A 71,910-nucleotide genomic window follows, 5' to 3' on the forward strand; every position below is an offset into this window, starting at 1 on the left:
GCAGTGTGGGAAGATGGTCACGTACCTTTAGATCTTTCAGGAACTGAAAGCTCAGAGACGGAAACGTCTCACACCATCATGATCCTGATAAACTCAACGGCTGCGATGGATTCAACTGCTGCACCCATTAGTTCCCAGCAAATGAGAGAGAAGTTAATTGCAGCTATTAAGAACATGACTGTTCCAGAAAAGTCTTTCCCCCCTTTTGGGAAAGTTTTGTTTAGCATGATTCAGAATAGTAGTGACTCTTTTAGAAAGATCATGGATAAGTTCCAACAAGTTGAGCAAACTTATCAAGAGTTAACTAGAAGGAAAAGAGAAACTAACATTGAGCAAGAAACGAAAGAAATTATAGAACGGTTACAAGAGTTTCCATATTATCTTGAGGGGCCATAAACATAGAGTTTAAACTTTATTAAAACAAAGGTAAATGTTGAATGCATGCCTGGTGCCCACAAGTCTGGCAGTATAACTGCAGTTTTCTAAACTATTGTCTGTGGCTGAGAACTGTTTCCTAGACTGTGCGTTCTGCTTTCCTCCTTTCAAGGGACATTTGGTGAGGTGATGAATAAGAGCTGGATGATTGCCAATTATGATGTACCTGTTCTAACTGCTTAAATCTGTGCCAAGAAGTAAAGCTTTTTGCAGCAGCATACACCTCAAGTTTGTGTCTGTCTGTTGCGCCGAATCCATTCTCTACCTGAAATCCAAGCCTTGGTCCCTCTGCTGACACACTCCCCTGGGTGGTCTGTGGCAGTGGCCTATCTGGTGTGTTCTGATGTGGATGTCAGTTTCCAGTACTGTGTGGATATGAAGATTCGTTCCTCTTTATTTGTGACCCCCCCTTTCCAGTTTCTACATGGTCAGTGGAATCATTTGGCTATGAACGATGGCCTCAGACACAAGCTTACGTTCCAGAGGATGAGGGGGACTTTTGCTACACAGGATCCTTATTTGGAGGGTCAGTGGAAGAGGGATACAGGCTCACTAAAGCCTGTCACCAGATGATAATACAGACAAAATCAATAATACCAAGGCATTTGTTGTGACAAGAGTCACCTGAACAAGTATTTACTTTACCACAAGCCCACCAAGATCCCCTTTTCAGAGTACGTGTTCAGTGAAAAGCTAGCAGAGGGAAGTCAGCTGAATTTGTTCAACCTCATCAAGCATGATAAAATTTTGGCCTTTCCAAAGAATTACACGTATACACGTGAATACAGACATCTTCAGAAAGTATTCAGAGAGAGGATGATGACCGCTCAGTCTTTGTCATCCTCTTAACAGACGCCCTCTCTCTCTTTTACAAGATTTATTCTATGTGAGTGCCTGAATGTGCGTGCCCCACATTTGAGCAGAGCCCACGGAGACCAGAAGAGGGAGGGCATCGGACCCCATGGAACCAGAATGAAGGATGTTCGTGAGGAGCTGGCTGTGTGAGTGCCTGAGCCGAACTCTGGTGCTCTTAACCACCATGCTATCTCTCCAGCCCCTGCACCCCCAGCACACTCTTCATTTAAAATCAGTTCGACAGACAGGGTAGCCCCATTGCTTTTCCCCGAATGTTGAGAAAAGTTGTCAACATCTCCCATTAAAGCCCCATAACACACAGTCAGACAGATAGACACATTAACTCACACGCATCTCTCTCTCTCTCTCTCTCTCTCTCTCTCTCTCTCTCTCTCTCTCTCTCCTCCCTCCCTCCCTCCCTCTCTCTCTCTCTCTCTCTCTCTCTCTCTCTCTCTCTCTCTCTCTCTCTCTCTCTCTCTCTCTCTCTCTCTCTCGGAGACCAGAATCCACAGTCCACAGGCAGGTATAGGTTCTTGTTCTGACACTATCAAGCTTCTCCAAATCCCCTGAGGACGAAGGAGATGTACACTCTCAGTTTGACGTAACATACCAGATATCAGAAATGAAAAATTTTCAGGGATTAGGGGGAAAGTCTCCAAGACACATAAACTCTTGGGCCCCTTGCCCTAATGTATGTCCCCTGCCCCCCTCTCCTTTTGAACAAACAAACGAATACACATTTATTTGTAGATTTTTTTTTCTAAACTGGAAATATCTCATCATGAGTGGGAGAGCATGGTTTCAGTAGAAGAGTTAATAAACCTTAGCTGTCTCTTTATCCCCGTGCTGCCAAAAGGAAGGCAGGGCTCCCTGAATTCTCCCAGCCTAGGCTACTTACTCATGGTTCAATGTCAGTGCTGTGGGCTGTCCATTTCCTGTCAGGAAAATTGTACTTGTGGCAAAGAGGGAGTTTACATTGCCATGAAAGCCCCTCTCTCAATAGCTAAAATTGATATTTAATGAGGCAGCAGAGATGGCTCCATTGGTAAAATGCTCGATACACAGACATGAGGATCCTAGTGACCCCCTCACATAAACAAACAAACAAACAAACAAACAGCTGCACGGGCAGCCATATTACTGAGATCTCATGGGTGTAGCTACCTGTCATAGAAGGACACATCCTCACAGCAGATGTCCTGGTCCTCTGCTCCCTCTTTCTCTATTTTCCCTGACTGTTAGGTGATCTCTTGTAGATGTATACAATGGGTCTAGTCAGCTCACTTGGTTAATTATTCTCTGTGATAGTCTCCATCTGCTGTATAAGGAAGTTGGTTTGATGAGGGTGGGGAGCTACTCTTTGTTGGTGTTTGTTTGAGACAGGGTTGCTCTGTGAAGCCCTGGCTGTCCTGAAATTCACTCTGTAGACCAGGCTGGCCTCACACTCAGAGCTCCACCTCCCTCTTTGTCCCAAGAGCTGAGATTAAAGCTGTATGCCACCACCTTCTGGCTGAGAGCCGCTCTTACCCGTGGATACAGAGCTAAGTGTTCAGAATGCAGTTAGGGATTGTACCGGCTTAGGAAATTGTCAGAAGTGGCTTCTATGACCCCAGCTGCCCAGACATTTGGCTTATGGTATCAGACATGAATTCCCTTCTTCTGAGCAAGTGGTAAGTTCAGCTGGACGGCTGTGGTTGCCACCAAGACATAAGGGCCACTCTTGCATCCAGGGGATATCTTTCCAGGGTAGTCAGAGCTGTGGTTCCTGGGTGTCACAGCTAGGCAGGACTTTGGATTGCTTTTCTCCCTTGAGAGCTTGCATGGTGCCTTCTGGTACTATGAAAGCAAGTCCTTAGGAAGGACGCTTCTCAGCCAGATCCAGCTTGACTCCTCCAAGTCCCATGTCCATATTGCATTTGTCTTCTGCAACAGGGGCTCACCTCCACATTTTGGGAGGCAACCAGGGGCAGCAGCAATTCTCTCTTTGGGGAGTTCCTTGTATTCCACTTAACCAACAACTCAAAAGGGTTGGCACTGGGGTTTTGTTAGATAATTATGCTATTGGGAGGGGGGATGGCTAGCCCAAGTAGCCTAATTTCCTTTAAACTCTATGTGTATGTGCACACACACATACACACACTTACACACATACAACGCACACACACACACACACACACACACACACCTATGTATAACATGTAATTTTAGGTAAACATGAAGTTATATTCCCTGTAGCTTTTCAAACAGACTTGGTGTTTTTATTTCTCTTCCCTCCCTCCCTTGTGCCTTCCTCACACACACATCTTAAAGCCTCCCCTCATATTCCCACACCCCCTTCCATAGCACCCATGTCCTGCCATCCCCCTCTGTAGAGCTCCTCCTCCACCCACCACCTTCCCTTTTAACTTTCCTGGTTTCCATGGTCCCTCCATGTTATAGACTCACACCTGAAGATATGAGGTGGGAGCCACACATATGACACACCATGTGACCTTTGTCTTTCTGGGCCTGATTTACATCACTCAGTGCCAGTTGACATGCCAATGTGAGTAGGGGAAATCTGACAAGGCCCCACCCCTCCATGAAGATGCACAGCTAATAATGACCTCTGGGAGGGGAAGACTCGTCCTCCCGAGGGATGAACCCTCTTATTGGTTGTCCAATACCAAGTGCTCATCCTTAAAGATGTGCATCTCTAAGCAACACTAAATGAATCCAGTAAGATGTGTTGCTATATTGATTCATTTGTAAGAGCGCGTGGTTGTGATAATTAAAGCAAAGGAGGCCATGAATCACAGAGGGAGTAGGAGGGAGGGAAGAGAGGGGGAAATGATGCAAATACAGTATACATATATGCAATTTGCAAAAACTACATGTTCTGTCAGCACTGCAGTGGGGAACAAGAGGGTTTCTGGAGCTCAATGACTGGCCAAGTCCTGCTGAATCTGTGAGGTTCAGGCTTAGTAGGAGACTCTGTCTGAAAAAAGTAAAGTGGGAAACACACACACACACACATATACACACACACACACACACGCACACACACACACATACACACAGGCACACACACATGCACACACATATATATGCACACACACAGGCACACACACATGCACACACATATGGGCACACACACACGCACACACATGCACATACACACATATATGCATACACGCACATGCACACACATATGCACACACACAACACACACACACTGATTTTTATGTAAGACCCTTGTCATACTGGCTGCCCTAAGGGCAGAGAAGTTATTTTCTTAGGTTCCTAATACATTTAACAGTTCCAGGTCCCTCTCAAATAAGAATAATTCTGTGTTTGAGTGTTTAACCTTCACTATGTCTGTGCTTCAGCTGGTGAAGGTGAGAGGGGAGTGTGGGATCCCGGAACTGGAGTTACAGATGATGTGAACTTCCTTTTGGGTCCTCTTAACTGCTGAGCCATGTTCCCAGCCTCCTATGTTTAACTTTAATAAACACCAAACTGTCAGGTTTCTCTTTTAGGCATTCTGCTTTCTATGTCAAATCTAGAAAGTCATCCCCAAGTCTGAATCACTTTGAGTCATTCCTTTTCTAGAAGGTCACTTGTTTTGGTTTTGTTTTAAATTTGCATTTTATCCATTTGATTTAATTTTTGTAAAACAAAAAAGGTTGACTATTTAAAAAGATTGAGTCTCATTTTCTTCTCTCTCTCTCTCTCTCTCTCTCTCTCTCTCTGTGTGTGTGTGGTGTGTGTGTGTGGTGTGTGTGTATGTGTGTGTGTGTGGTGTGTGTATGTGGTGTGTGTGGTGTGTGTGTGTGGTGTGTGTATGTGTGTGTGTATGGTGTGTGTATGTGTACGTGTGGTGTGTGTGTGTGTATATGTGTGTGCTGTGTGTGTGTGGTGTGTGTGGTGTGTGTGGTGTGTGTGTGTGTGTGGTGTGTGGTGTGTATGTGTGTGTGTGGTGTGTGGTGTGTGTGGTGTGTGTGTGTGGTGTGTGGTGTGTGTATGTGTGTGTGTGTGGTGTGTGTGTGTGTGTGGTGTGTGTGTGTGGTGTGTGGTGTGTGTGTGTGGTGTGTGGTGTGTGTATGTGTGTGTATGTGGTGTGTGTGTTGTGTGTGTGTGTTGTGTGTGTGTGTATGTGTGTGTGTGGTGTGTGTGTGTGTGTGGTGTGTGGTGTGTGTGTGTGCGTGTGTGTGGTGTGTATGTGGTGTGTGTGTATGTGTGTGTGTATGGTGTATGTGTGTGTATGGTGTGTGTATGGTGTGTGTGTGTGTGGTGTGTGTGTGTGGTGTGTGTGTGTGTGTGGTGTGTGTGTATGTGTGTATGTGTGTGTGTGTGTGTGTGTGTGTGTGGTGTCAGTATGGGTTTGTACACATGCATGCACTGCCTGCAGTGTCCAGAAGAGGGCAGAAGAGCCCTGGAACTGGGGTTGCAGATGGTCATGAGCCTCCTGACCTTGATTGGCAGGACCACTCTGGCCCTCTGGGAGAACAGAACGTGCTTTTGTCTGCTCTTTACTCCACTTCTTCCACCTCTACCCTCATCCCTCCCCCTCCACTCTCATTCCCTCCGATCTCCCCATCCCCTCCCTCTCCATCCTCACCCCTCCCCCTCTCTCCTCAGCCCTTGCCAGCATCTTCCCTGATGTATGCTGTACAGCCTCTAAGAATACTGTTTCATTTTTATCATCGTTTCTCTGTGTCTTTTTGTTTTAGTTCTGTTTTGGTATTCAATTCTTTTGAAAGGACCGCATGAACACCATTTGTCTCCACTTTAGGACCACCCCCGATTTTAAAAGGAAAGTCACCAGCTCCAGGAACACACCATAAATTCCAGGAACAAAGTCATAATCCCCCATTTCCCTGTTGTTGTAAAATATAAAAAATGAAAAAGTATAGTTGTCTTTTATCCCACTTAGGTCCGGCACCCCAGTGCCCCAAGATATCTGCTAGATATCTTGGCAGAAACACACATGGCAGCCCAGTGTCTACTGCCACCGCACGCTTTTCTACACTCAAACCGTCACATAAAAGAACATACAACACAATAATCTTTGACCCAATTGATAAGATATAATTGCCCACTTAAACATGCAAAGCCCGGTGCCATCCATCCCTCAAGAACATTAATAACAACCTGTAAATACACAGAGCGGAATCTTAACGTCCCCTGCCATAGCTTATCTCCCTCTCTCTCCTGTCTCTTCCTTTCCCTCCTGTCCCAGTCTCCTTCCTTCAAACTTCTCTCCCGCCCATCCTTCCTTCTCATCCAATGACAGGCCTCCTTCTATCCTGTACCTGTCCCTCACCTGTACTTAACACATTCAATGGGAGAAGGTTCTGGTGAAGTCACCTGAGTCCTGAGCATGTGACTAGGCAGCCGTCCTTGGGGCAGTGGAATTAGCATCAAAATACAGATAACTCCAGGGCAAACCACAATATCTCCCCAAGAAGCCTGGGGATAACCACAAGATGGGGAAATACCTTATCCCAGGATGGGCCATCTGTGCTGGGCAGTCCATCTCATCCTGTGGTTAAACGTTCATTGACCTAGGAATGCAGACTACTGACCACCTGGCACAAACCAATCAGAAGCTGACCCCTGTGACCTCCCCAGTACCTACCAGTGAAATTTTAGATTACCTAACCCACTCTCTAAACATATAAGGACTGACATGGTATCCAATCAAAATTGTACTAATGGTATTGCATTGACTCCTAGAGATTACCCAGTCCTTATAGAAATTTCCCCTAGCCCTGCATAAAAAGGGGCCTGCAATCTTTCTGGTCATCATTGTTTTGATGAATGGTTGACCCCTGCATACCGGTTGTTCCTGCAGAATAAACACTCTTTGTCTTTGACTACTATTTGAGGCTGGGGTCTTCCTTCAGTGACTTTCAGACCCTTACACTTTTAAGAGCTCTATTGCCAAAGATCTGTTTAATACACTTGTAGAGGTTGACTTCCAAGCTTTGTGTTTTGTTTATTGAACAATCTGTATATTATTTCCCTAGATCCATTCCAGTTTGACTGATGTGCCTTTATTGTTCATCGCCCGTTGGATGGAGAAATTCCCCAACTTCCCTTTCCATATTATGGATACAATTACGATTGCTTGTTTGTAGCCACTAATGGACCAGCCACACTTTTTTTTTATCTTTATTAACTTGAATATTTCTTATTTACATTTCGATTGTTATTCCCCTTCCCGGTTTCTGGGCCAACATCCCTCTAACCCCTCCCCCTCCCCTTCTATATGGGCTTCCCCTCCCCATCCTCCCCCATTACCACCCTCCCCCCAACAATCATGTTCACTGGGGGTTCAGTCTTGGCAGGACCCAGGGCTTCCCCTTCCACTGGTGCTCTTACTAGGCTATTCATTGCTACCTATGAGGTCAGAGTCCAGGGTCAGTCCATGTATAGTCTTTAGGTAGTGGCTTAGTCCCTGGAAGCTCTGGTTGGTTGGCATTGTTGCTCATATGGGGTCTCGAGCCCCTTCAAGCTCTTCCAGTCCTTTCTCTGATTCCTTCAACAGGGGTCCTGTTCTCAGTTCAGTGGTTTGCTGCTGGCATTTGCCTCTGTATTTGCTGTATTCTGGCTGTGTCTCTCAGGAGAGATCTACATCCGGTTCCTGTCAGCCTGCACTTCTTTGCTTCATCCATCTTATCTAGTTTGGTGGCTGTAAATGTATGGGCCACATGTGGGGCTGGCTCTGAATGGGTGTTTCTTCTGCCTCTGTTCTAAACTTTGTCTCCCTATTCCCTCCCAAGGGTATTCTTGTCCCCCTTTTAAAGAAGGAGTGAAGCATTCACATTTTGATCATCCTTCTTGAGTTTCATGTGTTCTGTGCATTTAGGGCAATTCAAGCATTTGGGCTAATAGCCACTTATCAATGAGTCCAGCCATTGATACTATCTTAAAAGCTATCTTATCGCAAGGTCAAAATAAATTTGTTCCTATTTTCTGTAAAACCTGGATTTGACCAGGTCTTGGCACATTTCCTGGAATTTGACATGTTTCATACCCTATACTCTAACTTATACCCTGCTAAGATTTTCTGCCAAATAATTTTGAAGTGTTCTTCCAATTTCCTATGTAACCAAAGACTCTTAAAAATCCCCTACTCTTGCAGTTTGGGGGCTAATATAAACCCAATCTTCCCCTATGTCCAATGCTGTTTTTCTCAAGCCACACTTTATGGAGACATCACTGTCTGACAGAAAGTGAAGCTTGCTTAATTTGACTGGAAGGACTTGGGGAATGGTCTTTACTCTCTTTTGGGAGGATGTGTACCACAAAATACCTAACCCTCCAGGGAAGTTCAGGGTTCAGATGAGGAGCCAGACACCCTGCTGGGAAAGACAGCAGATAAATTTCCAGTCAACTTGAGAGCCAAGAGTGGAAGGGTAGTATCACACACCTGGATCTCAACACTTGAGAGACGGAGGGTCAGGAGTTCAAGGGCAGCTTGGGCTATATTAGATAATGTCTCAATAAATAATAAACAAAAAAGATGTTTTAAGAAATGTTGATTAAAACCATATGTACACGGCAAAGGCACTTTTCCTAATGTATGCTGAGCTGACCTCTAAGAATACTCGATTTCGATTTTATCATTTCCACAGAGGAATTTGTCCATAGTACCAGGTTCTACAGTTTGATATGAATATCTTCTTTTAGGGGCAATCATCAATAAAAAAAACCCCGTTAGATCAAATGTGTTGTTGTAGCAAAGACATTTTGCATATATTTAAGCACTGACTATGTATAGTTGAGGCAACCGAGCTAGCGGTTACTCCGGCTTCCTGTTCCACACCCGAAGTCCAGAGAGTTAAGATCTTGCAAGAGTCTGCACCCAGCTTGACTGCTGCAATAAACAGATGGCAATCAAAACCAAGGTGAAGTGCAGGTGTTCCCCGAGCTGGGGACGTCTGCGGGGGCGGGGGTCGGGTGGAGAGGAGGGTTGGGAAAGCGTAGGAAACAGGCATCGGAACAGAAACAGGAGCCGGAAAAGCCTTTTGTGCGCTTTAGGTGCTCCGAGTGGGAATCTCAGAGCGGTACTCTTGGCCCGGAACTCCTCCACCTTGCCACAGTGGGAACAGTAGAGACAGAGCTCAGGAGCCCAGAGCAGGACATGGAACTGGAACCGGAACAGGAAACACAAACGGAAGCAAACAGTGAAGTCAAACTGCCAAACTCCAGCTTGGTCGCCCAGAGCTGGACTTCCCTGAGTCTTGCAGGTGCAGGGTATGGTCCCGGTGTTATGAGTTGAACCCCACAGCACTCGGAGATTATTCAGATCTGCAGGCTCTGTTGCCTGCCTGCTTGGGAGGGGAGCTTTTTTTCTTCCCACAGACTGTGCCCTAGCCCCACATTCCTCATAACAAAGTCTCAGAGCCAAGTTCATCAAGAGTTCCTGGGTTTCTCCAAGGTTGGACGCTAGTTTCAGCTGAGATTTGACCCAGACCTTCTAACCCAATAGATAGGCATTCCCTGTGTCACCCTTGCCTGTTTTCCATCACCATAACTTTAGGGTTTTCAACTTTTCTTTCAGCAGCATTTTATAATAGGATCAGCGAACTATGGCCTATGGCGTGCACGTGTGCTCTATGTGTGTCTTGTGCATGTGTACTTGTGTGTGTATACATGTATAGGTGTGCTTATGTGTGTATGCATGTGTGGTCTCTCTGTGTGCGCGCCCATGTGTATGCCCAAGCACTTAATGTGTAGAGGAAAGTGGTTTACAATGGGTATCATGTTATTTTTCGTACCATTTTTTAGAGACTGTGTTGTCATGGACCCTACCCTGACTGGATAGACTGGCTGGCCAGTGAGGTGTCAGGACCCTCCTCTGCCTCCCAGTGCTAATTTTAGGCTTGTGCAGGGAGTGGATCCCAGAGCTTGCACATGCTAGACAAGCACCTCTTATGTGGGTGTTGGGAATCTGACCTCAGGAACCCATGCTTGCATAGCAAGCACTTTACCCACTGACCCATCTGTCAAGCCTCAAGGATGCTAAATTTCAACAGTTTGCTCAAAGCTCTTTGAGATAAAGAGCTTTACCTCCTAATTGTTATACATGATGAACTATATTATTTTAATTTTTCTAAGTCTACTTTTAATGATGGTTCTTAAATGCACTAACCTCCTCTTTAGCCCATCACCCACCAGAACTGGGTTACTCAAAGGCAGCCATGACCAGCAGGAGGCCCTCCTGGGTGACTTAGAAGCAGCGCCCAGAAAAGTCCCAGTCGGCAAATTGTTCACCTCTGAGAGAGCAGCAAGTGCAGTGTCAGAGACGGCAGTGACCTCTAGAAGGTCTCATAGATCTCACCCTGCCTCCAACATGGTAGGGTGAGAGGCCCCATCTCATGAGGGTCCTAGCTCTTGAGGTCCGATCTTCTCTAAGTTTTGAACTTTCCCTCTCTTCAATATCTTGGTGTGCTTAAGTCCTCAGAAGAAGTAGTTGACATTCCCAAACCCCTTCTTTTCTCCTTATACATTCCTATCAGTTTTGAGACCATCCAATAAGGGATCTTATTTAAAAGTCTTAATCAATCATGTCTTTAACCTTTTAAATAAGAAGGAATCATGGCTCTGTCTCCAAAGGATTGGCACAGTTGTTCTGGTTATCATTCCCACTGGTCCTTGTCAAGTGGGGAAAGATTCCAAGGGGCCTTGACTCAAGGAGGTCATACACAGAACTTTTATACCAACATGGGCTGGAGACACGCTCTTCTCTTCTGTGAAGCCCCATCTTTGTAAGCTCCTAGGGTCTTGGGCTCTCTCTCAGTTTTAAGCAAGAATTTCAAAGGTGTAAAGACTTGTAAGATGGGCCAAGACACACGGAGGTGACTGCTTAGGTAGCACATGGTGAAAGCCACTTTGGCCTTCACTTCTCCTGAGGGGCTGTACCTCTCTCAGGCGTGTGCAGACTGTGCCATCGTTCATGTGCAACACCAAGGGAAGGAGAAGGGCGCCCATGTTCACCACACTCACCAGGTAAGCGCGAAGCTTGCCCACAGGGGTAATGCGAACTGTGGGTCAGAGAGTGTGCGTCAGGATTGAGGGGCCATTCAGTGGCAGCAGGGAGACATTTGCCAGAAGCAGAGACCTAGGGATACAGAGTAGATGAGGAAGAAGATGAATGGAGGAGACAAATGAGAGAGCTGTCCCAGAGGGCTGGTGTTTGTGTTGTCTGCTTCCAAGAGTGCAGTAAGATATTAGACGCCCCTTCACAGTCCCAAGTCCAAGGCAAACTGCACTCTTTGAAGGAAGCATGTGTGTGCATGCGTGCATATCTCTGTGTGGGTCTCACTGTGCATGTATGTTTATGTGTGTGTGTGTGTGTGTGTGAGAGAGAGAGAGACAGAGAGAGAGACAGAGACAGAGAGAGTGTGTGTGAGAGAGAGAAACAGAGAGAGAGACACAGAGAGAGACACAGAGAGAGACACAGAGAGAGTGTGTGTGAGAGAGAGAGAGACAGAGAGACAGAGAGAGAGAGAATCTAGAAAAAGTGTGCCAGGAAAGGAAGGGAGAGAAAGGGCGTCAAAGCAAAGGGTGAGAGCCCCGTGGCTCAGCCCCCAGATTTCCTAATGCTCATGCTCCTCTTGGTCTTTGCAGAGGGGTAGCACTTGGCGACAGCACAAGATGGCAGATCCCGGGAGCCTGAATAACTATCACCTCCCCACCCCATCATCAGGTCCAAGTACTCCTCAGCGCCTGAAGTCAGAGCCCATGACTCTCTGGGTCTTCTGTCCTGGGGTCATCAGAGGTCAGAGCCAGGGCCGAGGCAAGGCTCATAGTAGGTTAAGGTAGGAGAGATGAGAATGGGGCAATGGGTCAGTTCTGGGTCCCACCATTACTGCTCTATCCAGGCAGCTGCCATGGCTGCAGCCAATGAGGCAGTATGCACTGAGGTCCGGGGTTCCGTTTCTGCTGCCTCCACGGAGGGCACCGCTTAACCATTTACATTCCCTTTCCTGCAGGGTAGCTCAGTACTATCACACATAGGTGCCTCTAGAACCTCCCGAGTCTGAACTGTCTTCTCCATGGCTGCCCTAGAAAGGCATAAGTTATGAGCCTGCCTGACCAAGACGTAAAGGATCCTGGACGGAGGCGGGCGCCGTGACAACTTGGTGCCATGATCTGCCCAGATGCCATGTTCCACAACAGCCCGGCTGGGTGTTTATCATTGCTTCCTTTAGCAAGTTTAAGTAACTATAAAGAGCGAAATATAAATAATTATTAAGACTCCGAGGCTTGCTTGGGTCACCTGCATGGCAGCGGCAGAGGCCAGAACTTGAGTTCAGATGCTCTGACACTGTAGTTTGTACCTTCGCCACCTGACCCGTGGGGTCCCCGTCCCCATCACGCACATTGTCTTTTAAGATTTGTTAGTCGGGCGTGGTGGCGCACACCTTTGATCCCAGCGTTTTGGGAGGGTAGAAGCTGTGTATCTCTGTGAGTTTGACACCAGCCTGGTGTAATAGGAAGGTTCAGGGCAGCCAGCCCTCCACCGTGAGACCCTGTCTCAGAAAATATTTTTGCTATGATTCAAGTGTTGGGCATTACAGCACACAGCTGTAGGCCGCACACACAAGCAGAAGGCATTTCTCTGCAAAGGGGGCCTCACAGTGACCAACAGCTGCCTTCTCCCAGGTACCGGGCAGAATGATGTGTCTGTGTGTGCTGCATGTACCCCGTTTTAGAAGTGTGTGCCCCATGAGCTCCAGAATTCACTGTAATATTATTAGACTTACCTTCAGGATCCCCACCGAAGTGGGTCATTTACCAGTCTGAAAAGTGTGCATTTCGCACCGGTTACGTGTGGAACTGTCACGGGGCAGGAATGCGCAACTCTCCTGAAAGAAAGCATGTGTCTGAGGCTCACGTTCTTTAACCATTATCATCCTGTCAGGAAGCATGGTAGCACACAGGCAGACATGGTGCTGGAGAAGGGGCTGAGAGTTCTACATCTTGGCAGGCAGCAGGAAGAGACAGTGAGCCAATGGACCTCGCTTGAACTTCCGAAACCTCAAAGCCCACCACCAGAGTGACACACTTCTTCAATGAGATCACACCTCCTAATGGCGCCATGCCCTGTGAGCCAGTAAGGGCTATTTTCATTCAAACTACCACATTCTACTCTCTGGCCCCTGAGAGTCTGTGGCCATATCATAGTGCAAAGTACATCTGGTCTGACCAAAAGAGTCCCCATGGTCTATCACAGTCTCAACACGGCTTAAAAGTCCAAAGTTCGAAGTCTCTTCTGAGACTCATGCAATGTCTTAACTAATCACCTGTAACATCAAATAAGAAAGCAGATCACATACTTCTGACATGCAGCGGCACATACTGTTCTGAAAGGGAGGAAAGGGAACATACCGAGGAAGTACCAGACCAAAGCAAGATGGCAACCAACTGGGCAAACTCCAAACTCCTTATCTCCGTGTCTGATGTCAGAGCAGACTTCAGATCTCCAACTCCCTTCAGCTTTGTTGACTGCAACATACTTCTGAAGTGGAAACTTAAGGGCTCTTTAGAAAGTCAGTTTTGAGGCTGGAGAGATGGCTTAGTGGTTAAGAGCATTGACTGCTCTTCCAGAGGTCCTGAGTTCAATTCCCAGCAACCACATGATGGCTCACAACCATCTGTAATGGGATGTGGTGTCCTCTTCTGGTGTGTTTGAGGACAGCTATGGTGTACTTATATATAATAAATCAATCTTAAAAAAAAAAAAAAGAAAGTCAGTTTTTGTGGTTTGCCCTGAAGTTACTGTATTTTGATGCTAATTCCACTGCCCCACGTTGGGCGCCATCTGTTGTTGTAAAAATATAAAAATAAAACGGTAATGTTGGTCTTTTACCCCGCAGGGTCTACACCTCGGTGCCCCAAGATATCTGCTAGATATCTTGGCGGAAACACATCCCAGCCACACACTTTCCTACACTCAAACCCTCACAAATTGTAGAATGGTTAAACTTGTACTCAATTTATATGTTAGTGAAAAGGCTTTTTAACTGGACAAAAAGGGGGAAATGTTGTGGTTTGCCCTGAAATTACTGTATTTTGATGCTAATTCCACTGCCCCAAGGACAGCTGCCTAGTCAAGGACTCAGAACTCAGGTGACTTCACCAGAACCACCTCTCCATTGAATTTGTAAAGTACTGGTGAAGGGCAGGTACAGGATAGAAGGAGGCCTGTCATTGGAGGAGAAGGAAGGATGGGCGGGAGAGAAGTTTGAAGGAAAAGGAGGAGACGAGAAGAGAAAGAGAGACAGGAGGAGAGAGGGGAGAAGCCATGGCAGGTGACATTAAGATTCTGCTCTGTGTATTTACAGGTTGTTATTAATGCTCCTAAGGGATAGATGGTACCGGACTTTGTATGTTTAAGTGGGCAATTATATCTTACCAATTGGGTCAAAGATTATTGTGTTGTGTGTTCTTTTATGTGAGGGTTTGAGTGTAGAAAAGTGTGTGGCTGGGCTGTGTTTCCGCCAAGATATCTAGCAGATATCCTGGGGCACTGAGGTGTAGACCCAACGGGGTAAAAGACCAACATTACCATTTTATTTTTATATTTTTACAACAACAGTCAGTTGTATCATGTGGTGTTTTGCTGGGGCAAACATGTGAAGGAGTGTTTTCCTGAAGCAGACACAAGTGAAAGGATGTTCTGCTGAAGCAGACACAAGTTGAAAGGATGTTCTGCTATTGCAAATACAGGAAAGGACATGGGATGAAGGATTCTTTGCTAACAATATGCATGTATTGGTCTGCCTTACACTGAGTAGTCGAGCTCCATTTCTTGGGACTCCATAGAGAGAAAGGCACCAAAAACCTTCTGGTGGTGTGCTGCAGTTTCTTGCGGATTCTGCAGACTCGGGCTGATTGGCAGAGTGATGTCAGCTGAGACAGACACACGGGCTGAGGCCAGACCCGTAGAGGACACATGATGTTTGAAGGGATAAATAGGACTCAACAGACCGTGAGAGAGACTTGCTTGTAGGGTTAGCTCTGCAATGCTTCCTGGTCTCCTGTCTTCACGTCTTCGCTGATATTCGCTTAGCTGAGAAAGGTACACCAGAGAAATTCTCCTGGTGTCCATGTTGGTCCTGCTGACTTGTATCTGGCTGTCCCTGTTAGGTTATGTCACTGCTGCTGCTATCCCGATACTACCAAACTGGACTGCTGGTGTATCCATCAAGTGTCTGCCAGTGGATCGAGCTGCCACTGCTGACCTGTGAACTGAAATGCCGATTTCCTGACAATCAAGATGGGATTTGCTCCAAAGAGATTTTTCTAAATAGGTCCACTTCCCCTGTATCCTTTCTTCTCTACTGCCTGTGGGTGGTAATGGAGGTTAAAGCATTTAAGAACCATCATTAAAAGTAGGGTTTGAAAAAAAACTAAAGCTACAGGTGGCACCCCACCTCCACTGACACACTTCAAAAACCACCTCCGGTGACACACTTTCTCCCACAAGGCCACACCCCCTAACAGTGCCAATCCCTCAGAGCCTATGGGGCCCTTTCATTCAAACCACAACAAGGTCCATGTGCCAAATCCATCTACATCCCATTTGTTGCTGTCGTTGGGTTTTGGGTCTCATGTTGTTAGGATGAGACAACTGATCTACCTACCATTCAGCAACACCTCCTCTCCCACAGCCCTATTTTGTAATGCCAGCACCCTCTAAATGTTTGTGATGTAATGCATTTGTACACAATGATTCAGAAGAGGCTGGAAAATGCTGTCAAATAGTCTCCTCACAGCTCTGAGTTAACATCACAGCTCGTCACACTAGTGTATTGCACCCATTGCTTTCTGATCATTAAACCAACCCACAAATGTGTTTCTGGCACAAATGTCACGGTAATGTTAAATCTCAGATACTGAATGTTTACTCTCAGGTATGGAACCTTGATATTGCAAATGCACAGACACACACACACACACACACACACACACACACGTGCTCACGCACAGGCACATGTACATGCACATACACATGCATATATACACATACATACATGCCACATACACATATACACACATACATGTACACACACACACACACACACACACACACACACACACACACATATATATATATATATATATATGTACCTGTGTACACACACACACAAATGTAGAAAGACTTGAGGTGACTATGCTCTGGAGAATGATAAGAGAAGCAGACAATAGGTAAATATTGCCAAAACATGTGCTATGGTTGACTGTAAATGCCACATGACTACTATGCATATCATTATGCGTATTGCATTATGTCACTTCACCCAACAGTGACAGGGCTGAGAATCATTCTAGCTCTGACTCTGATCCTCAGGCTAGGTCCAACCACACATGTCGCTTCTCACCTTCTCCCAAGATCTCTGTCCAGTCAACACACTCTCTGCACAGCATACAGACCCCAGATACTAAGGGCTGAGTCATGGCTTCTTTGGAGTCTCTATGATAAAGACTTATTTTAGTTACACTTTTAAAAGCAGAACAAAAAATGAAGAAGCCTCAGTTGCAAAGACTCATTACGTCAACAGTTTATTTTCAAAGGGACTCAACATGGAAGCGTATTGATCTTTTTACCATCCAGATGGTGGGTGTGCCCTGGAAGACAGCAAGATGAGCATTAGCATTCGATCTGAGATGCCCCACCTCACTCCGCCTTACCCCATCCCCACAATGCCTGTGTGCTTCAGGCTTGGACTTCAAGGATGCAGATCAGAGGTGGGGCTTTGGGAAAATGATTGGATGCTGAGAGCTCTGATGGATCACTCTAGTGATAAGTTCACGGTGGGGTGGGCTGTTAGAATGTGCTATAGACTTTAGTGTGCAGGGTTTAGTTGGAGGAAGGAGGTCATTGGGTTCCTGTGAGTGATAGTATTTTTCTACAGCCTTGCCCCTTCTCTCTTGGTCTTTGCTTTCTGGTGTCCAGCATCTAATCAGCTCTCCTCTGCCATGACCCACAGCCTTGAAACAATGAGGGCAAGCAATGATGGGATGAAGTCCCCAAGACTGTGAGCCAAGCTAGGTTTTCCAGGTCCTTTGTCAAAGTGACAGAAAGGTAATGAGGATTCGGGGGTCCTCACTGATAGGTGCTGGGGTTCCAAAAGGGCTTGTTAAGCTTGTTAAGGGTTCAGAAGGACAGCCATAGGTTCTTGACTTACATTCTGATTCTGTCCCTAAGATTTGAACACATTTTTTACCTAATAGGCAATGATATATAGAATATTATTTCCATATTCTTTCATGTAGAGAGAACCTCTTATGTACTGTATAAAGATATCACCTGTCAATAAAAAGCCGAGGCAGGAAATATCAGGTGGAGGTTCCAGTAGGGAGGGAGAATTCTGGGATGGTCAGGCATGGGAAGATGTTTGCCTGGCATTCTGAGGAAGGTAGTCACTTGAAACTGGAGGAAAGTTAAGCAGCCACGTGGCAAGGCATAGACTATTTTTTTTCTTTTTTTCAGAGCTGGGGACTGAACCCAGGGCCTTGCGTTTGCTAGGCAAGCGCTCTACCACTGAGCTAAATCCCCAACCCCGGCATAGACTATTTTAAATGGGATAATTGAGCCATGAGCTAGCAGAACTAAGCCAAAGCTATTGGTTTAGGCATTTATTCATACAAAAGAAGTTTCTGAGTCGTTAGTTTGGAGAACATGGGTACAGGTGGGAAAGCCTGCTGTTATACTTCCAAAATTAAAATATCCCCATGAGAAGCACTGCAGGGGAAGTCACATTTCTATAGGCCACATTCTGTTTAAACAGAGTCTTTTCTCTTTGTGGCACTGGGAATTGAACCCAGGGCTCCCACATGCTAAATGTACCTAGGAATTGCATTCTCCGGCCACAAATAGAGACCATGACTTGGAGAAGACAGTGCTTTGCATGTCTACTAAGAAGGGCAGCGCCATGTAAGACCCAACAGGAGAACCTAGAAAGGACACAAACTACACACTGTCTTCTTACAGCTCAACTGCAGGCATTAGGATGGCCCCTGCTGAGACAGAGGATGGCAAAGTCTGAGAAATGGCTCTACTGTGGTCCTGAAGTCCTAACATTTGCTTCAATGAGGAGTGGGGAGGGAATGATCCAGGCCTCGGGGCCTGCTCTGCTGCTGTGACTGGCCACCCTAATGACCAACATCTTTCTAACTTGTTCTTATGTAAGAGTAGGTTCTCACCATTTACATGGAATATATATACCTTACTGTCAGAACATTGTATAGGAACAGAGTCATGGGCAGAGAATTCTGAGTGCCTCTGAGAAGACACAGTATTACAACTCGTAAGCTGAAGTGAACCCTTCTTTCCCCAAGTGGGTCAGTGTTTTATCATAGCAACTTAAAGTGAACTAGGCCAGGTGAGCCCAGGAGTGTTTTCTCTCAATCCATTGGAAATGTGAAGCCCATGCTCACACTAGTAAAACGTGGTCATGACCTTGGGCAGCACTCGAAAAGACTGGACATCCCTGCAACTGACGCTGTCTGAGGTCTCTCTGGAGTCTTGGTTAGGGTCAGCCCAGGGATGGTTGCTGACTCCCACAAGCATTTCCCCATTAGTTGTTTATGCTGCACACACCCAGGAGAGAGGACCTTAGTGGGCTTGTGGTAAAGGAGACAGTTCAAGTAGCTTTCATCACTTCGATGTAATGAGCTTGGTCCATCATCACAGCCTGGTAATGGAACTTGGTGAGCCTGTAAATCTCCAGTACCTTTCCCCCAAAGAAGGCTCCCTCATCCTCAGAAATGTAGGCTTGTGGCTGAGGCTGCCTTTCATAGGCCAAGGATTTTCTCGGGAGTCCAAAGACGAGAGGATGCAGTGTGTCAAACAGGGAGGACAGGACCTTCACACCCACAGTGTGGCAGAAGATGATGTTCACACAGACACAGACCAGGTAGTCCACCTCCTTCACAAAGTGATGCTGGGAAAGATGGCTGATCATCTCCACTCTGCACACATAAGTGTCCAGCTGATGGGCAGAAGCCTGAATTTCCAGAATTACCATCTGCCTCCCCTTACAGGGCTTCAAGGTTGGAAGGCTAGCTGGCTGGCCATTGAAAGGGTAGTACTTTACTCGGTGTCCCTGCATGAAGTATGTCTCAGAGGTTTGCAGGAGCACTTTTAGGAAGGCTATGCATGCTCCTGTGGTGAACACAACTAACCCAATGGAGACATTCTGGAGCCAGAATTGCTGGTTCAAGATTCCAATTTGGAAAGTCCTGTCCCACACAATGGGAGCCAGCCAGGGAGTCTGTATGGCGATGTTTGCCCTGCTGGGAACAATTAATTTCGATGGATAATACAACATCCTGGGCACATTCACTATTTTCAGGAAGTGGTTCTCTAACTGCTATGCTGTCCTTGGCCAGAGTCTATATCTGCTTCTGCTTTCCCAGGATCAGGACAGCATAGGCAAAAAAGGCCAGCATGAGGGCTAGTAGGAAAACAAAGGCCACAGTAAGATGGGAATGATACTTGAATTTCTCAGATTTCTGCACTGGTTGGGTCATGGCTGTTGCTGTCTCCTCCATGGCATAAGGGTAACTTCTTCTGGGTACGATGGGCCCAATCCAAGGTTCTGTACTATCCAAGTCCCCAACACACAGCCTACTCCTCCAGCAGCCCTCCAAACTGCCCAACACTGGCGTGTCAGGCACCACGTGGTTCACATGAAGGAAGTCTCAAAAATGGCAGCAGAGATCCAAAAATGTGAGTTTCTGTTTCTCTGGTGCTCTCACAGACACCACATGGCAGGATTCACTCACCGGATCACAAAGAAGCAGCTGATAGGTCATAGCTCTGGATTCCTGAAACATGCTCAGGAGACTGGCTCAAAGGACATTATCACTGAGCGGGTCAAAAGGAGAGATTGTGATGAAACCAGGGCAGGGTAAGGGTTACGGGGTCTGCCTGGATACAACACAACTCAAACACCGTGCCGCGGAAGATGACAAAATTTGTTGTAAGCAATCAGCTACTGATCCATCCGGGTCACAGAGTAGACTGAGGAGCTGAACTGCACCCCCCACCCCCCCAACCCTTGCAGCCAAAATATTACAGAGCTTTGAAGATCGAAAACTACAAACATTTTTGACAAGATATAATTCTATTTTCCCCACCAATCAGGATTGAGAAATAGGGGCTTTCCTTAGGATCCTGTCTTTGTGCTACACCTAGACGGTTCTCACTGGTGGTTTATTCAACTTGCTTCGCACACACGTCTTATAAGGATGTCAGGCACACATCTTTCTCTAGCCGAGCAGGATGTCAGCGACCCAGGGAGCTCTTGGGAACATAAACTTTAACCCCTACTCAAAATGGAGGCTCTCTTCAAAGTGGCTTCAGTTTGGTTTTTTCTTACATTTTTAGGGACTTTGGTGTATACAATCACACCTTCTGCAAATAGAGATTCTTAAATTTCTTCCTCTTCTCTTCGTATCACTTTTATTTTCTTATTGTTCCAATTAAGACTGCGTACATATATATTGAATAGGAAGCGAGAGAGTGGACCCCCTTGTCTTATTCTTGACCTTAGTGGAAATAATTTGAGTTTCTTTACATTTAGCATGGGGTTGCCTGTACGTTTGTCTCATATATATGAGTATATTGTTGAAATATATTCCCTCCATTCCTAGTTGGTTTTCTTTTTTTATCATGAAAAGACATTAGATTTTAGCAAAAGCCTCCCCTTCGCCTATTTGAATGCTCCCATGATTTATGCCTTTGAGTTTGTGATGACGCAGGGGGATTGAGCCATCTCTGGAATGATGTGTTCTTGAATTCAGTGCAACACCTTGTGGAGAATTTTGTGTCCTTGTGCATCGTGGAGCTTGTCTGTAATATTCTTTTCATGTTATGTCTTTGTCTGATGTTGGTATTAGAGCAATACTGGCTTCACGGATTTGAGTTCTCCTTTTCTACTTCATGGAATAACTCAAGATTGATTCGTCTTAGTTCTTCTTCAAAGGCTTGGTAGAATTCAACACTGAACCCAGCTGACCCAGACAATTTGACCTGGGGAAATTTTCACTAAATTTTCATTTCTGTTGTAAGCTACATCTTAGTTATAAGTTCCATGGTAGTTATAAGTTTCCTATCTTGTCTTGGTTTAGCCTTGGTAGTTTGTATACATAAAATCCATTTCTTTTAGATTTTCCAATCTAGCGTGACATATGTTTTTAAGGTGTGTCTTTATGAGCTTTCTAATATTGTTGGTATTATTAATCCCAAGAATGGGAGGAGAAAGACCACCCACCCAAATCATCATGGCCAAATTAATGAAAACAAGCAGTTAATTAAACCGAGCTATTTATTCGTGTGCATGGGCTGCCTCTCCCTGAGGTGGGGTTTGAGAAGTCAGTATTGGATGTGAGGAAGACAAGCTCATGGGGAGGGAAGTTCCAGATGAGGGATTTGGCAGGCAAAATAGGCAGGGTTACAGGAGCAGGGCAAAAAAATTAGTCCTAGTAACCTTTAGAACCAAAGACATGGTTGTAAGGTGTGCATAACAAGATAGAGCAAGTGGGTCACAGGTGGTCTATAACCTTTTAGAACAAAGATAGGTTTACAAGATGGCCTCAAACAACTTTCTGAAACATAGACCTGATTGCCATTCCAAGAACAGGTAGTACAGAACATTTGTAACTAAGGTTACAGGTGAGGCATAGCCCAATCCTTGAGATACAGAGGAATGAACCTAGGTTGTTTGTGCTGTAAGATGACTTTTGGACCTCAGGTGGAGGCAGGCTGGTTCTTCATTGTCTGTGATATTATCCTCTTTTCCTCTCTACAATACTGCATTGGGTCTTCTCTTCCAGTTGCTTGATTTGGATTAGGAGTTTTTCAATCTCGTAACTTTCACCTGTTTATTTGCTGATTTTGTCTGTGGGTTGGGTGACGTGTTTCCAGAGGACATCTTCCAAAGGACTCCATTCTCTCTCCCATCATATGGACCCAGACATCACACATCACTAGGCTTGGTAGTCATATAAAGGGGGGGGGCATGACCACTCCAAGGTATGGCTGATGAGGAGGGTTTTTATTGTAGGTATGAGGGCTAGTACAGCCAGGACTGGGCCATGAGACTCGGTGCTGGTGGGGAGGGTGAGAGGAAGAGAAGAGAGAGGAAGCCAAGGAGCCTGAGAGAAAGAACTGTGAATGTGAATGGACAAAATGGCAGGGTCATATAGGAGTGAGAAGCTGGGGAAAGGGATGCTCATGAGCTGGAGTTTGGGGTATGGAGCTGGGCAAGAGGAGCTGAGAGGATCCAGGATGCCAACATGGACTCTGTAACGAGAACTTGTGATGGGGAGAGAACTTGGAAGCCAGCACATGCTCCGGTATGATAATAGGCACCACAGTTAACCATTTTCCCTGGGCTCCTTTGGGACCGGACATTGACAAGTACCTTTGTCTTCTTTCCTAGTTAGGGTTTCTACTGTTGCTATGAAACACCTTGACAATGTGAGGAGGAAAGGGTTTGTTTGCCTTATGGTTCACTGTTCATCACTGAAGGAAGTCAAGACAGGAACTAAAGCAGGCAGGAACCTGGAGGCAGGAGCTGATGCAGGGGTCATAGAAGGGTGCTGCTTAGTGGCTTGCTCTACAGTGGTTTCCTCAGTCTGCTTTCTTATAGAATCCAGAACTATGAGCCCAGGAGTGGCTCCACTCACAATGGGCTAAATCCTTTCCCATCAAGCACTCATTAACAAAATGCCCAACAGGCTTGCCTATGGCTTAGTCATACTGAGACATTTTCTTAATTGGGGTTGCTCCTCTCAGATGACTTTAGCTTGTGTCAAATTGATATAAAACTATCTGGCACAATTGACCCAGGAGTAGATTTGCCACCTTGACAAACACATCATCACTAAACTATTACCCTTTCTTTCTTATTCATCCCCAAGGTCGCACATTCAAAACATAACATTAAAGTCTCATGGTCTTTACAAAGCCAAACACATTAAAAGTTCAGTCTCTTTAAAATATTCAGTCTTCTAAAAGATGTAAAATCTCTGTCAAAAGTTCAAAGCCAGATCACAGTTGTAATTAGATCCAAGTAAAACCAAACTCCCAACAGTGTACATAACATGACATCCAATAACCAGGATCCACTTATAGTCTTTTGGGCTCCTGCAAGGGGCTTGGGCCTCTTCTCCAGTGTAGCTCCCAGCTTGTCTTTAGGCTCTGCCTGGCTCCACTCCACCCCTGCTTCTGTTCTTGGTGGTCATTCCATGGTACTGGACTCTCCAGTGCTTAGGTCCCTGGCTGCAACTGGACTGCGCTTTTACCAGTATTCTTTCCTGGGGTTCTCTTCAGGGACTCCAGCCCTGCCATACAATGCCACGTCTCCACTGCTCTCCATGACACCTTCATGCCTTCACAACCAGAACCATATGAATGACTCTTACGCTGCTAAGTTCAGCTGCCAGCATGAGGTACAACCTTGGCTGCCTCTGGAATACAGTGTGTGTGTGTCGACATTGAGTAAACACTCCAGAACACTTCACCTCAGTGATACCCATCACTTCTTAGTTACAGCTGATTCTTTTTTTTCGGAGCTGGGGACCGAACCCAGGGCCTTGCGCTTGCTAGGCAAGCGCTCTACCACTGAGCTAAATCCCCAACCTCCAGCTGATTCTTAAGCCACAGCAGACCAGCATCTGTTGTTACAGCAAAGCGAACCTTTTACTTTGGGAGATCTGGTGTTTTGATAACCACACCCGATTCTTCAGCTCCAGATGACCAGCCACCACAGAGTCTTCACGCAAAAGGCCTGGCAGAGTCTTTGCTCCCCTCTGTCAAAACTCTTGACAGGACAGCCCACTTGATCACTCGGCACTCAATGGCTCTTCTAGACCCAAGTTCCCAAGACAAAGTGTTGTAGGATATTTGATCACACTGTGAACCCTGAGATTATGAACTGTTTCTCACTGTGGTATGGTTCAGCTCTAGAGCACACCTTTAATCCAAGAGCTAAGTAAAGTCAACTGTAGGTCTAGAGGCTGAATGATCAACCTGCTGAAGGGAGTGGACATAAGGGAAGTGAAAGGAGGGTCTTTGAGTTGGAAGGTATTTAAGACAATGTGAAGAAGAGTCTTTTCTTTCTGGGGCTTTGGTGGAGCCCCACTCCTGGAACCAACTTGTTGTCTAAGCTTCTCTTACCATTCCTCTGATGAGACACCATGACCAAAACAACTTGAGTTAGCTTAGTTAGCTTATACTTCCATAACACTGTTCATCATCGACAGAAATCAGGACAGGAATTCAAACAGGGCAGGAAACTGGGGCTAATGCAGAGGCCATGGAGGGGTGTTGCTTACCTGATTGCTCCTCAGGCCTTTTACAGCCTGCTTTCTTCTAGAACCCAGGACCACCAGCCCAAGGCTGGCCCCACCCACAGTGGGCTGGACCCACGCCTGTCAATCACTAAGACAATGCCCTATAGGCTTGCTTATGGCTGGATCCTATGCAGGCATTTTCTGAATTGAGGTTCCCTCCTCTTAGATGACTGTAGTTTGTGTTGTCAAGGTGACATAAAACTCTTCAGGACACCTTCTGAACCTTTTCACAGACTCCATGTTTATCTTTTCAAGAAACCCTCTTTTCTTTCCATAAACTCTGCATTTTTCCCCTTTTCCATTTCATCCATTTCTGTCTGGATCGTCATCCATGCTGTATATCCGCCACTTTTGAATGCCACTCGTTCTTTTCAAGGCCTTAAATGCACCATTAAGTTACTTAATTGAAATCTGATTAAAAAAAAAACATATTACTTTGCATATTGAGTGTTAAAACTGCATGCATCTCCGTGCACCACTCACGAGCCTGGGGCCTCGGTAGGCCAGACGAAGGTGTCTGATCCCCTGGAATGGGAGTCACAGTGGTTGTGAGCCACCGTGTTACTTGAACCTGGGGCCTCTACAAGAGTAGTCATTGCTCTTAACTGCTGAGGCAGGCCAAACCCTGATTGTTGAACCCATGGGTTTTTGCCATGCTGTGTGTTCATTTTCATTAAATCTTAGTTTTTAAAAATACATTCTTATTATGGTGGGAAACGTGTGCCTCGTTGTGTGTGGGGATCAGAGGCCAGGCTACTGCTGCAGAAGCCCACTCTTCCACCATGTGGGTTGTAGGGATCAACCTCAAGCTGGCAGAGCTGGCAGCATGTGCTTTGACTTACTGACCAGTATTGCATCCTGAGTTTTTAACCCAACTGACCTGGAACAGAGCGGCCACTCTTCAGTGACGGGTTCCTAAGAGGGAAGAGCCAAGGAATCAGAGAAGTTAGAACGGGTGGGCTCAAGAGGTCTTGCCTGAGCTGTGCCTTGTGCCACACAAGCTTAGATGTACAGCACCTTATATTCTACTTTTCAGGGGAGAAATGGGACGAAGTCAGCAGAAACTATCAAACTAGCAGGCGATGGGATGCAGTTACCAGGAAGCTAGTCAGGTAGCGAGTGCTGCTGAAGGAGGACAGCAGCACTCCAGCAGCACACTGAGTACACACACCCTTGGTTCTGATAACCATAGCCTCCAATAGTGGAAAGAGTTGGGTTCTCAGGATCCAACGTCACAGCTCCCCGAGGGCCCTGACCGCAGGCCATTATCAGCTCTGCTGAGCATATCCTGGTTTAGAGAAGGAACTGTGATTCCCCTTTCCCCCCAATACATCAGGGTCTCAGGAAAAGTCCTGCCCTCAGTGTCGTTAGAACGTTTAGTTGGAGAATGAGATCACTAATATTTAGCATTATTATAGAAAGACGTGTATTAATTCCCACTATTTTATCGGCTCTGGAGTATTTGGTGTTCTCCCAATCCTAGTTTGTTTAGTTGCTATGGTAGCATCTAGGCTTATCAATCTCTTCAACCCAAAAACTTCCTTCCAATACCTTTAGAACTGGCTTAGTGATCAAAACTCCTTAAGTCTGTTTTTAGCATGAAATACCTTTATTCCTCCATCTCCGGCTTTCTGGGTATAGTAGCCTAAGTTGGCAGTTGTAGTCTTTCAGAATTTGAAATTTCTCTATGCCCATCTTGGCTTTTTGTTTCTTTGTATACACATTAATTTTATTGTAACAAAGTAACTTGTACACATCAACATTTAGAGCAAGCATCTTTTTCCTTCCAGTGAAAACAGAAAAAGAAAAAAAAAAGAAAAAGAAAAAAAATAAAGATAAAAGTTACAACAGAGAATGCCAACTCCAAGTAAAACCCTACAGCTCTACCCTACCCTACTGGTTCTCCCATTGAGTGGCAGGGCTCAAGTCTTCATCAGGAGAGAATTTTATTTTAAGTGTCACCTTAAACGGCAAGGATGTCTGTTAAACATCACAATGAAACATGCCAAAGGAGAAGCCATGTTGTCAGATACCTATCCCCCCCCGGGACACCTCAATCCCACCCTTGCTCACTGTCTATGCCCCCCCTTTTTCCTTTTTATTAAACAAGAGAAAGTAGACAGTTACATGTTGGCAAATGCTAACGTCTGTATTCACATAGAGACACAGTGTAATCTCTGAGCCCAATATACAGAGAAAAGAAAAAGCTAGAACTCTATGCACTACTACACAGGGGCCTAGCACCCTCCAGCCTCCAGCAGAGCCAAGGGAACTGGAGGGCTTTTCTTTCTTCCCACAGAGCATGGTGGTGGCGTTGAATCCACAGTTTGAGACAAGGATAAAAATGAATTTAGAACAGAAACGTGAAGATTCTTTTCCTGTTGTATTTTGCTCAAGATATTTTCCCCCAAATTAGTTGAGAACCATGATGTTGAGACCTCAAAAACAGGGCTGAGCACAGAGGGACAGGGAGGAAAGGACTGCAACTCGCTCTCAGGGACTGGAGGAATTTAAATAATGAAAAGGAAATGAAAAAGAAGGTTGGATCCATCGGTCTTCTGTGCTAGTTATCCCCGCCTTTACCCTCCTCTCCTTCCTCCCCTTCCTCCTCATCGTCATCATCTTCATCCTCGTCTCCTTCATCAGTATCTTCCAACCCTTCTTCTTCGTCGTAATCATCATCATCATCTGCCTCTCCTTCTTCATTATCCATATTGGGAAACAAATAGTACTGCAAGGGATTTGGCCAAATATCATCTTTGATGGCCTCTCCTAAGTCGTCAGCATCTGCGTCAGAATGGTCAGTAAACCAGGTAAAGAAGCTCTCTGGCTCTTCGTGCTGCCTCTTCCTGCGGGCCTTAATCTGCGTTTGACTTGAGCGTTTTGTCAAATCCTTTCCAGATTTCCATTTGATTTCGGTGGACTTTGAAGACGGGTCACCGCTCTCATTCAGATGAAATTCTTTGGAGAGAACTTTATTTTCAAAGTAAGGATTTTCATCAAAATAAAAATCTATTCCGTAACCCGATTTAATGTCTTCAAATTCTCTCACTTCAACTCTGGTCAAATAATGCAGGGCCTCCTCGTCTTCCTCCGCAAGGAACGCAGACACTTGTGGATGGTTGATAAATGTTGTTACCCAAAATTTTGGGACTTTGGCGATCAATTCCGACCTCTTCTGAAAAAATGGTTGGCGGAGTTTGTTACATTTTTGTTCTACTTTCAAAACTTCCTCGCTGGCTTGTTCATTAAGTCTGTCTATTTCATTTTGTACTTTACCAATGTGTTCAATTGCTTCTTGCTGTTCTTTTTCTGAGGTCTTGTCGGCCCCGTCGTGATTGGAGTTGAGCTCCTTTTTACTGGCTTTGGCCGTCGGCGCAGACATGGTGCCCTCCTTGGTCCCGGCGGGGAGCAGGGAGGGGGAGCGAAGGGACGGCCAAGGGGGCGGCAGGCGGCTTCCCCTCACGCCTCGCCTCACGCGCGGCGCCCGCTTGCTCTGGCCGCCTCCTTCTGGCGCTCACTTGCTTGCCCTCCCTGTGGCTGCTTGGCACTGACGCTGAGGCAGACCCTGGTACGTTGTGGTGAGCCCCTGGCGGGGCTCTCACTGAGGCGGCGGCTGCGGCGGCGGCTCGGCTGGGCTCCTCGACTCGCACCCTGAGCTCTTCTCGGTTCCCGTCTTGGCTTTTAAAGTTTCATTTGTGCTATCGGGTGTGATTCTCACAGTTCTGCCTTTGTTGTGAGAGCAGACAGGGATTACTCTGACATGGGTTCAAGCCAATTGGAAGTCCTGGCCAGCACCCACCCTGTGTGGTCGGGACCCCAGGGTTGTCCTGCTCCTTTCTCAGGGTGAAACTCAAGAATCTTATCTTGGGTTGACACACCTCACCAAGAACAGTTAGCCGGGAGTGGAATGATAGAAGCTGAAAGGCAGTATAGTGCACTTAGCGACTTTCCCACAACGTTGCATGCCAAATGGATTAGGACTTTGTTCTCACTTTGGTAGGTGTCACTCACTGCCTACATGCTGGGTTGCAAGGCCTACACGGCGCTTCCATCATGGCGTCAGCTGAGCTAAGCTCTGGAGACCTATTAAGGCCTGGAGGCCAGTAATGCCCTTTTAGGTGACTTGATGTTCTTCTCTCATACCTTCTAATTCATCCTCTTTGTTTTATATGATTAGTATTTGTCTCCATTGGGGTTACCGCTGCTGCGATGAAACACCATGACCAAGAGCAACCTGGGGAGGGAAGGGTTTATTCCACTCACAGTCCCATAGAACGACAGTTCATCACCCAAAGCCTTGAAGGTGGGACCTCAAAAAGGGCAGGAACTTGGAAGCAGGAGCAGAGGCCATGGGGGTGGGGGAGGTGCTGCTTACTGGCTTGTTCCTCATGGCTTGCTCAGCTTGCTTTCTTATGGAACCCAGGACCCCACACCCCCACACCCCCAGGGGTGGCCACACCCACAATGGACTGCCCCCCCCATCAATCACTAGTTAAGAAAATGCTCTACAGATCTTTTCCCTCTTTATAAACTTATTAGTTAAATTATTCATTTATAATCCCATTACAGCTTCTGCTCCTTCCTCTCTTCTCAGTCCCTCCCTCCCACGTGCACCCAGCTCCAGGCAGATCTTTATAGGAGTAATTTTCTCAACTGAGGTTCCCTCCTTTCCAGTGACTCTGTCCTGTCTCCCGTTGATATAAAACTAGCCATACAAATGAAACATGCAAGCTCTCTGGGACATCTTGAAAAAGACCAATTCTGAGAACAGAGAAAAGAAGTATTCCACACTAAGAGATATGAAGTATTTTCAATAAAATCATGGCAGAAAATTTCCAGAATCCATAGAAAGAGAGGCCTGTACAATTACAAGAGACACACAGAACACCAACAAGGCAGAAACACAAAAGCAACCCACATCATAGTCAGGGTCAGGGTCAGGGTCAGGGTCGGGGTCAGTATTTTCTGGTTCTTAGGTCTTTTTTTATCTTAAAAGTTGCACATATGGGCTCACACAGATTTGAAAAAATGTAGCAAGATAATTTTATTCAGAGTACTGATAAAAAGGGTTACATTGTCAAGACTGATAGTGAGCCTCCTGGGTGAGGGTACTCAGGGGCCCGATTATGATGGAAGGATTTATCTTATGAGGTTTATCTTCAGAGGAGGAGGAAGAGGTTTTTGCTAAGGGATGCAGTTCACTAAAGGGTGGGTCTCTATTTTTATGGGTGGATTAGGTCACATGTCCATTTTTGTTTGCAACGTTGAGAAGGAACCACACCACAATGTAGTTGCTTCCCTCTGTCTAGGGCAGCAGCTTTATCCTCAGCTACCCAGGGGCAGACACAACACAAAAGCAGAGTCATAGCCTGTTACACAATTGCCCCTCTAAAGGGAGTAAAGGAACTCGGGCAGCACTGGGTGTGCCAGCATGTTAGTTATTGTGAGCATAAGTGGAAGAAGAGAGGACACGGTGATTCTAGTGGCTAGTGTCAGCATTCTAGAAGGAAGAGAAGGAGAAAACTCTGGATAAAAGCAGCCAGAGTAAAGATAGGTTAATGTCTAATGTCTGACAATCTGTCTCTTGGGAGGCTGAGGCACAGGGATGCTGCAATAGGGGTCAAACTGTGTTCTTTGTGAGGAAAAAGAAAGTGCAAGACAAGATTATGGAGAGAGGAGAGAAGAAAGAAGGAAAGAGAGGTGAAGGACTCAAACCAATGGCTTTGGGGTTGAGCAGAGAGGCTGGGTGGAGACCCAGGATGTGACAACTGACAGGCCTGGTGCCTGCTCACATCTCTACTCTCTGATGTTCCTTTGCCAGTGCCAGTAGGCCCCCAGTGAACAGTCAGTTCTTCACTAATCACCAAGTTTTGAAGAAACCACGGAAGAAGTTTAAAATGTCACAGAGTCAATTGAAAAGGAAGACACAGAGATTGTTGAGACACAGCAAAGGCAGTTAGTTATGGGGGACGTTTACGACCTGTGTGTTTACATTTCAGAGTCGAGAACAAAAAAATGATGATGCACATCAAGAACCTATGGGGGAGGGCGGGGGAACAGCCATAGCAGCCATGCACCGAATCAGTAGGTGGGAAGACTTAATGAAGCCGTGCAAAAAATAACGAGATGGAATGAGATCAGAAATACAAAGAATCCGCGTAACAAAGAGCTGGTTCTCTGACAGACTATTTGCCAAAATAACCAAAAGAAAGAGAAGCATTAAATTTATAAAAATTTGAGATCAGATGGAGATGTTATAACTAACACCAATAAAATTCAGCGGATCATTAGGGAACCCTGTCTCGAAAAACCAAATTGAACCAAAACGAGACAAAAAAAAAAAAACCAAAGCAAAACAAAAAACCCAAAACCAACCAACCAACCAAACAAGACCCCACCACCACCACAACAACAACGAAATCGAACCAAACCAAACTGAACCGAAACAAAAGAAAAAACTACATTTCCCAGAAGGCAGAGCGGCAAGCTGGAAAAGAAGCGCCTTCTTGGGGAACCCCGGGGGCGGGACTTCCGACGTTCTGGATCTCATTCTTGCTTCACAGACCATCTTTCCAATGGTTCACCGTTCTGGGCAGAAACAGGCTCCTGTGAATCGAGGGGCGCGAACCAGAAGGACTTCGAGGACAGAGGACCAACTCCCACCTTCTGCGTAAGCCGTGCTCTCCTTCGCGGCTTAGCAGCGCTCCCTGACGCACGCTTCTCCCGGCCTCAGCACCAGTGGTTCCCATGGCGACGCCTGCACCGATGAGTGGAGGTTCCCCGCTGTCTAGCCATCTGCTGGAGGATCCTGGATCCCGGAACTCTAACTCTACAGGAGTTAGTGTCCTGGGATCTGGAAACAGCAGTTTCCTCAGGAGGCTCCTGTGGCCTTGGGCTCCGCGCCTCACCGCTCTTGGCCTTCCTCTTATTAGGTCTGTAATGGAATGTCCGTTATAATTCCCTCCGGAGAGAATTGGACCTGGTGCGTGCGAGGCTTGGGTCTTGTGCTCAGTTGGACCCAGACAGCAACACTGTGGGCAATTTCGGGGGCATCCCTGCGGTGTGCTAATCTGTTCCTTGGGCATTCACTTGCTTCCCTGTAGCCTTGAGATTTCAGAGTCTAGATGTCTGAGGTAGCTTTGAGTTGCTACAAGTAGAAAGCTCCTATGCTGGCAGGAAAAAAGGACTGGGTTTGTCTTCACAGCGTGTTTGGTTTATTCCTGAACAGCGATGAATCCGTTTTCCTGTCAACCCTTTTTTTTTTTTAAAAGAAACACTAAATCTTTATTTGTGAGCAAAAGTAGCAATGGACCCCCTACATTAAATTAATTATATATATATATATATGTATATATATATATATATATCAGTTTTTACTGCTATCTTTGTAGAATTATGGAATGAGGAAAAAAGAGGTGACACCATTTGACCAAAATCACAAAAGAGGTGATGCCTAAGTTACGTAGTAAGGACTTTCACTTAAATTCCTAAACCCAGAACAGCAAGGTCTTTTGCAGTTCACCTTAATGATATGTGAATACCATATTCATACCAGCTTACAATGGAATTCATGTATAACTAGCTAATAAAAGGTAAGTTTATTAGAATGACGAAGGCCTGTTTTTCTTTGATTTGGTAGTCATCGAGAACTCTCCCATTTATGAACATTATCAACGAAGACTAGATAACAGCTTTCATATGTCTGACTTTCTTAACTGTACACAAGGATTGTGGAGACAGGCTGCTGCAATAGAGGAAGGTATACCATTCCCTCTCAGCAACAACACACTCAATAGGCTTGTCATGAAGCTTGACCGTGAGACAGTGCACTCCATCTAAGTGGTTCTCATACCATACTCTGAACTTTTTTTTCCCTCCATCTTTATTAAATTGGGTATTTCTTATTTACATTTCAATTGTTATCACCTTTCCCGGTTTCCAGGCAAACATCCCCCTAACTTCTCCCCATCCCCTTCTATATGGTTGTTCCCCTCCCCATCCTCCTCCCATTACCGCCCTCCCCACAACAATCCCATTCACTGGGGGTTCAGTCTTGGCAGGACCAAGGGCTTCCCCTTACACTGGTGCCCTTACTAGGCTATTCATTGCTACCTATGCAGTTGGAGCCCAGGGTCAGTGTTGTTGTAAAAATATAAAAAATAAAAAAGGTATAGTTGTCTTTTACCCCACTAGGTCCACACCGCGGTGCCCCAAGATATCTGCTAGATATCTTGGTGGAAACACATCCCAGCCTCACACTTTCCTACACTCAAACCCTCACATAAAAGAACACACAACACAATAATCTTTGACCCAATTGGTAAGATATAATTGCCCACTTTAAACATACAAAGCCGGGTACCATCCATCCCTTGAGAATATTAATAACAACCTGTAAATACACAGAGCAGAATCTTAACATCATCTGCCATGGCTTCTCACCCTCTCCCCCTCTCCTGTCTCTCCTTTCTCTCACAGTCTCCTCCTCTTCCTTCAAACTTCTCTCCTGCCCATCTTTCCTTCTCCTCCAATAATAGGCCTCCTTCTATCCTGTACCTGCCCCTCACCTGTGCTTTACAAATTCAATGGGGAGGTGGTTCTGGTGAAGTCACCTGAGTTCTGAGTATGTGACTAGGCAGCTGTCCTTGGGGCAGTGGAATTAGCATCAAAATACAGGGCAAACCACAACAGGTCAGTCCATGAAGGGTCTTTGGGTAGTGGCTTAGTCCCTGGAAGCTCTGGTTAGTTGGCATTGTTGTTCATATGGGGTCTCAAGTCCCTTCAAGCTCTTTCAGTCCTTTCTCTGATTCCTTCAACAGGGGTCCCATTCTCAGTTCAGTGGTTTGCTGCTGGCATTCGCCTATGTATTTGCCATATTCTGGCTGTGTCTCTCAGGAGAGATCTACATCCAGTTCCTGTCAGTCTGCCCTTCTTTGCTTCATCCATCTTATCTAGTTTGGTGACTGTATATGTATGGGCCACATGTGGGGCTAGCTCTGAATGGGTGTTCCTTATGCCTCTGTTCTAAACATTGGCTCCCTATTCCCTGCCAAGGGTATTCTTGTTCCCCTTTTAAAGAAGGAGTGAAGCATTTGCATTTTGGTCATCCTTCTTGAGTTTCATGTGTTCTGTGCATCTATGGTAATTCGAGTATTTGGGCTAATAGCCACTTCTTTTTTTTTTTTTTTTAAAGAAGTCACAGAAGTTTATTTATTTACTTTTTTTTTTTTTTTCAGAGCTGAGGACTGAACCCAGGGCCTTGCGCTTGCTAGGCAAGTGCTCTACCACTGAGCTAAATCCCCAACCCCTAATAGCCACTTCTTATCAATGAGTGCATACCATGTGTGTTTTTCTGTGAGTGGGTTACCTCACTCAGGATGATATTTTCCAGTTCCATCCATTTGCCTATGAATTTCATAAAGTCATTGTTTTTAATAGCTGAGTAGTATTCCATTGTGTAGATGTACCACATTTTCTGTATCCATTCCTCTGTTGAAGGGCATCTGGGTTCTTTTTAGCTTCTGGCTATTATAAGTAAGGCTGCTATGAACATAGTGGAGCATGTGTCTTTGTTATATGTTGGAGGATCTTTTGGGTATATGCCTGAGAGAGGTATAGCTGGGTCCTCAGGTAGTTCAATGTCCAATTTTCTGAGGAACCTCCAGACTGATTTCCAGAATGTTGTACCAGTCTGCAATCCCACCAACAATGGAGGAATGTTCCTTTCTCCACATCCTCTCGAGCATTTGCTGTCACCTGGGCTTTTGATCTTGGCCATTCTCACTGGAGTGAGGTGAAATCTCAGGGTTGTTTTGATTTGCATTTCCCTTATGACTAAAGATGTTGAACATTTTTTAGGTGCTTCTCAGCCATTTGGCATTCCTCAAGCTGTGAATTCTTTGTTTAGCTCTGAACCCCATTTTTTAATAGGGTTATTTGTCTCCCTGCAGTCTAACTTCTTGAGTTCTTTGTGTAGTTTGGATATAAGGCCTCTATCTGTTATTGGATTGGGAAAGATCTTATCCCAATTTGTTGGTTGCTGTTTTGTCCTAACCACAGTGTCCTTTGCCTTACAGAAGCTTTGCAGTTTTATGAGATCCCATTTGTCGATTCTTGATCTTAGAGCGTAAGCCATTGGTGTTTTGTTCAGGAAATTTTTTCCAGTGCCCATGTGTTCGAGATGCTGCCCTAGTTTTTCTTCTATTTGAGTGTGTCTGGTTTGATGTGGAGGTCCTTGATCCACTTGGACTTAAGCTTTGTACAGGGTAATAAGCATGGATCGATCTGCATTCTTCTACATGCTGACCTCCAGTTGAACCAGCATCATTTGCTGAAAATGCTATCTTTTTTCCATTGGATGGTTTTGGCTCCTTTGTCAAAAATCAAGTGATCATATGTGTGTGTGGGTTCATTTCTGGGTCTTCAATTCTGTTCCACTGGTCTATCTGTCTGTCTCTGTACCTATTGCTCTGTAATACTGCTTGAGTTCAGGGATAGTGATTCCTGTCTCGACCAACCTCGACCAACAAGGAAAACACGACCAGAGGAGATCTTCTTCGAGCACTTTATTCAGGAACCTTGATACAATCTTCTTCCCCAGGGAACGCCCTACATCAGCTTAAGTACCCAACGCCAACCAACCCCAACGTGCCACGTGGGGCTTGCCAATAGGCTGTCTCTATGAGGAAGCAACCAGGCCAAGCAGGAACAGCCAAATAAGGACTTGTTTTTCACAAGGAGCGCTCACCATCGGGAGGGTGGAAGGCAGAAACCGGCGCCATCTTTGGGGCTCGGGACTTTGCAGCTCCCTACAGATTCCCCTGGAAGTCCTTTTATTGTTGAGGATAGTTTTAGCTATCCTGGGTTTTTTGTTATTCCAGATGAATTTGCAAATTGTTCTGTCTAACTCTTTGAAGAATTGGATTGGTATTTTGAGAATTGGGGATTGCATTGAATCTGTAGATCGCTTTTGGTAAAATGGCCATTTTTACTATATTAATCCTGCCAATCCATGAGCATGGGAGATCTTTCCATCTTCTGAGATCTTCAATTTCTTCTTCAGAGGCTTGAAGTTCTTATCATACAGATCTTTTACTTGGTTAAAGTCACACCGAGGTATTTTATATTATTGGGGATTATTATGAAGGGTGTCATTTCCCTAATTTCTTTCTCGGCTTGTTTCTCTTTTGTGTAGAGGAAGGCTACTGATTTATTTGAGTTAATTTTATACCCAGCCACTTTGCTGAAGGTGTTTATCAGGTTTAGTTGTTCTTTGGTGGAACTTTTGGGATCACTTAAATATACTATCATATCATCTGCAAATAGTGACATCTTGACTTCTTCTTTTCTAATCTGTATCCCTTTGATCTCCCTTTGTTGTCTGATTGCTCTGGCTAGAACTTCAAGAGTTATATTGAATAAGTAGGGAGAGAGTGGGCAGCCTTGTCTAGTCCCTGATTTTAGTGGGATTGCTTCAAGTTTCTCTCCATTTACTTTAATATTAGCTACTGGTTTGCTGTATATGGCTTTTACAATGTTTAGGTATGGGTGTTGAATTACTATTCTTTCCAGGACTTTTATCATGAAGGGGTGTTGAGTTTTGTCAAATGCTTTCTCAGCATCTAATGAAATGATCATGTGGGGTTTTTTTTCTTTTTCTTTTTTTTCGGAGCTGGGGACTGAACCCAGGGCCTTGCATTTGCTAGGCAAACGCTCTACCACTGAGCTAAATCCCCAACCCCTTATCATGTGGTTTTTATATTTCAGTTTGTTTATATAGTGGATTACATTGATGGTTTTCCATATGTTAATCCATCTCTGCATGCCTGGGATGAAGCCTATTTGATCGTGATGGATGATTGTTTTGATGTGCTCTTGGATTCGTTTTGCAAAAATTTTATTGAGTATTTTTGCGTTGATATTCATAAGGGAAATTGGTCTGAAGTTCTCTTTCTTTGTTAGGTCTTTGTGTTTTTTAGGTATAAGAGTAATTGTGGCTTCATAGAAGGAATTCGGTAGTGCTCCATCTGTTTCAATTTTGAGGAATAGTTTGGATAGTATTGGTATGAGGTCTTCTATGGAGGTCTGATAGAATTCTGCACTGAACCCATCTGGACCTGGGCTCTTTTTGGGTGGGAGACTTTTGATGACTTCTTCTATTTCTTTAGAAGTAATGGGGTTGTTTAAATGGTTTATCTGTTCCTGATTTAACTTTGGTACCTGGTATCTGTCTAGGAAATTGTCTATTTCCTGCAGATTTTCAAGTTTTGTTGAATATAGGCTTTTGTAGTAGGATCTGATGATTTTTTGAATTTCCTCTGATTCTGTAGTTATGTCTCCCTTTTCATTTCTGATTTTGTTAATTTTGACACAATCTCTGTGTCCTCTCATTAGTCTGGCTAAGGGTTTATCTATCTTGTTGATTTTCTCAAAGAACCAACTTTTGGTTCTGTTGATTCTTTGTACATTCCTTTTTGTTTCTACTTGGTTGATTTCAGCTCTGAGTTTGATTATTTCCTGCCTTCTACTCCTTCTGGGTGTATTTGCTTCTTTTTGTTCTAGAGCTTTTAGGTGTGCCGTCAAGCTGCTGATATATTTTCTCTCCTGTTTCTTTCTGCAGGCACTCAGAGCTATGAGTTTTCCTCTTAGCACAGCTTTCATTGTGTCCCATAAGTTTGGGTATGTTGTACCTTCATTTTCATTAAATTCTAAGAAGTCTTTAATTTCTTTCTTTATTTCTTCCTTGACCAGGTTATCATTGAGTAGAGCATTGTTCAATTTCCAAGTATATGTGGGCATTCTTCCTTGATTGTTATTGAAGACCAACTTTAGCCTGTGGTGATCTGATAGGATGCATGGGATTATTTCTATCTTTCTGTATCTATTGAGGCCTGTCTTATGACTGATTATATGGTCAGTTTTGGAGAAAGTACCATGAGGTGGTGAGAAGAAGGTATATCCTTTTGTTTTAGGATAGAATGTTCTATAAATATCTGTTGTGTCCATTTGGTTCATGACTTCTCTTAGTTTGTCTATTTCTCTGTTTAATTTCTGTTTCCATGATCTGTCCATTGATGAGAATCTGGTGTTGAAATCTCCTACTATTATTGATTGAGGTGTAATGTGTGCTTTGAGCTTTAGTAAGGTTTCTTTTATGTATGTAGGTGCCCTTGTATTTGGAGCATAGATATTTAGGATTGAGAGTTCATCTTGGTGGATTTTTCCTTTGATGAATATGAAGTGTCCTTCCTTATCTTTTTTGATGACTTTTGGTTGAAAATCGATTTTATTAGATATTAGAATGGCTACTGCAGATTGCTTCTTCAGAACATTTGCTTGGAAAGTTGTTTTCCAGCCTTTTACTCTGAGGTAGTGTCTGTCTTTGTCTCTGAGGTGTGTTTCCTGTAGGCAGCAGAATGCTGGGTCTTCATTGTGTATCCAGTTTGTTAATCTGTTCTTTTTATTGGGGAATTGAGTCCATTGATGTTTAGAGATATTAAGGAATAGATTGCTGCTTCCTGTTATATTCATATTTGGATGTGAGATTATGTTTATGTTTGTCTTCTCTTTGTTTTGTTGCAAGATGATTAGTTTCTTGCTTTTTCTAGGGTATAGCTTTCCTCCTTATGTTGGGCTTTACCATCTATTATCCTTTGTAGGGCTGGATTTGTAGAAAAACATTGTGTATATTTGGTTTTGTTATGGAATATATTTGTTTCTCCATCTATGTTAATTGAGAGTTTTGCTGGATACAGTAACCTGGGCTGGCGTCTGTTTTTTTCTTAGGGTCTGTATGACATCTGCCCAGGATCTTCTGGCTTTCATAGTATCTGGTCAGAATTCTGCTGTAATTCTGATAGGTTTGCCTCTATATGTTACTTGATCTTTTCCCCTTACTGCTTTTAATATTCTTTTGTTGTTTTGACTATTATGTGATAGGAGGAGTTCCTTCTCTGCTTCAGTCTATTTGGAGTTCTGTAGGCTTCTTGTATGTTTATGGGCATCTCTTTCTTTAGGTTAGGCAAGTTTTCTTCTATGATTTTGTTGAAGATATTCACTGGTCCTTTGAGCTGGGAGTCTTCACTCTCTTCTATACCTATTATCCTTAGGTTTGATCTTCTCATTGAGTCCTGGATTTCCTGTATGTTTTGGACCAGTAGCTTTTTCCGTTTTACATTTTCTTTGACTGTTGTGTCGATGATTTCTATGGTATTTTCTGCTCCTGAGATTCTCTCTTCTATCTCTTGTATTCTTTTTGTGATGCTTGTATCTATGGCTCCTTGTCTCTTCCTTTGATTTTTCTATATCCAGGCTTGTCTCCCTGTGTGCTTTCTTTATTGCTTCTATTTCCATTTTTAATTCCTTCACCTGTTTGATTGTGTTTTCCTGTAATTCTTTCAGGGATTTTTGTGATTCCTCTCTATAGGCTTCTACTTGTTCATTTGTTTTCCTGCGTTTTTCTAAGGGAGTTCTTTATGTCTTTCTTGAAGTCCTCCATCATCATGATCAAATGTGATTTAAAATCTAGATCTTGCTTTTATAGTGTGTTTGGATATTCAGTGTTTGCTTTGGTGGGAAAATTGGGCTCTGAGGATGCCATGTAGTCTTGGTTTCTGTTGCTTGGGTTCCTGTGCTTGCCTCTTGCCATCAGGTTGTTTCTTGTGTTACCTTGTTCTGCTATTTCTGACAGTGGTTAGACAGTCTTATAGGCCTGTGTGTCAGGAGTGCTGTAGACCTGTTTTCTTGTTTTCTTTCAGCCAGTTATGGGAACAGAATGTTCTGCTTTCGGGTGTGTAGTCTTTCCTGTCTACTGGTCTTCAGCTGTTCCTGTGGGCGTGTGTCCTGAGTCCACCAGGCAGGTCACTTGGAGCAGAAAAGTTGGTCTTACCTCTGGTCCTGGGCCTGAAATTGCTCTTCGGGGGCTGTGTTTCAGCTCTCCGTGAGGGCAGCAACCAGAAGGGCCTGCCCTGCCTTTTCTCAGGTCCCTGTGCACAGGGGGCCCAGATGGCACTAGGTGTTTTCCTCTAGAGTCAGAAATGTGGGCAGAGTGTAGTCTCTTCTGGCTTCCCAGGCGTATCTGCCCCTCTGAAGGTTTAGCTCTCCCTCCCACGGGGTTTGGGTGCAGGGAACTGTTTGATCAGATCCCTTCAGATCCTCAACAATTTTTTTTTAACCTGTAAAAAAATTGTTAAAATATTTGTTAATGATTGTGCTTTTGGAGTGCCCATACGCAGCAGACTCAGCTACTCTCCAGCATGCCAAACTGTTCACTACCAGCAGTATGGTAATGAACCATACCTGCTCATTTTTAAGACTCATGTTTTCTGGTGTGTTCGTGTGTGTGTGTGTGTGTGTGTGTGTGTGTGTGTGTGTGTGTACACACATACACATCTACATGGGTGTGTGCCCGTGCAATGTGCACTGGTATACATGTATGTGAGAGCAGGTACACTTTTGTGGGCATGCATAAGCAAGCTCAAGTTTGATACCCAGAGTCATTTGTCAACACTCTTCTATGGTCTCTTCATCAAACTTAGAGCTTGTGGATGTGGCCAGTCTTGCTAATTAACTTGCTCTGGACTTTCCTCTTTCTCCTTTTAAAGCTGGACTCATAGCTCCTTAGGCCCAACCAGAGTTTCCATGGATTTGGGGGCTCTGGACTCTCAGTTACCTGCCATGCATTTTAACTTCTGACCCTTCTTGGGCATCCAGGGCTTGACAACCTTACTTTTCCTCACTTAGCTTGCAGGATTGGATCATTACTGTCTTGCTCTGTTAGCATCTTGAGGGTACAAAGAAGCACAGCTTCCCTGCTGTCATCCATATCAGTCTAAGGAGTTCTCTTAGAGATTTTAGGGACTTCATACTCATGCCAACCCAGGACCTACAACTTCAGTGCTGAAAAGAATTTCAGCATTAACCTGGTTTGAAGCAGAGCTAGGGTTTTAATGAAAACATTTTAATAGAAACTTAAGGTCTAAGGGGCCCTCAAAAATATCAGACACATCAGAAAGCATGGATATAGGTTTCACACACACACACACACACACAGAGAGAGAGAGAGAGAGAGAGAGAGAGAGAGGAGAGACAGAGACACAGAGAGAGACACAGAGAGACACACAGAGAGACAGAGAGAGAGGAGAGAGAGACAGAGATAGAGACACACAGAGAGAGACAGAGACAGAGAATGATGTCATTTATTGTTTTTTGCAAAAGTCATATAGGATTTTGGTGGGGTTGATGTTACTGTTATCAAAGGCTTGCTAATAAATCTAAATGAGATAACTGAGGGATACCTGGTAGTACTACAGTCTATCAGGTGAAAATCTGGTTCACAAGGATACAGGACAATGAGCTAGCTTTACTGTAAACAGAGTTAGTCGATGTGTTTTAGGTTTTGAGGCAGTGGGTAGGGAAAGGAGGGAGGTCCTACCCAAGGTCACACATATATCGGCATTATAGCCTGGCTTATTCCCTTAACATAAAATACTTCTATGTAGGAGGACTAACTGTGCCGAAGGCTTTCACAGCAAGTATCAATTATGCTAAATTCTTTTAATATATTCATGTCATTTTATGTGTATGAATGTTTTGTCTCTGTGTACTTATGTGTACATGTGTATAGTTGGTACCTGTGGAGGCCAGAAGTAGGAATCAGATTCCCTGAAACTGGAGTTACAGTTGTGAAGTGCCATGTGGGTGCTGGGAATTGAACCTGGGTTCTCAGCAAGAACAGCAAGTACTCTTAACCCCTGAGCCCTGTCCTGCATTCTTGATTCTCACCTGGTGAGGAGCTTCAGTCAGACTCTAGGGTAATGAGTGTCTTTCCCTCCCCAAGTCCCTACAATGTTCCTGTAATTATGTCCTGCCTCAGTTTCAGGGTCATTTCAGAAAGTCCTTTCCCAGTTGCTTCATCTGAAGTTTCTCCCAATCTTCCTCATATCACCCCATTTTGTTTAGGAACCCTGATCACCATCTCACTTCATTTAGCACATATATTGAAACACAACCTCTGCTCTAGTGCTGGAGATCACACCTGCAAGGCAAGTGCTCTGCCACTGTGCTATGCTGCAGGTCTGTAACTTTAATTTTTTTAAAGCCCATTTTTAATAATGGCTCTTAAACGTTTTAACCTCCCTTTTAACCCACCACCCACAGGGTATATGGAGGAAGTGGACCTATTTAGAAAGATTCTTTCTTTGGAGCAACTTGCATCTGTGTTGTCTGGAAATCGGCAGTTCAGTTCACAGGTCAGCATCAACAGCTTGATCCACTCACAAATACTTCACAGATATATCAGCAGTCTAATTTGGTAGAGTCGGCACAGCAAATAGGAATCAGCAGTCATGGTGGCACTACCTAGCAGAGACAGCCAGGCCTCAACCTCAGTGTGAGTCAGCACGAGGGACCAGGAGGGGTGCTAGAAGTGCCTCTTTCAGGGAAGGGAAGATCAGCAAAGACTCAAGACCAACAAACGTTGCACAGCTAGCTCTATAAACAAGCCAAACTCAGTCTCCATCACTGTCCATTAAGTCCTATTTATACTCTTTCTTTCTTTTTTTCTTTTTAAGATTTATTTATTACATATAAGCACACTGTAATTGTCTTCAGACACACCAGAAGAGGGCATCAAATCCCATTACAGATGGTTGTGAGCCACCGTGTGGTTGCTGGGAATTGAACTCAGGACCTCTGGAAGAGCAGTCAGTGCTCTTAACCACTGAGCCATCTCTCCAGCCCCATACTCTTTCTAAACATTACATGTCCTCCATGGGTCTTGCCTCTGCACATGTATCTGTCTCAGCTGACATCACTCTGCCAATCAGCCCAAATCTTCTGAAGGGGTAAGAAACTGCAGCACACCACCACAAGTTTTTTGGTGTGTTTCTCTCTATGGAGTCTCAACAAATGCCACTCAACTACTCAGTGTAAGGTGGACCAATACATGGTGTGCTGTTAGCAAAGAATCCTGTATCAGGTGTCCTTTCCTCTGTTTTAGCAGAACATTCTTTCACCTGTGTCTGCTTCAGCCAAACATCCCTTCATATGTTTGCCCAGCAAAACACCATCCAACACAACTGACTTTCCAAAGAACCCTTAAGTTTCCACTTCACAGGCCTGTTTGCAACCCTGGAATATGAGTTCCTCCAAAGGGCGGGGTTTGTGTTATTTCTTTAAGAAGTGGTTAGTGAATGAAAGACTCTACCCTCTGAGGCTGCTGTCACCCTCAGATTGAATCTCAACCTGCCACCATGGTTACAGTCTTCAAGTCACAATCCCACTCAGTTCACTTCCTGCCCTCAGGCCAAAGCACCCCAAGCTGTTTACCCCCTTTTGTCACTTTAAACCTGTTGTGTGACACCATTCCTGGAGAGAAGGGAGCAAATGTCTCCTCACCTTACATAGGGAACTGACAATCGACCAAAGTAAAGATAGTACCAAAACCCAACTTGGGGTACCAATAGACTTATTGGAGTTATTTACAGGAACATGGGTAATGGTTACTTACTGGGACACAATTACTGCAGACAGCTGTATCTGTAACCTCACTTTTGACTACTTTGTGGGTTCTTTTTTCTCCCACTCTTCTCCACCCTTTTTCTTCCATCCTTTCAAACCCCTAACACTAGGTAGGAGAGAGAAAGTGGTCAGAGAGAAAGGGGGCAACAATATTGTTAGACTAATTCCTGGTGATTAGGGGTTTTGAGTTCCTTGGACAATTTTTATCTCAGCCTTCAGTATATCTAATTTCTTCTTCTTGACTCTTTGCTCATGACTACTTGATAAACCACAACAAGCAGCAGCCAACACCATCCAACCAGCAACCAGCCAACCAGCCCCTTCCATTGGGACATTTATATACTTCTGAAAAGTCCCCAGAATTCCAAATATCACATCCTGCAGCTAGCAAAGAAACTATCAGCAGCTGGCAAAACCATGCCCCTGCTAGAGCACGAGGCAAATCATAGTCACCTGCTATGAAGCATCCCCATCTCCCACACCTGGGATTAAAATGAAAATACATAATATTTCTGTGTTTTTAAAGAAACCATAATATTTCACATGTCACCACAGCCTACCATAGCATGGGTGACAGCTCCCAAAAGCTGGCAACCCAGGGCACACTGCACTACCTGCAAGCATCTGAACAGTCAGGAGTGTAGCTCTATCAGACATTGATGATCTGAGCCTCTCCAAGGTAGCCTCTCTCAACTGGTCTATGTTTCTTGGCAGACCTTGTAGCTTATGTATGCTTTGCAGAAGAGGAGTAGCACGGATCTAGTCAGTCCCAGGACTTTCTGAAGCCTTTGAGTTGTTTACTTCCTGAGTGTAGGGAGCTTCCCTGCAGTGTGGAGTGTTGTGTCCTGGAGAAAATGTCCACAGCAGTCCTCAGATCTACTCCTAAGCTGCCCTTTGAATAGATGCTGATTTGCACTTTCCCAGTGTGCTTCATGATTACACAAAACTGTTTCAACAAGTAACCCACAGTAGAGTAGTGAAGCCAATGGGTGATACTCAAAGAACACTTTGCAGGTTTTCACGGGTGAAAATGGGAATGAAGGGATCTTCAGGGATCTTTCCAGGATGAAAAAGTTAGTCTTTATTCAATAAGGCATGAAAGGACCCTGGGCATCATGGGCTTTCATAAGTGTGTTCGTGTTTCTAAGAAAGGTGAGATTGAGTGGCTGGCAGACCCTTACCTATACTTCCTCCTTGCCCAAGACAGACATCATGCTCCAGGTTGCTACCCATGCTCATGGTGCCATGGTGGCCATTGTCCCTTGGTCACTTGGTTACCAGATACTTAAGTAATCTTAGGGAACAGTGTGAATGATGGCTCATTTAAAAATAAAACAAAAAGTGTGAGCCAGTCATGATATCTTAAGTTCCTGTTGCCATGATAGAACCCCATGACCAGAAGCATCTTGGGAAGGAAGGGGTTATGTCACCTTACAGCTTGTATCCATCATCCAGGGAAGTCAGGGTGAGAGCTCAAGGCAGAGACCTGGAGGTAGGAGCTGATGCAGAGACCATGAAGGGGGGCTGCTTATTTGCTTGCTCATTTTGTTTTCTTATATACTCCAGGACCACCTACCCAGGGATAGTAACAAACTGTGGTTGGTTAGGCCCTCCTACATAAGTCATCAATCAAGAAAATGCCCCACAAACTTACCTACAGACTGATTCTATGGAGGCATTTTCTCAGTTGAGGTTCTGTCTTCTAAGATGACTCTAGCCAGCACACATAGTGACTCATGCCTTTAATCCTAGCAATCAGAAGGCAGAGGCAGGTGTGTGTGTGTGTGTGTGTGTGTGTGTGTGTGTGTGTGTGTGTGTTGTTTCACACATTGAAATGTGTGAGTAATGCCTTATTCTGATGTCTTACATCAACTGCTGTACACCTAATTTATGGAGGCAATGTCTCTCAGTTGAATCCAGTGCTTACTTTTCAGCTCATCAAGTTAGCCATCTTGCTTTGGAGATCCTTTGCTATCCAGCATATACATGGGTACTGGGAAACTGAAATCCTGTCTTTATGCCACAAGCTCTTCACCCACAGCCATCTTCCCAAGCTGTTGGAACATGACCCAAAAATGGAGCCATGTGAGGAGATTTCTGAGCTCTTGTGAGAAAACCCCAAGAAACCAAGTCAAGAGTCTTGTGGCTGTGGTTTCTTCAAAACACAGAACTGTTCTTGGAATGTGTTTTGATGTTTCTCCCAGGTATAGCAGATAGGAATGAGTTTACTCCAGCCATTCTTCTATATGCCTCCATGGAAAACTGTTGCAAGTATCTTTTTGCTACCCTGCTTTAGCTCTGGGAAGTGGCTATGCTACCAGCCCCCTCCCAGCTTCCCTCAAATCCATGGATAAAACACACACACACACACACACACACACACACACACACACACACACACACACGAAGTTGTTCATTTTCAACTTGCCTTCTTGGCACAATTGCTGGACACTAATACTCTTAGCTCTGCTCCTTCCACCTGCCCTAACATTAGTCAGTTGAATCTAGTCCTTCCTAAACATCTCTGACCACTGGCCTATAGGTAGTCACAGCCCACTGCTCCTCCTGAGACCCACTTGTTTCTCCTCTTTCCAAAAAATGGTGAACTCCCTCTCTTTCCTTGCTTCTCCCTTTTCCTCCAGGGACCCGGAAGTCCCGCCTGTACCTCCTGCCCAGCAATTAGCCCATGGTTTTCTTTGCTGACAGATCAAGAACCAATTGGGAAACAGGACCTTAGCACCAGCCCAGTCCCTACAGAACATATGTTTTGCCATGGGTGGCATGTCCTTATAATTGTACACTACTAAGGTGACTCAACTCTTTAGAGGATAAATTGTCTGATACTCTGAATAAAGATATTGCATGAAACTTTAGACTGCCTCATTTTTAGGCCCTGCTCTCCCAAGTTCATACCATACACACATCCCTGCCTTTAATTACATTTTGCTTTGTTTGTTTGACAGGATTTCTCTGTGTGTAGCCCTGGCTGTTTTAGATACTTTAAGTCAGCTTATGATGGGCTCTAGTCAACAAGCTGTGCCGACCAGTGAGGCTCAGCTGCAGTGATGGTCATGTTTGAATCAGTGTCCTCATACCCTTCCTAAGCCCAGCTCCATGGCCACTGTCTGTTCCTCTACAGTCACACACTGTTTTGTTTCACTTTCCAGTGGCTTCCCACACAGGAGGCTTCTCTCCCACATACCTTTGGATTCCATCAAAGGCACCTCCATCTTGGCCTCCATGCTAGAGTAGGTCCTTAGCAGATGACCAGCAGCTCAGGTCTCGTTTCTGCATTCTTGCCCACAACCAGGGAAGAGGCTCCCATCTTACTTACACATGTTCTACATAGCAATCCAAAACCCTCTATTTATTATCCCAGGCCTTGATTTCATTTGATGATGTGGCTGTGACCTTCACTGTGGAGGAATGGGAAGATCTGGACCTGGCTCAGAGGACCCTGTACCAGGAAGTGATGATGGAGACCTTCTGCTTTCACTGAGTAAGGATCCATTTCTCTTCTGGTTGCAGAGTTTAAAGCCACCTTTATTGCACCCTCTGTAGGCAACTCTCTGCTGGTTGAGGCCATTGCACAACTCATAGCCTTAGTTACTGTGATAGGACAGCTGTGTGCTTGGTTTCTCAGTATCTACATGGTTATTATGTAAGAAACATAGTCCTCAATACTGTCATTCAATCACGTATTGTTCCACATCTCCAGAGAAGGGAAGGTAACCTGCTAAGCATGATGGAGAGAGATGTCTTCACAGCAGAGCCAATAGGATCAGCCAGGAAAGGAGGTTCTCAAGAGACTAATTCAGGTTGTAATCCAGGGGAGACCAAGGCTTGAGGATCAAAAGCTCAAGGGCAGCTTGGGCTATGTGTAGAGTTCAAGACATAAAGGTTATCCCTCCCTGACCCACAAAAGGACAGCAGGGTTATTCAGACATGTATGAAGGTGCTTGTCCTCAGCACTGCTGGTGTTTGGAAGCAACACAGCCTCAGTTAAGTGACTCCTTTAGCTTCTCTCACTTCCATTAATGACACATATATCCTAAGGCCTGAGCAAAGTGGCCACTTAGTGAGAGTCCTCCACTCTTCACAGCATTGTTGGCTAACCTCTGAAATCACCTCACAGACCCAACTTTGATCAGGGAGTATGAGCTTGCTGACATTCATTTTTAGTGTAACGTTTTAGTAACACCTGCATTAGTAACTGAACTAATACCTCAAATGAGCTTAGAACAGAAGTGGGACCAGTGCCACAGTGTCCCTCATAATAGACAAATCCCAAATATCTTCCACCTTCCTGCATTGCTCTGAGTGGGAATTTATTGAACAGCCAAGGTCTCTCTATCCCACAATGTTCAGGTGGTTTGGTGACTCTGCTAGCCTGTGTCCACAGTAGAGTAAACACAGTGTTGTTTTGTGTTTAATATTGGGAGGAAGGGTACAGGGAACAGCACTCTGGATGTGGGAAACAGCAAAGCAGAGTCCCTGAGGATAGGGAGCTCAATGAAGGGAGAATCAGGGCTCTGCCCTCATGGTCCTGCCCATAAGCTCAGAATGGAAAAATATAAAATATATGGCTCAAGTAATAAAGGGGCACCAGGAAATGAAATGGAGCTGAATCCTGTAGTATTCAGGGACTTATCAAGATGATCAAGATCTTGAGCCTACTTCCTTGTCCTAGCCCAAATTCAAATTGTTGCCTGAGCCAACTTCTGTGTCCTGGCCCAATGTCAAATTCTTGCCAAATTCCTAGAAGGTGGCCCCAAGAGCTCTCCACACCTCCCCCTTTTTTATTTCATAAACAAGATGTTGTCTGTCTTAGGTTGTTCTGACAAGAATGCCTTCATTACCCGTCATGGAATATGCATTATCAAAAGCAACACATTTCTGTCTTAGGTTGGTAAGGCTTGTGCAGAAACTAACCCATTCTGACTGCCAGACTGTTAAATTAATAACTCTGCTGGGAGTCCGTTTTTAATTTTGAGCCATTTATTTTGGCTACAAACATGTTGATATTGTTAAAGGCAGATTTTGTTTCAATGGGCAGAAGTAAAAGTATTCCCAGGACAAGAAGGGCTAGCATGATCAAGGTATTAACAGCAGCTTCATAATAGGATGCAGAACTTTACTTGGAGATGAAGAAAGATGAATCCACATTAATGGTTCTGCCAAAGAATTGCTGTGGGTGCATGAGAAGAGAAGTAGCAAGAATGCAAACAGCCCATAATTGATCATAGTCTATATAATGTATCTGTAGTTGGCAATAGCTTCCTTTACTTTCTGCAAAGCTATTCGTCCCTCATCAGTTAGTTGTCGAGATTAATTAGTATTTGTGTCCCCTTGAGAATATCAAACAGAGGTTTAAGTTCTCTTGTGGTAAGCTTAGGATGAGGTCTTAGCCAATTAACATCTCCTAGCAGCTTTTGAAAATAATTACAAGTTAGTAAATTTTCTTATTTGAATTTTCTATGCTACAATTTGTTTAGGATATGACTGATGTCCTAAATATTGAAAAGGATATTGCCTTTGAATCTTTTCTGGAGTAACAACTAATCCCCCAGCATTTAAAGCTTGTTGTATAAGAGCAAAGGCTTGTAGTAAAACTTCGGAGGGATCAGCTAATAAAATATCATCTATATATTAAATAACATACACAGAAGGATATAAAGTCCTAACTTCTTGTATTGAAGCAACAACAAATTTTTGACATAAAGTAGGCCTATTAGCCATTCTCTGCAGCAAAAAACTTTCCAATATCACTTCATGGGTTCTTTAAAATTACAAGCAGGCTCACTAAATGCAAACCTTTTACAATCATCAGGATTCAGATGAATAGTATAAAAACAATGTTCTAAATCTATGATAATTTTATATGTATCTTTTGGAATGGGAGCCGGGATAGGTAAGCCAGGTTGTAATACTCTCATAAGTTCCATAGTTCCATTATCCTTTTCTAAATCTCCAAGTACCTGATTTTTTTTTTCTTATTTATGAATATGGGTGAGTTCCAAGGGGAATTAAAATCTTGAGCTTGTGATTGAGTTGTAAACTGCAGCTGATGGAATAGTGGCAGTCTAACCATACATTTTAAGTTTCTTTTGCATTATCAGAGCATAACCATAAGTTTGGAATGCAAAACTCAATTTTTAACAGTGTAAACAATCCATTGTGTAAAATCAATGCCAAGTGCATTACTTTATGTTACAAAGTTTGGCTGCCAGTTTTTGTATACGAGTACATGATGGTGCAGCTTTTTAATACCTCATTAAAGAGACAGTGTTTTAAATCTTATCTTTTATAAGTCTGGTTTCTAGGATAAGTTTTACTTAAAATATTATCCCAATTTAGAGGTATCTTTAAAGACCTGTTTCCCTGGGTTGGCTCATACCTTGCATTGTTGTCTAGAATGACTCCAACCCTGAGGTACCAGTTTTAAGCTAACTTTCTGTTACCAATGTTACAATTTTTTTCTTCTTTTTCTTTTTTTCTTTTTCTTTTTTCTTTTTTTCAGAGCTGGGGACCGAACCCAGGGCCTTGCGCCTGCTAGGCAAGCGCTCTACCACTGAGCTAAATCCCCAACCCCACAAATTTTTAATCATATCTAATAACTTATAAGCCAATAATCTATAACCAAAACATGCCAAGTAAATTTAAGACCAGTCAGAAATGAACACGAAGTGGCTACACAAATTTACTTATTTAGACCAGACAAAATTTTCATACTATTTTTCTAGCTGTAATTTCAAGGGAGGAGCACCTTATCACCTGCTGAACCCAATAAACACAATCACAGAGATTTTTATATGAAAAACAGCCATTAGCTCCCTTACCATATAAGCTGAGAAGCCACTGGCCCCTTTAAGAGCAGCTTGTGCAAACAATCAGCCCCTGGCAGGGCTTTCCCAGCTGTTTTAGACTCCTAACAACAGGTGCAGGGCTCCAAAGGCAGTTTATCAGTTTTTGTGGTGTCGATTGAGATTGCCTTTTTTTTTTTTAAATTGAGTTAAGACTAAATCAAGTAGTGAACACCCAGCAGATAAAGTTTTACCTGTTTTTTCTTTTGAGCATGAAACCCAAGGCAATAATCAACAACCAAACAAAAACACAGACATAAACTGACAGATATGGACAAGTTGACATGCCAAGGACAGATAATAGACAGGGAAGAGAACCTGATGCGCCACCAAGGGGATCCAGATATCGTAAGGGACCCAGAACCAGAACTAAGCATCCCCCCAATGGGAACCAGAGAGGAAGCAGAATGTCTTGTGACCTCTTCTTTCCATAGGAGAGCTCTGAAACAGCTTATGCTCACAAAATTCCTTCTCTTTCACCAGAGCATCCCAGATAGGCGGGGAGGACTGCTTTTTTGCAACCCATTCTCTCTCTCATGTCTAGGGTCCAAACTACTCTAATCAGGGCCGAAAGACTAAAAACATCTATGAGAATTACCTTCACTCCTCTAGATTTTAGTATAACTCTAAACACATGCACAGAAAGCATTGTATTATTACCTTGTCCATTTTTACAGGGTTTACTCACCACTGGCTCAAATCTCCTTTATTTTCCTTTGCTTGAGTGTCCTTCACTGTATACCTCATACTTGAGCTCTAACATTGAGGCGCCACCTGACCAAGCCAGCTCAGTCAGCCAACAGGTTCTCCAGGGAGGGAGTGAGGATTATAAAGAAAAGACAATTAGATAACACTGTAGCATAACCCCAGACAGTTCCGAAGCTGAAGCAGGTTATTTTTTTTCCAGTCCACTTTTATACCATTCTAAATACATGCAAAGAATAAGGTCAGTTGTAGGTCAAGGAACAAACCAAGGCAATAAAGTCCCATGGTATTCAGGGATTTATCAAGATGATCAAGATCTTGAGCTACTTCCTTGTCCTAGCCCAAAGTAAAATTCTTCCCTGAGCCTACTTCTGTGTCTTGGCCCAATGTCAAATTCCTGCCAAGTTCCTAGAAGGGGGCTCCAAGAGCTCTCCACAGATAGGCATGCAGATCTCTGAGTTCAAGGTCAATCTACAGAGCAAGTTCCAGGACAGCCAAACTTAGGCAGTGAAGGAGCTGGAAAATAAAAAGCTGGTGATAATGTAATAGAACAAGGGGCCCTTGTTCCAGCTCCAGCAAGAGCAGAACTCTGCAACTTTGGCCATGTGGCTCTGGCTTTAGAGTCAAAAATAGAAGGGATTACTGAGACAATTGATGCTAGTTAGCAGAAGCTAAGAATTTAGTGGTGATTAAGAAGAGACCAGCATCACTGAGATGAAATCTCCTGGAAACTGTTTTCTTTGAGCACAAAGAAGTTGTGTTCCAGAGATAGCCAAGGTTATATCTTGTGCTACAGCTGCACTTGGTAATGTGTAAAAATCACCCAGGTGGTACTGCTTTTGAATATGTGAAGGGGTCATGAAGAGCAGTTGAGACTTGGCACCATGAGAAACCAGAGAAGGTCATTGATGGAGGTGCAGCCTCAGTTGTAGTTGATGGCCCAGGACTGCAGGAGCCATGCAAAGAAACTGAAGCTTGGCACCATAAAGAGAGCCCACGAGAGGCTATTGGTGAAGCCTAGTTGCAGTGGAGCACTTAAGTGAATTAGAGATGTCAGTATCATGGGATTATCAAGAACAGCAGCAGCAGTAGATTGGAGTCAGAACCTAGAGTGCTACAGAGAGCAGAGTTGGAGAAATGATGCAAGCCCTTTGGAGGACTTGGTCATGGTGTCTCCTCACACCAATGAAACTCTTTACAGACAGAAGAATCCCAGTCTGATTTTCACAGACACTGGAATAAGAAGCTGTAAAGTTGAAGTTGCCTTGGAGACCCCAAAATGTTAGAGATGCCTGAGCTGTGGGATACCTGCCAAGGAAAGCTGCTAACAGGGAGTGGAACCAGCCCAAGAAAATGAAGTTTGTTGCTGTTGAATGCCAGATGTGCCAGCAGCAGTCAGCTAGTATGAAAGGAGTTGGAGATCTGAAGAGCAATTTGACATCAGACATGGAGATGTGGAGTTTGGAGTTTACCCAGCTGGTTTTCAGTCTTGCTTTGGTCCAATATTTTGGAGTTTATATGGGATTATAGTTAAGAGACTGCATGAACCCCAGAAGAGACTTTGAACTTTGGACTTTTAACATTGTTGAGGCTACTGTAGACTATGGGGACTTTTGAAGTTGGATTAAATGTATTTTGCTTTATGCTGTGGCGAGGTCTGGCCCACATAGACTCATGTGTTTGAACAAGCCTATGTGGGGAGGGGGTGCAAGGAGTGGAATGTGGTGGTTTGAATATGCTTAGCTCAGGGAATGGCTCTATTAGGAGCTGTGGCCTTGTTGGAGGAAGTATGTCATTGTGGGCATGGGCTATAATACCCTTGTCTTATCTGCCTAGAATCCAGTCTTCTCTTACTTGCTTTCAGAACAAGAGGTAGAATACTCAGTTCCTCCAGAACCATATCTGCCTGGACGCTTCCATGTTTCCTGTCATAATGATAATGGACTGAAACTCTGAACCTGCAAGCAAGCCCCAATTAAATGTTCTCCTAGATAAGAGTTGCTATGGTCATGGTATCTCCTCACACCAATGAAACCCTTTACAGACAGAAGAAACCCAGTCTGATTTTCACAGTGGAGGTACTGCTTTATATCTCAACTAGCAATGTGTTAACCAAGTCCTCATAAGCATCTGCAATTGTTTGTAGTTTTGAGGATAGCTATTCTCCTGGGATCAGATGGAATTTTATTGCACTTAGAGAGGCATTTGAGGAAAATTAATGATGTATTTTTAACCTCTTTTCCTTTGGATTCTTACTGTTGTTCCTACTGTCAAGATTTGCCTACATGTTGTGTCATTGACTTTGTGTAGGTACTGTTAGCTTTGTGACTGTTCTGTTCACTTAGTCCCTGATTCCCTGGGGGTAGACCTGGTGTGTCTGTCCTTCTTACTCTCCTTCACTTTTTCACCTGCCAGAATCCTGACAGTGAGTGTTCTCGTCCTACCTGTCCCTCTTCATCGCCATAGTTACCAGCTTCTTCTTCACCTTTTGCTTGGTAGCCAGGACTCTCTGGCCAGCCTTTGTACATTATCCTCATTTATACAGCATTCATTTGTATCATTTCCCCCACCCACCCTTCTCTTCTCTTACCTGGTAACTCTTACTCTTCTTACAAATAAGATCACACATCAGTATTTCTGTACTCTCTGCTGATCCAGACCAAGTCAGGGCCAGTCTCTCTCTGTTGTCATAGCATCGTGACACTTCCTTATGCCACATTGAGTGCTCACATTATATCCATTGCTTTGCTCAACTCCACTTTCTGGAACTTGGAGTGACCTCTTTGCTTGTGGTTCTCTCTTCTATATCCCAGCTTTTCTTCCTATGTTTCCACTGAAAGATATTAAGAGCCCAAGCATTAGCAAAAACAAAAACAAAACACAAACAAAATGTACACACATGGTTTTAAGACACAAATGGATGTAATAATAAAGAGCCTTCAGGGGCAACATTTTCTTCTTTTGCTACAGTGGGGTTTGTTTGGTTCTCTTTGCATCACTAGTAAATCACTAACATGTTCTTGCTGGATTTCCTTTAGGTGACGAAGCAAAATTGGATGATGCCTCAAAATCCACTGCTTCTAAGTTGACTTTTTACCTCCAAGAACAACTGTCACAGAGATCCTCAGAGGACTCCAGGTTAGGGCAGATCAAGGAGAAAGAAACATGGTCAGAAATACAAAATGGGAACACAAGGACAACAGACTCCTCCAAAGAGACTTTCCCTGGAAAGCTGAGGCAAAAACATGGTACTTTGGAGACAGATAATAGTTTCTGTTTACAGGTCTTACAGGAGCAAACTACTCCATAGGATTCTGCTCATGAACACAATTCCCAAGAACCAGAAAAAGAGCATGTGGTCAATACAGGGAGCAGCCATTATCCATGTGAAAAATGTGGGAAAGTGTTTAGGAATAATTGGGCCTTTGTATGGCATCAGCAGGTTCATGCTGGAATAAAGCTCTCTGAATGTAAGAAGTGTGGGAAGATCTGTCGGTACATGGCCGACTTTATTCAGCATATGAGGATTCATATGAGGGAGAAACCACACCAGTGCATGGAGTGCGGGAAGGCCTTCAAACGCAGCTCTCACCTCACTGAGCACCAGCAGATACACACTGGTGACAAACCCTATGAGTGCATCGAATGAGGGAGAGCCTTCTCCCATCGCTCCACATTCATCCAGCACAAGATGACCCACTCGGCAGAAAAGCCTTTCCTCTGCAAAGACTGTGGGAAAGCTTTTTTCTTTTCCTTTTTTTTTTTTCGGAGCTGGGGACTGAACCCAGGGCCTTGCGCTTGCTAGGCAAGTGCTCTACCACTGAGCTAAATCCCCAACCCATGTGGGAAAGCTTTTTACTACAGCTCTTCCTTTGCACAGCATACGAGGATTCACACTGGGAAGCAGCTGTATGAGTGCAGCCAGTGTAGTAAGGCCTTTACACACTCCTCCACTTTTGTGAAACATAAGAGACCCACACTGGGGAGAAGCCCTACGTGTGCAAGGACTGTGGCAAGGCCTTCATGCACCACTCCACGTTTCTCCACCACAACATGACTCACACTGGAGAAAAGCCCTTTGTGTGCAAAGAATGTGGAAGGCTTTCTGTGTCAATTCCTCCTTCACTCAGCATATGAGGGTCCACACTGGGGAGAAGCCATACGAGTGCAGTGAGTGTGGGAAGGCCTTTGCCCAGTGATCAACGTTCATCAGGCATCAGAGGACACACACTGGAGAAAGACCCTTTGAGTGAAAGAGTTCGGAAGGGCCTTTTGTGATATGTCTTCTCTAATCCAGCATGTGCGGCTTCACACTGGCGAGAAACCCTATGAGTGCAATGAGTGTGGCAAGGCTTTCACCCACCACTCTGTCTTCCTCTGACACACTCAAACCCACAGTGGTGTGAAACCCCTGGAGTGCAAAGAGTGTGCAAAATCCTTTTACTATAGCTTTTCCTTCATCCGGCACATGAGAAAGAAGTCGTATGTGTGTAGAGAATGTGGGAAAGCCTTCACACAGCCTGCAAATTTCCTTCAGCACAGTAGGATCCATACAGAGGAGAAACCCTTTGAATGCACAGTGTGTGAGAAGGCCTTTTATGACACCTTTGCCTTAGTTAGGCACATGAGAACTCACACAGGACACAAGCCCTTTGAGTGCAGTGACTGTGAGAAAACATTTAGCGACAACTCATCCTTCCTTCAGCACCGAAAGATCCATTCCAGGGCTTAAAAGATACATGGCAGTCTTTTGCAGGTGTGTTCACCTCAGTCCACTTGAACAAGCACACACTAGCAAAATACTTCTAAGTGTTACTATCAGGGAAGATCTAGTGGCTGAAGAAATAACTTAGTTTCTGGAAATTCATACTAAAGAGACACACATGATTGCCATCTCTATAATAGCTTCTTGTCGCAGGTCACCATGTGTCATCTGAACAATTATATATTAGACATCAGCCCAGCCTAAGTTTTGCACATGATCTGAGAATCATGGAGTAAAACCCAGTTGTATTATGTTTAGGTCAAATGTCAGCAACAACCATCCTTTTACTTATACTGCAAATCTACCTCAGATATTTTAAGGCATCAAGGGGCAGTAGAGACAGAGGACAAAAGTGAAAAAAAGCTTGCAAGACTTCTCTCTGAGTTCCCTGTGAAGCAATGAAAATCTGTCATTGAATCATGATGGGAGATTTAAAAGACCTCCACTGTTATGTCTCCACACTCCCACAGTGCTTCACTATTAAAGGCACTGTGCCAGTTTTTTCTTTTTGAATATTTTTTTTTGAGACAGCATTTCTCTGTGTAGCCCTGGCTGTCCTGGAACTCACTCTGTAGACCAAGCTGGCCTTGAACTCACAGATCTGCCAGCCTATGCCTCCTGAGTGCTGAGATTAAAGGTGTGTGGCACTACTTCCATACATTAATAAAAAATTTTCATACAATATATTTAAATCACATTATTTCCCCTTTTCCAAACATTTTTTTCTTCTGTGGTTTTTGGTTACATACAGTTTGGGGATTTTGTTTGTTTGTGTTGGTGTTTGTGTGCCACTGTGAACTTGTGGAAGTCAGATGACAATTGTCAGGAAATTGAACTTGAACCATCATACTTGGGTGTCAGTATGATTACCCCAAGCCATGTCACTGGCCATCCTGCCAGCATTTATTATAAGTACACCCTGTTTTGTGCCCTTGAGAAGTTCAAGTAATGTGACAATAAAAAAAGACCCATTCATAAATACATACATCTTAATATTTGCAGTGAATTGTTGTTATAGGTGGTAGTTCTGGTTTTTGAATTTATGACACACCCGATTCAGTATGGAACCATTGTTGCTAGGGAAAATCGAGGTTGCATCCTGCTTTTGTTTTGTTTTGTTTTTTGAGACAGGGTTTATCTGTGTAACTCTGGCTGTCCTGGACCTTGCTCTGTAGTTGGGATTAAAGACCATGTCCCACCACCACCCAACTGAGGCTGTATGCTTTGCTTATACACCTCAGCCAATAAATACATAAGCCTTTTCTTTCAAGCTCATCCTACTAATATATACTTGTTAGTAATTTATAATTGCTGTCTTTATAATAAAGATAATTGTGCTTGATGTAATGGACCCAAGTGTATCATGTGCTATATACACGCATGGTCAGTACATATGTTTGGCGTTTATGAACAGGAAACTGTACTGGTTACAAGGTTATACTGTACAATACAGCCACACAAATATACTCTTGAAACTCAGAGCCAAAGCGAATAACTCAGGTTAAAACTCTAATTTATTGGAGCTGCAGGGTGTGTGGTTGGAAAGTGTTGCATGTGATTAAACCTCTTTCCCTTGGCTTGCTTTAAGAGAGGGGACCATACTGGTACATAAAAGAAAGATAGTTGGGAGAATGTCACATTCATGTGCTTTAGGAACTTGTTGGCACTTGTGGAGAGTGTCATCTATTTTCCTTTACTAGCTTGAAAATGACCAGCCATGTCTGTCTGGCTTTTCCCCTCAAATGTTGTGTGTGGTCAATCATATGGGAGACAGGTTGGGGTCACAGTTTGGGGCTGCATTCAGTCATGGGGTTTTATTTTTTTCCTATATGGAAAGGTAGCTAAGACAGCATCCCATGCTGATCTAACACCTTAGCTGCTGTGAGAGGAAGGACTCATGGACTCAGGCTTGGTTTGACTTCTGTACTTTACTTTCTATCCCATCCAGGTCTTTGCTAGTGGATTCTTGTACTTTCTCTGCTCAAAGGCCTTCTTCTGCATGCTGCTGACATCTTGTAGGGCGCCCTCCTGTGGTGAACAACGGTACTGCGCATGCGCGGGTTTTGCACCTGGCATCAGTTGGCTGGTAATATGCTAATGAGGGGGGGTACCATGCTAATGAGGTGATTCGTGCTCCGCCAATCCCTGAAGGACAATTAGCATAGCCACAGCCTGCTGTGTATATAAGGAAAGTGCTTTTGCTGCTCGAAGTCCCCGTATCAGCAAAGAGGTGGTCCTGCAATAAAGGCTGTTGAGAAGAATCCGACCGTGTTGCGTCTTCCTTGCCAGACAAGGTGGGCGCAACAACTGGTGGCCCGTAAGGGGAACCGAGGACATTCTCGTGGATTCAGAACTTATTCTAATTCAGGACGGCGATGTCGGTAAATTCCCGGATAAGGGACGATAAAGTTCTCTGGAGGTAAGCAGAGATGATGAAAGAAAGTTCCCGGATAAGGGATGTTAAGGTTCTCTGGAGGTAAGCAGAGAAGATGAAAGCCTTGGTATAGAGGCCGAAAGGTTTGTGAACTATGGCAATGTTGTTTCCAATGGATCCTTTGTGGGTAGGGCTTGTAATTTTGTTTCTTTTTCTCTTTGTGTGGGATAGAGAAGCCACAGAGGGCAGGCTTAAAGCTTACACCTGGAAATCTGGAGAGTTTTTTTGCATTACTGCAGCCATTGTTACTGTTAATAGCAGTTTCTGCCACCGCAGCCATTGCTGTGGCCATATCCCTTACCTCTGTAGTACAGACTGCGGTAGCTGTACGTAATTTATCCGCAGGTGTTGCAGAAGCTTAAGATGTTCAGGGTAATATTAATAGTCAGTTGAAAGCGGGAATTTTGCTGCTGTATCAAAGGGTCGATTTGCTCCAGGAACAAGTGGATATTATGATGGGTGTGACTTTGAGTTTTATGGTTATATTATTACTCTGGGAGAGAGTACAAGATACAAGCTTTTCTGGTTTCAGACTAAGGAACACAGTATTTTCAGAGAAAGATTTTGTCTTTGTGCTTGTAAAAGGTGTGATTAGGCTCTGGAAACCTCACAGAGTCATACTGAACAGATTTGATAGAGGTAGACTGCCTGAAAAATTTATTCAGGAGCAGCGAACCAAAAGTAAAGTTCGCGGTAGCAGCGAACCGAAAGTAGCAAGACGTGCAGTGAATTTAGCCGTAGCAGCGTAGAAAGTTTTTGTCAAGGGGACCTCACAGTCTCATCCAATTTTTCTGGCTCTTCAAGAGCTGTTTGAGTGAAAGAAACTAAAAATAAAAAGGAGCACCAGAGAGAGATTTTTGAGCGAATGCGATGCCATTGCACCCTGGTTCGCAGCATCTGGTAATCTTACTGTGGCAAGTTGGGAAAATTTAGGGAAAGACCTTGACTTTGCCTGGGAACAGGGGACTCTAAGACCTGGGGTCTGTCCAGTGTGGCGCTTAGTGCATAGTTGCCTTGAGGATCAAAAATGTTGTCAGGTAGCTATAGAGAAGGGGCAAGTTGCCCTAAGAAATGCTTCAAGAGGAGAGGTCAGAAAAGCAGGGAAGCACAAAGGAGACAGATTCAGAAAAGACAGATACAGAGGAGGAAACAGACGAAACAGATTCAGAGGAAGAGTTACAAGAGTTGATAGATCAAATTCGGAAACAGTCTCTAAGGAATAGACAGAAGAAGAAAAGGAAAAAGTCTAAAATGGTGGGGGAACTTCCTGGGCGGTTCCCTTCGGCTCCTCCTCCCTGCAATGTTGTAGAGGGAGGAAGTAGAAATTTGGGTAGTAATTTTGCCCTTAAGTGTGGAAGGCAGAACTACATCTGGCCTATCCTGTCTTGAGCAATGTACCCATTTGGCATCTGGCCTTCTATTAGCTAATCAAAGGATAGATTTAGTTCAAGAACAAATTGAATCACTGTATCATATGACGCAGCTGTCCTGCGTTTCCTCCTTTAGAGTTTATACATTATTCCTTTGAGAGCTAACTTTTCTCAGCATTCTCAACAGAGCAAAGAAATCTCGAATTATCTGAAGGGAAACTGGTCCATGAAAGCAGAGCAACTATCGAGACACTTGCTGATGCAGATTGCTGTCCTCAACAGCACTAGGTTGGATCCCATCACAGTTGAAGATTTTGCCTCATGGATTACCAATGCTTTCTCCCTTTTTAAGGAGTGGGCGGGCATGTTTGCCTGGGGAGCTATTGTCCTCCTGGGATGCGGAGTAGGTCTCTGGCTTATTGGCCGTTTAAAAAGAGAACATGCCAGACACAAAGTGGTTGTTTACCAGGCTATGACTGCCATTAAAAAGGGTTCTTCTCCCAACATATGGCTGGCCTCTTTGAAAGATTAAGAGTTCGCCCTAGATCATTTTTGTCACTGTCATGTGGAGTCATTGTATCCAGAGACAGGCAACTTTCCTTGAGCTCAGACCAACCTAAGACATGGGGCCCGGTGGCGATAGGGTAACCCTATGACGGGTAAGGCCGAGTTTGGATGAGAAAGACCTAAGACAGGAGCAATGACAAGATTGACGTGAGACCCAGATCTAGACCAGTAATTTTATTAAACAAAAAAGGGGGAGATGTAGGGCACCCTCCTGTGGTGAACAACGGTACTGCGCATGCGCAGGTTTTGCACCTGGCATCAGTTGGCTGGTAATATGCTAATGAGGGGGCGGTACCATGCTAATGAGGTGATTCGTGCTCCGCCAATCCCTGAAGGACAATTAGCATAGCCACAGCCTGCTGTGTATATAAGGAAAGCACTTTTGCTGCTTGAAGTCCCTGTATCAGCAAAGAGGTGGTCCTGCAATAAAGGCTGTTGAGAAGAATCTGACTGTGTTGCGTCTTCCTTGCCGGACGAGGTGAGCGTGACAACATCTTTCTGCTTAATTATGAGTGGTGTGCCATCTGATAATCGTTGAGTTTCCTGCAACTCTTTAAACAGCTCTCATGTAGTATAGGCACACATTTTCCAGTAGTCAGGTGTATTTGCTTAACAGTGACCCAAGGTGCCACAACTCAGAATATTTCATACAGTGACTATCTTCTATTAGTCTGATATGGTGGGCTTGGGTTGGTGTTGAGAGTCTGGCTATAAAGTTTCCTCATGGTGAAGCATCTTGCAAACTTATAACCGATGAAGAAATTGGATAATAAATACTGAATTAGAAGTAATGAAAACACCTTAGTTGAGCTGTGAATTTTCATATCTTGGTGACCATGGAATTGAGCACCATTCAACCTGAAAGGCAGGGTTTTTGCCTTGGAGCTAGCACTCAGTGTGAGTAGGGCAGCTTTCAGAACAATGCCACAGACTTTCTAAGATCACCTGCCCTTTTTTGATTTCTTAGATTTACAAGTAACTGACTTTAAAGATCAAGGCTTCCTTTTTTACATGCCCAGGAATTTGAGATTCCTTATACTTATAGAGAGTTGCCTTTAAAATTACCTTTGGTACTGCCTGACACAAGAACAATGTGTGGTTCTTCCGACATGGAAGTGGAGGACATTTTAAGAGTGAATAAACGGTATCATAAGACACAATACTTGAGTCTGCAGCACTGGGAAACAAGCTTCCCTCACTTCCTGCCTCTCTACATTCCTTCACCCTAAATGTTAAAAGGGCAGGGTTGTCTGACATTTAGGAAACACATACAGCAAGTGACGAGCTCTTGACTTCCGGCTCCACATCCAACTGAGTAACCAAACAATTGATGGAGTGTCTCATTCCTGGAACAAAAGGCTATACAAGGACTGTTTTACTCCCCTTTCCTCCCATTCGTCTACTGGAATATGAAGTAATTACTATAAGGTAGTGATTGAACAACTCCAGAGGCTGATCTCTGGAATTCTTCATGTATATAAATCAGAGAAACTGAATAGGTTAAAAAAAAGTCTTTCAGTCACTTACAGGCTTCATGTGGCCTGCAAAGATCCTCTCTGATAGGGAAGGGTTTGAGTTATCACTGTTCTTCAGATGTGAAGACATGTGGACAGAACCTCTCATTAAATATGCTTTTCATGCTTGGCTTTATTTTTTTAAAAACTAATGGGCTTTATGACATTTTCATATGTGCAAAGAAGATGTACTTTATTCATGCCTACTAGTCATTGTCCTCTCAAAATGTCACTATCTGTGTAGCCTTTCTAAACTTTTCCTTTTGTGTCTTTTATTCCTGTGAGAGAACTCATGACGCTCATCATTTTGTAGTCATAACTGGCAGTTAGTCAGAAGGTATCTTAGGGTTTTATTGCTGTGAAGAGACACCATGACCACAGCAAATCTTATAAAGGAAAACATTTAATTGTGGCTGGCTTGCATTCCTGTCCTGGAAAATGTGACCACATTCCTCCCATAGGATTGTGATCAGTGGTCACATAGATCAGTAGAGTTCTCCATGCTAATGAGGTATCTAGATGGGGCCCTAGCCAATAAGCTTCACCTCCCAGACATTCCTTCCTGCAAAAGGTATTTAGTCTCTGGTCCACTCTGAGGAAGTGATATGCACCCATTTTCCATGATGAAAAAAATCAATGAATAGTTTGGAAGCAAGGACTGTTTCTCTCATCAAGAACCACTGTGAGGAGCTCCCAGGAAGCCTTTGTCTATAGAGTCACACTGTCTAAATTTCTTGCAGAAGGCCCCTCCACACTCCCAGACAATTGCTAAGCTAAGGACATTTGTTGGTGAGATAAAGTTCTTCCCCCTGACCCCTGGCTTGTCCCCAGCCTGCAGGCTTCTTCCATTCCAAACTCCCTGGGACTTCCAGTAGTGTCTGAATGTCCATGAGTTTGGGAACCCTGGCCCCAGGCTCCTCAGGTCCATGGGCCCCCTTCGTTTCTGACTCTCCACAGTTTCCATCTGTAGCTGAATGCCCAGGCATCAGAGAACCCCAGCTTTGACCTCATACTGCATTGATTCTCATCTGAGTGGAGGTCCACATCTTAGGCTGTGTTCTCCCACCCCGAGTGGTGTTATTAGCACTTCCAACAGGCCCAGCACCCATTGGTGGTGCAGAGTAAATGCAGTCTAGTGTTCTGCATTTCATCTGCTCAGTGGAGTTCCCACACTCCAGTGGTGAGGCCAAACTCCCACGCACCCATCTGTTACATGAGCAGCAGGAAACTCAACATAGAGAAGAGGATACCAGCCCCTGGGTTTCCCCCTCTATTTGTTAGAAAAACAAAAAACAACAAAGGACAAAATAGGGAAAATGGAGGACATTAACACATTTAAGACAGATGGATGGAATACCTCAAAACATGGGTCTGTTATAGCCTGGAATTCTTTTCCCCTTCGTTTGTTTTTTTTTTTTTTGTTTTTAATCTAAGGTATGGTCTATAATAGAAATTGATTTAAAAGATTCCTTTTTAATTTTATTTTTTAGATCATCCCCTTGAATCAACAGGAAAGGTTTGCTATCACAGTCCTACTTACAATAATGCTGATTCTGTAAACAGACATCAGTGCCTTCACAGGGAATGTTGAGTAGTTCAAATTCATGTTGATATTTTGTGCAGCAATCATTAGAAATTATTTATAGGTGATTTTGTAATTCCATTATTTATCATTACCGAGGTTTACCAACAATCACACAGAACAGACAGTTGTAGAAAAATCTATTCACACCTTAAAAGAAATGCTTATAAAACAAAATGGAAGGATAAAGTCCTCCAGGGACACACCAAATAGTGCTCTGCTAACTTTAAAAGTTTTTGAATGTTAACGAGAAAGGAACAACAGTGTGGAGAGACAATGGGTTATAGAAAAGACTGTGGAATTAAAGCATTCTATAAGGATGTGTCAACATCAGAATGAAATTCCTCAAACGTTTTGTACTGGGGACACAAATGTGTTTACGTTTCTTCAGGAAATGAAAAGCTGTGGATGCCATCAAAGCTGATAAAAAGTAGAACTGAGCAGGGGAGGGCTCCTTGAAAAGCTTGGCCACTAAACCAAAAGAGTGCTTATTTCAGTGAAAATGTCTCTGTTTATAATTTCTTGCTAAACACAAGACAATGGGTTAAAACAGGAAGAAGAAAACATATAGAGATTTTCAGAATTCTTGGTTTCCTTAAAAAACACAGAAATAATATGGGAATTTTCAATCCTAGGTGTAGGATATGGGGCTGCTTCAGATTTTCCACAGCAGCTGACTATGATTTGCCTCGTGCTCTAGCAAGGGCATGACTTTGCCAGCCACAGATAGTTTCTGTGATTTGTAGACTTTGGAATTCTGGGGACCTTTTAGGGTGATCTTCAGAGAAAGGAAAGCCCTTTACCTGCCTATGAACACTGACACTACTTCATTTTTTGGGGTAGATAAAGCCTGACACTTAACTTATTTATAATTTGTTATAATTATTTTATAACATAATATTATAGCATAGTGTAATATAAATTATAATATACTTTATACGTATATTTAACACATATACATGTTGTAGTGGGTTTGGCCTAATGCTGCTTGTATTCTAATGTTAATTTGGGTCCCCAATACTGCTTACGCAAGTTTCGGCAGGTAGCTTCTGGGAATCTGCTTCCATTTGGTTCTGATTGGTAAATAAAAGTGCCAACAGCTAATAGTTGGGAAGGACAGATCAAGGCCAGGTTTTGGAATTTTAGCCTGTGACCAGGAGAGAGGAAAATGGAGAAGAGATCCACCATGCTGGTAGAGTGTGGAGGAGAGAAGAGATGCCACACCTGAGAATAGTGCAGGACAGAGAGGAATGGCTGCCATAGCAGAGAGGCAGGAAAGCATGGCCCATAGTGCAGCCTAGCTGGGCAGTCCTCTGGGTTCAGAGCAGCCAACATAGAATATAAAGTTTAGTAAGTAATAACTCAGGATTATTGGCAGCATATGGATTAACCACATGGAGGTTAGGTGTGGCCCAGCTATTTAGCTGATTAAGCCATATTAAAATATAAAGTCTGTATGTGTGTGTCTTTCATTTGAAACTTAAACCACTGAGGTAGGTATGGAAACCACCACTGAGATTTATTTATTAAATATTTATTTCAATGTTTTATTTAACTCTCGGGCCAGAAATGTAGCTATATGAAGTGCTTGTCTATCATGCATAAGGCCCTGGGTTTAATGATCAGCACTGCACAAAACTGTAATGGTGTCATACACTTGAATAACCAGCACTTGTGGGTGGAGATAGGAAGATCAGAAGTTCAAAGCCATCCTCAGCCATAGCAATTTTGAAACCATGCTGGGCAACATAACAACTTGTCTTTAAAAAATAGTAATTCTTATAAAGCTCACTTTAAGAAGTTGAAGAGATGGACTATTTGTTAAGAGCACTGGCTGCTCTTTTAGGACCCAGGTTGAGCCCCAGCTCCCACACAGCAGCTCACAACCTGCTTTGATAAAGTTGACATAGTACATCATAATGCATCATACATAATTGTGACACCCCCTGCCCTCAGGGATCATAGGCCACTGAGCTTGAATGAATAGACGGCCTGGATAGAAGTCCACACAGCTATTGCCACCCCATATTTAATAAAGAGGCCCAAAGTACACATTGGAGTAAAGACAGCCTCTTCAAAAGGGTCATTTTCTTTATTAATGATTGGTATGGGTGAACCCAGCCCCCTGTGGGTAGTACCGCCCTTGGGCAGGTGGTTCTAGGCTGTCTGTAAAAGCAGGATGAACAAGACCCAAGGAGCAAGCCATTTGCTATCTTTCCTCCACGGTCTCTGCTTCAATTCTTCCCCCTACTTCCTTTACCTGAAGGTGAGCTAGCTGTAAGGTGAAATAAATCCGTTAACCCCAAGTTGCTTTTGGTCATGTTTATATCACTGTAATAGGAAGAAAACTAAGATTAAAGTATATCTCACAAATTGGGAATCCCTTTGACTTCGACTTCACTCATTGTTGAAATAGATATGGAGCCTGGACCATTCCAAGGATGGGTTTTTTTAAACAGGGTAGCATTCACTTGGGTTGATGACTGAACAAGATAATGCTAGTCATATTCAGCACCCTAACTCTTGTGATGTAAGGCCTGTTGTCAAACCAAATCCTTCATTGGTTCCACGTGGCATTAGAACAACAACAACAACAACAACAACAACAACAACAACAACAACAACAACAACAAAGGACATGGATGCGCCAAGGGCAGGAGCTCAGAGACCACAGAGGAACAAAGCCTGTTGGATTGCTCCTTTTGGCTTGCTCAACTTTCTTTCTTATACACCCCAGGGCCACATGGATGAATAGCACTGCCCACAGTGGACTGGGCCCTCCCACACCAACTGTCAATTAAGGAATTGCCTGCCCCACAAAACAATGATGGAGACGTTTCCTCCATTCATGTCCACTCTCCTTAGGTGATTCTGGAATGTGTCAAATTGACACCTGAATCTATGACACCGCCCTCCGATGAAACTTTGTCAGACACGAAGGCACCCTACCTCCTGTTACTGTTGCCAATCAATTTCTTCTCTAACTGACCCAGCTTTGGTAGCTGCAACAGCACGAGTTCCTCCCTACCTGTCCCACTGTTCTGGATTCCTGAATGAAAGACCTACACACGCAGCCTTTTATTTTAGATATGCCTTAAACAGCTCATTGGTTGGGCCACTCCAAACCTCTGGGTGTCTAACACACTCCTTCTGTATTCCCGATTTATTACTAAAATACATACTCCATTTCTGTTGCCCTAGACCAAGTTGGGGGGGCCCTGGGGCTGCTCTTCCCCAGCTCTTTCATGTTGGCCGTCTGTCTGTCCTTTACTTCTCAGCTGTGGCAGCTATGCCTTTCATGGCACGGCAGCTAACTCCTTCTCCTTCTCAATCCCTTGTGGGGAAATCCTAAAAGTCTCACCTCTGTTGCCCTGCACAGCCATTGGCCACTGGCAACTTTATTTATCAATCTAATCGAATTGGGAGCAGGGTCCCCCAGCATTTTACATGTAATAGTGTATGCATGTAATTTTGAGCAACAAATTAACATGAATAGAATTAGACCAAATCTACAATGTTTCTCCCTCTTTCACCCATTAAAAAGGCCTTTTCTCTCAGATATGCATTGAACATAGTTATAAGAGTTCTATAAACTATAAGGTATAATATATACTAATAACGTCTAATCTATCAATTTTGTCAAGTTAGGTACATCATTCCACCTTCTTCCTAACTTAAAGAGTGTGCAATTCTAGACCTGAATTATGATTTGGTTTTAACCTGCATTACTATCTAAAAACCATCCTTTCAAGATCACCTTCCTTAATGCTAAACAACTTAAATGTGATTATGAGATTAAAACTAGTTTTCAACATGGTCAGAGATCCAAGAGTGAATTAAACATTACCTGAGTATATAGGAAGCACAGAAACATAGCTTCCAAAACTGAACCAATTTTCAGACAGCAGACTACCTGGACAGTCTCCCATTCCTTGAAACATTGGAAGATCTGTTTCAACCTTTTGGCCCAGAACCATCTGAAAGACCTTTAACAAAGCAGGGATTATGAAGGACTGCTTACCCTGCATTGGCAGAGCTAAGCTGTCAAGTATCCCTCATCATGTGCCATTTCCTGGATAGTATTTTTTGTCTGTAAATGAATTAGGGCAATATCTTCTTTGCTCTGTGAAAGGGGTACTGTCAGGAGCAGACATGTCTTCTAGTCAAAAATTCTATTAATAGTGAAATCATTTTAAATGTCATATTTCTGATGTTTTTGAAGACTGTCTGTCTATATAAAGTATATCTGAACTGTTAAACCCTGACTACTCTCAGCCATTTCTAATTGAATAATATTGAAAACACTTCATTATAATTAAATCAGATCTAATATAGCCATGAGTTCACTAACTGGACCTTAACCTGCATTACTTAATCATTCTAAACAGTCTGTGACAGCAGCTGTAAAAGGACTGGGTCTAATCCTTGCATTCTTTTTCTTTTTTTCTTTTTTTTAAACATTTTTTATTTTTTATTTTATTTTATTTTAAATTTTTATTAGAGTTATTTCTTTACTTACATTTCAAACGCTTGCTAGGCAAGCGCTCTACCACTGAGCTAAATCCCCAACCCCTATTTCTTACATTTCAAATGTTATTCCCCTACCCGGTTTCCTGTCCATAGGCCCCCAGCCGCTCCCCTCCCCCTCCCCCATACTGGTATTCCTCCCATCCATCCCCCTTACTGGCCCCCTCCTATTCCCCTGCACTGGGGGTCCAACCTTGGTAGGACCAAGGACTTCCCCTTCCACTGGTGCCCCAACAAGGTTATTTTCTGCTACATATGCAGTTGGAGCCCAGGGTCAGTCCATGTATAGTCTTTCAGTAGTGGTTTAGTCCCTGGAAGCTCTGGCTGGTTGGCATTGTTGTTCTTATGGGATTGCAAGCTCCTTCAACTCTTTCAATACTTCCTCTAATTCCCTCCAAGAGGTCCTGTTCTCAGTTCAGTGGTTTGCTGCTAACCTTCAAGCAGTATTACAGAGCAATAGTGATAAAAAGTGTATGGTATTGGTACAGAGGCAGGCAGATAGATCAGTGGAACAGAATTGAAGACTCAGAAATGAACCCACACACCTATGGTCAGTTGATCTTTGACAAAGGAGCTAAAATTCTTGCATTCTTAAATGAGTTGCATTGGGCACAATATCTATCTTAGAGTAACAAAATTAATTTTAAACTTTGAATCAATATACAAATATTTACACCAATGAAAACCTTAAACCTGTATCAATATATAAATTCTGTACCAATGTAAGAAATTATAACTTCAATTTTACATCAGTTATAAAGATTTCTACAAATGTAAGATTATGGCTATGAAATTCTTTGTTTAAGAATAAAATTAATGGGTTGGGGATTCAGCTCAGTGGTAGAGCGCTTGCCTAGCAAGTGCAAGGCCCTGGGTTCGGTCCCCAGCTCTGAAAAAAAAAAAAAAAGAAAAGAAAAAAAAAGAATATAATTAATAATCCAGCCTATATATCTAAGTTCTTATAATATTATTCTATTCCCCTTTCAACCTCCTTCCTTTTACCTAGGAAAGAAAGGATAGAGAAGAGGAAGGAAATCTAGAAACCCCCAAGTTAAACTCTCCATTAAGTTTCCTCCTTGTTCAGAATTATGATCATTTCTAAATTATCCTGTAAAATGACAACCTATTTATAATTTGATTTATAAAATAACCATAATCAGACACCCAAACCCAAGAAATAGGGATGACGAGTCTCCATGGCTTCTTCCTGCTGAATGGGGTGATGATAAGAAAATATATATGGTTTTTTTAAAAGAGTTGGGAGGGGTAGGAAAATTGGAAAAAATCAGTTAGACTTAAGAAAGCTAGCTTTAGTATCTGTTGTCCAGTCTCTGTCTGCTTAGAAAGCTCAGGACTTGACTGAAGCTCTGACTGGATCTGTCTGAAAGGCTGCATGCACCAAGGTCATCAGGAATGGCCAGCTATTCCTGAAGCTGTTCTGGGAACAAGTCTCTGCAAACAGCTTCGGGAGGCAGGGAGCTGGAACAGCAGGTCATTTCAGCATCCTTGAGGATGAATCTTGTCAGCTGCACATTCTGCAACAGAAGAGTCTTAACAACCAACATTTTAGTACTATTAAGATATTCGTATGGATTGCGCAAGGTGCACAGGTCAGTTAGGATGAGTTTTGTTTCTCGTTTGCGTAGGTGAGAGACAACTATCCTTTTTTAGGAGTCAATTTGATCAATAACCAATTGTAATAAATCTTTATGCCATGTGAAGGATGGCATGGTGAATCTTAATGACAACCAACACTGTTTATTGTTTAATCTTAGCTGAAGCTTTGTCTAGAGACATTTTTATGTCTAAGCCAGTTACAGGGCTGTTCCCATGCGGACGAATCAGCACATGGCTACATTTACCTGGCTTGTTTGATCTTCTCGAATTTTTCTTGTATGTAGGAAGATCTTCAGGGGGACTTCCCCTATCATATCTGATCCATATCACTTTGGAAGGGATCCAAAGCCTTTTCTTCTTTCCCATTATCACAAATACAGAGCCTCTCTCCCAAAATAGCATGTCCTTGGTCCAGTAACCCAGAATCATCAAAGGTATAGATTGATTCAAGTTGGTGGCTTCCTTTCTATTTAGGCCTGCTTTATTTTGACCTCTGTCACAGTGGATTTTAAATACCATAACCATCAAATTTATAACCACCCACATTTTGATCATTAAAACAATTCGAAGCAATTAAAGCAATCTAAACAGTTATCACTCCCTGTTGAGACAGTGCCCCTTCACTATCCCCTGCATTGTCCATATACAAGATCAAAGCAAACATTTCTACTATCTCTCTGAGATAAGGTTTTTCTCCCTAACCCCTGCCCTGCCCTACATGAGATGAAGGGCCTCAATTCATTTATTCATCTATGCATACTTAAATTCTCCTTTCTGTTGTGATTAATATCTCTATGGGAATATATATATATATATACATATATATACATATATATGTATATGTATATATCACCTTTCTCTTTATGAGTTAAATTAATATCCTTTCTTATTTAACTTCAATTAAATTCCCTTCTACTTAGTGTATAAGCCTATTTCCAGGCTATTAATTTGTCATTCCAGGCTAAGCAATCCCAGTATTCTCATGGAGACGATGTTCAAAGAACCCAGCTATCTGCAGTGGCATAGACTTTTCAAATTTCCTTGAAAGCAATTACCATTATTTCACCTTTCCATCCTTAACAGCAATTAAATCAATTTTAACTCATTCTCCCTTCTGTGGAGAGTAATATCTCATTTCTATTATTTGTTGAGATAGGGTTTCTCTCCATCTCCCCGCCTTTGTTTCTTACATCTGAGATCATTTCTTTACTTCATGTATACTTAATAGTGCTTAAACAATTACCACAATATCACTCTTCTATCCTTAAAACAGTGCAGTTTTCCTTTATTCCTACCTTATGCAGGCCTGCTATCTTCAGCCTGCCTTTTCCCAGCAGGGGCTCTCAGCATCCACAGCTTAATGGCCCCTCAGGAGCCCAGAACACAAGAGAGCTGAATCCTTAGCCTGCCAGCCATTTCCCTGAGTTGCCCTAGTGTGTCCTAAACTTAACCCTAAAATCATGCAGGCCAAACTAGCGTGAACTTCTATCCTAGTTCCAAACCTGTGTGGTTTGGGGCGGAACCACATGGCTCAGGTCAGCTTGGCCTAGAAACAAATTCTTCTTGTCTCTTAATCTCAAAGGGAAGGCATGTGTATGCTATTCAGGAATCTCCAATTAATTTTTAAACGTGAGTACAAACCCAACGTGTTGGACACAATCTGCTGCTGATGTCAATTAATCTTTTCTCTAATTGACCTGGCAGCAGCAGCCTGAGTTCCTCACTACCTGCCCCAATGTTCTGGATTCTGGAAAGAAAGACACACACACACACACACAGACACACACACATTGCCTTACATTTTAATATGCCTTAAACAGCTCAATGTTGGTCCACTTCCAAACCTCCATGTTGCTAACACACCCCTCTGATATTCTCAAGTTATTACTTACTAAAATCTATATTCCATTTTTGTTGCCCTAGACCCAGTGTGTGTGTGTGTGTGTGTGTGTGTGTGTGTGTGTGTGTGTGTGTGTCTGAGGAAGGGTAGTTGGTAGAAATCTTAGATTTTTGTGACTTTGTTTTAGTTTTTCTCTCTTCCCTATCCAGTGCAAAAGAGGTGGGTGTCACATAATAGCTGCCTTGGTTTTCTTTTGTCCATGAAAAACGTCTTAATTACTGGTGCTTTCTCTCTTAAGGCTCCAAATTTAAGATCTGATTTTCTTTTGTTGTTGTCATTATTGCTGTCTTTTGTTGTTGTTGTTGTTATTGTGAGACAGGATGTCACTACCTAGCCCTGGCTGTCTTGGAACTCCCTCTGAAGATCAGGCTGGCCTCAAACTCAGAGAGCTCCTCATACTTCAGTCTCCTGAGTGTTGGGGTGAAGGCCATGCCCAACCATGCTTAGGCCTGTAAATTGTTTGGTTCTCTAGGGGCAGTGGGACCTGGGAGAATGGAGCTGAGAAATCAGATGGACCAAAGTCTCATGCAATAGCCAACATTATCAGAGCATTAGATAATTTACTAGGGTTAAGAAGAGCCATGAGCATTGTGCACAAACACAGGGGTGAGCTGTGTGGTGCTAAAACATAGTTTTCCATAGAGGCATATAAACTAATAACAATATTCAGTTGTAATGAACAATCTGAAGTAAACTCACTCCTATTTGTTACACCTGGGGTGGGCATAGAAGTACAATCTAAGAACAATTCAATTCTATGTTTTGGAAGAAACTAAGGTCATAAGATTCTTGTCTTCTTTTTTTCTGGGGTTTTCTCATACTCACTACACGACTCTATTCTTGGACTGTGTTCTGATGTATATATATATATATATATATATATATATATA

General features: G+C 43.7%; 1 protein-coding gene, 1 long non-coding RNA gene and 2 pseudogenes across 15 annotated transcripts; 2 read left to right on the plus strand and 2 right to left on the minus strand.

The window, feature by feature from the left end:
* Window positions 1-9,459: 9,459 nt before the first annotated feature.
* On the plus strand, window positions 9,460-14,039 carry LOC108349560 (uncharacterized). 5 transcript variants are annotated; one of them, XR_015646314.1, is made up of 4 exons: window positions 9,460-9,718; window positions 11,212-11,289; window positions 11,911-12,101; window positions 13,208-14,039. It is a non-coding gene; the product is annotated as an uncharacterized LOC108349560 (long non-coding RNA). The 5 variants fall into 5 exon arrangements; XR_015646317.1 differs by having other exon boundaries at window positions 9,460-9,534; XR_015646310.1 differs by lacking the exon at window positions 13,208-14,039 and adding an exon at window positions 12,276-12,532.
* A 2,802-nt stretch (window positions 14,040-16,841) lies between these two features.
* Abol1 (ABO, alpha 1-3-N-acetylgalactosaminyltransferase and alpha 1-3-galactosyltransferase like 1) lies at window positions 16,842-20,013 on the minus strand (annotated as a pseudogene). The gene is made up of 2 exons (XR_015646318.1): window positions 18,730-20,013; window positions 16,842-16,917 (listed from the first exon to the last, which is right to left on the minus strand). The product of XR_015646318.1 is annotated as an ABO, alpha 1-3-N-acetylgalactosaminyltransferase and alpha 1-3-galactosyltransferase like 1 (transcript).
* A 7,005-nt stretch (window positions 20,014-27,018) lies between these two features.
* On the minus strand, window positions 27,019-31,607 carry Setl2 (SET-like protein 2). Of its 2 annotated transcripts, NM_001446895.1 has the most exon segments (2): window positions 27,020-28,891; window positions 31,321-31,607. In NM_001446895.1, a coding segment is annotated over 1 exon segment (822 nt). In that variant the 5' UTR covers window positions 28,040-28,891; window positions 31,321-31,607; the 3' UTR covers window positions 27,020-27,217.
* Window positions 31,191-57,770, plus strand: Znf599l-ps1 (zinc finger protein 599 like, pseudogene 1; annotated as a pseudogene). 7 transcript variants are annotated; one of them, NR_203052.1, is given in 5 exon segments: window positions 31,191-31,327; window positions 46,556-46,675; window positions 52,609-52,822; window positions 53,783-55,500; window positions 57,458-57,770. The product of NR_203052.1 is annotated as a zinc finger protein 599 like, pseudogene 1, transcript variant 6 (transcript).
* The last annotated feature ends 14,140 nt before the right edge of the window (window positions 57,771-71,910 follow it).

Source organism: Rattus norvegicus, chromosome 1, assembly GCF_021556685.1.
Source record: "Rattus norvegicus strain SHRSP/BbbUtx chromosome 1, alternate assembly SHRSP_T2T, whole genome shotgun sequence".
Taxonomy (NCBI): Eukaryota; Metazoa; Chordata; class Mammalia; order Rodentia; family Muridae; genus Rattus; species Rattus norvegicus.

Bases quoted from the DNA above. Each gene is read 5' to 3' on its own strand.
- Setl2 (NM_001446894.1), bottom strand. From the start codon at position 28,039: ATGTCTGCGCCGACGGCCAAAGCCAGTAAAAAGGAGCTCAACTCCAAT.